Here is a 55963-nt window from a genome sequence, read left to right as displayed (position 1 = left end):
TGGACTGATACACCACCGTTCTCTAATATAGATCTTTCTACCTCCATTATCTTTTCCGTTGTCAAACAGACTGTGGTTCAATGTAACCGAACAGTTTGAAATTGGATTTATATTTAATTGCTCATTGCACTATTTGCAGAATGATGCCCATATCAATTCTCTGATTTGGTTACCTCTTCTCAGGAGGGGTGTTTCGTGAATAATATATAACTTATTCGTCTTATGCAAGTCAACATTCAAACCAGTTTCTTCACCGAGTTCGTTCGTCAGTTTTGTATTGACTGTTGTATATTTCGTTTAGAACATATTTTGAAGTAGCTAATATCACGTTTGGAGAGTTCCAGATTTTTTCTCAAACACTTCTAATACTGACTGTGCCAATTACACGTAATCTTTTAATACTCTTTCGTACAGTACCTACTGAAAAATGAAGTCTATATTTCTACGCGTTCTTCCTGCACATTTTAGTATTGGAAGCAATGATTGCATCAATACAACTACTACTGGGCATAGTACGATTCCGTATTTTAATAGGCTTTATATTGCTAGGATGCTTGCTGATTAGTTAAGTGACAATTAATTAGAGTGTAAACTATCAATACATGACTTTACTATGGCATAGTTCGTTTTCACGTGACAAAAAACGGTGACCTTCCCGTCAGTGATAGTTAATCGCACTATTCATTGGTAAAGAGCAGATCAAAAGTTAACGGATAGATGTTATTGACTAACAGCCTTTCCTCTAGACTGGCCTGGCATGACCAGGTGGGTTAAGGCGTTCGACTCGTAATCCGAGGGTCGCGGGTTCGAATTCCGGTCGCACCACACATGCTCGCTTTTTCAGCTATGGAGGTCGTTATAATGTGACGGTCGTTGGTAAAAGAGTAGCCCAAGAGTTGGCGGTAGGTGGTGATGACTAGCTGCCTTCCCTCCAATCTTACACTGCAAAAGTAGTACAGATAGCCATCGTGTAGCTTTGCGCGAAATTTAAAAACAAACAAACAAATCCTCTTGGACATCACTTCAAAATTAGGGACGACTAGCACAGGCATCCCTCAAGTTGTTTAGTGTGAAACTTATCACACAAACAAACACTCACCCTATAAGCACACAAGTCGAACTCGCAGATATTGATATTTGTATGTTAAATTACACAGTCTTACTAATATACCTACCAGAAGTAACTCTAGAAACAAGTTTTTCTACAAGAAGCAAAGCAAACTCTCCAGTGAAATATTAATAAAACGCACATATGAATGTTCAAACAAGTTGTTACAATGTTTACTATTCTTGGCTTATTAGATACATTAGAATTTTATCACCGTTACAATATTTTGTTGATAGAGCTGCTAAAAACATTCACATTTTTCATACTTCAGGTTTCTCGTTGCAAAAACTAAACGCAAAACATCATTTTTATGAACATTTCAACAATATTCTTGCTAAACATTATGGGTTTACAAGCTCTTTAAAAGTTTCACATTTACACTTTGGTTCTTTGGGATTTTGTTTGGATTTTAGTGCTCTAATCACCAATGGTTTTACGAATGGTTAGTTTTGGTCGTTATTATTTGACATTACACCATTAGTTTGGTCAGACTGGTTTTTGTATTGACATTGGTAAAGCAGATGTTAAAGAGACAGAGAGAGACAGAGACTCATTAACTACTATGAGTCAGGGCAAGAACCAGTGTTTGTAGGTTCCCTGAAAGGTAGATATCCTGTTCTGTTTATTTATAATTGCTTTAATAAATAATACTGGTTATCTTAGGTAATGTATCAAATGTAATTACTTTTTATTTTCCTTTGCTGTTTATCATTGTACTTTTATTATGAAGATTGCTTTGCATTACTAGCTTAGGATTTAAATTTAGGGTTAATGAAAATCTCCTAAACAGGCTGAACCTCGTGAGATATTATTGTATTTACGGCCAAAAAACATCGTTAAGCGCGAAGGTAACAACATGATAAACGATGCATTTTAATATTTATTAGTACAAACGTAATAAGAATATATTTAATTACCTATACTGATTCTTTTTTCCCTCTATATTTTTTTGTTTAGAACAAAGACACACAACAAGTTATCTGTGCTTTGCCAAACACGGGAATCGACGTCCGAATTCCATGAAAGTGTAGGTTACAATGTAATAGATTGTGTTATTTTCGGAACACTTAAAACTATTACAACAACGATTAAGAGTAATAATCTATTCATATATCGCAATCAAAGTTAAACCTCGTATTTTAAGTCAAAAATTGATCAGATATTTATAATGTACTACAGCACGAAGGTACACTGTACAACAAATGTATTGACTCACAAAATAAAATAACAGTAACAGCTATGAACAGAAATACATTTATTTTTCCACAATTTTCTATTTTCTATACAAAACATTCTAATAATGGATGATACTCGTTTTCCTATGTACTAGAGACTTCGCAGTGGAAGTTGTTCGTCATTTCACGATCTTCCAGTGAATACCTGCAACAAATTTAAATAATAAGAATAGACGTTATTTTTTAATTAGGTGCTTTCTATAAATTTACATAAGATCAAATATCGGACATATAAATTAGACATTAACCTGAAGAGTTTGTTTGATTGTTTTGAATTTTATGCAAAGCTACAAGAGGGCTATCTGCGCTTGCCGTCCCTAATTTAGCAGTGTAAGACTAGAGGGAAGGCAGCTAGTCATCGCAACCCACCGCCAACTCTTGGGCTGCTCTTTTGCCAACGGATAGTGGGATTGACCGTCACATTAAAATGCCCCCACGGCTAAAACGGAGAGCATGTTTGGTGTGACGGAGATTCGATTTCGCAACCCTCGGATTATGAGTCGAGTGGACCCGAAGAGAAAAAGTAAAGTAGATTTTTTTAAAACACGCATACGCTATAACTGTTTAGTTATTTTGCTTCATCGCATTATTTCAATGTATTGAAAGAGAATATTGTTTGAGAATAAGTATTTTTAATATTACCTTAAGCACATCAGATGCTGTAGCTGACATAATTCTACCAATAGCCGCCATAGCCATAGCTAGGATAGCCATATCCGTATCCATAGCTTGGGTAACCATAGCCATAGCCGCCGTAACCTCCATAAAGACCCCGACCGTAGCCTAAGCCATAGCCTCCGTATCCATGGCCGTAGCCGCCATAGAGACCATGTCCATAGCCACCATAGAGTCCTAAACCATGTCCTCCGTATCCAAGACCGTAGCCGCCGTAGAGACCCCGTCCATAACCTCCATATCCACTGCCATAGCCATATCTAGGGTAACCATAACTGTACCCTAGATAACCGCCCATCACGGCAGCCACAGACAGGAGCAGAACAATAGCGGCAAACTAAAATAAAAAATAAATTAATACATAATATAAATAAGTGTGATACTTGTAACATTATCAAATTTCTAAGAAGTGAAACACTGACAAAGTTTTCAATAATTAAAAATGTTGTATTAAAAATAATACAAAATTGACTCAGTTAAATGTTTAGGCTGCTAGTTTCACTCCATACACTTAACTCAAACTAACTAGTTTTGAGCGCTTTTTGACGAAGTGGATATTTCTAAGTTCGTTTGATTTGTTTTTGGGTATTTGCACAAAGTTACTCAACGGATAGTTGCTCTGACGGCACCTAATTTTGAACTGATAGACTAGAGTGAAGTCAATCAACACAATCCATTATTGACATTATTTGCGACTCTTAACTAAATAGTGGGATTTTACCATCACTATTATCGAATACCCACTTCTCCAAAGCGCGGAGTGCGTTTTGCAGACAGACGAATAGATAAAAGACTCACTGTCTTCATGATGTATAGAATTCGAAGTAAAAACGTTTCAAGACACACAACGTAGTAGAACCTCGCCTGAAAAGCTGAGTCTGACGGAACAGTTTTTCGGGTTCCTTTTATATCAAATCTTAGGCTAATTAGAAACCCAAAATAAAGGTCTTTAACCCAATCTTTGTGTGGTACGACAAAACAGGTTGTCTGGATCGGTATCTATATGTTGTACTTGGGAGTAATTATGTGTGTCACATTTATATGCCATACACCGGAAGCCAAGTAACAAAGTACATAACTCAGCACCGCAACTGTTCAGCTTTCCACTTCGAATTAGGCGATAACTTGGGAGAGGTGGTTTCTGGGAGCGACCTGATTTCTTTCTCTCTCTCTGCAGCTAGCTTCTAGTCTTTCTATTGTTTCCGTATTAAAATGATAAATAAACAATAACGGTTACAATGTCATGATCGATTGTGAGAAAAGAGTTAGTTTTGGTTTTCACGCGAACCGTCCACTCATTCATCCAGCTACATGTTTATTTATATATTTGTCTAAGTGTTCAAAATCGACTTTTTTATACAAAAGTAAAAATCGAAAATATATAACCTACACGAGATAGATAGTATTTGCGTGTTTTTATATGCTACAATTTCTTACATAGTTCTATAAAAATTAGGGTTAGCGACGGCAGAACGTATATTAAATTTCATTTAAATGTGTTGTTAATGTAAAATCCATATGTTCTGAAGTCTGAGTTGTAACTATGGCGTAGTATTGACGATTACAACTACTTCCAAGGAAAAAATGGCACCTGCCCCCAATTAAGTGGCTGATTCTAACCGAATAATGAAATTGACTGTCACAGCTCTTATGCCTTTGGAGATGAAATGGTGGAGGGTCGGCGACAAATCGAAAATATGAGATACATGAGATCTGCAGTCCACTACACTCACATTGACCTTTATGTAATTATCAGACAATCTTGGAAGGCACACTCACATTAGCCTTTATGTAATTATCAGACAATCTTGGAAGGTACACTCACATTGGCCTTTATGTAATTATCAGACAATCTTGGAAGGTACACTCACATTGGCCTTTATGTAATTATCAGACAATCTTGGAAGGTACACTCACCTTGACCTTTATGTAATTATCAGACAATCTTGGAAGGTACACTCACCTTGACCTTTTTGTAATTATCAAACAACTTTGGAAGGTACACAACCGTCTATTTTTTGTAGTCCTAAATATTAAGTTATTTAAGTAAACTGAAATATTTTTTCTTTTAAATAAAAAAATGGAGGAGAAGTATAGTAATAGTAAAATCTTAAGTTACGTCCAACGTCACAAGAGGGATATATACATATCTCAAAAACATGAAATTTCCGTACTTGGTATATACTATCGTTATATGACTGTATCCATAGTTAAGAAGTAGGAAATACAGTGGCTTCTGGCGGTACTACACTGATTCTTTATAAGACACATTGTGCTTGAAATATTAAGTGTAACAATTACAAAGAAACGTCGTTTTATTACTTTTACTATTAATACCACCACAATATCATACAGACATCTAAGTAGCAAGTGCTATTTTGACCTGTAGTAAGTACTTGAACAATACCATTTACACATCTATGGTATGTCGCAACATAAATAAAACAAGAAATATTTTAAAACGAACTCTTGAAAATATTTAGTTTGTATCTATTTGTTTTAGTACATCACTTCACGGAAAACCGACCTCTCCAGGCGCCACGCCAAATTTTGAAATATTATTTTCCAAAATGTGCTGATTGGTTGAAATAAACTACGTGACTATTATTTATAATCTTTTTTTTTCAGATTTGAAATACATGAAGTATTATGAAAAATACAGCTGTATATAACAGTAATAGTTTTAGAGACTTCAGCGATTCCATATTCTCCAGAATCAATATCAAACACCTTGCTTTCTTTTAGCTTAATTCCATTTGACCTTTATCCTTTTCATTATTCTTCTTTCTCTATATAAATATCATTTATTCGCTTCCAATTAATGTTTGTTTTTGATTTTCGCGCAAAGCTACATGAGAGTTATTTGTGCTAGCCGTCCGTAATTTAGCAGTGTAGAGCTACAAGGAAGGTAGCTAGTCATCACCACCCACCGCCAACTCTTGAGCTACTCTTTTACCAAAGAATAGTGGTATTGACCGTCTCATTATGACGCCCCCACGGCTGAAAGGGCGAGCATATTCAGTGAATACATTCAAATCTGCAATCAGTAAATTGCGAGTCGAGTGTCCTAACCACCGAGCTATGCCAGGCTTTCCTTACAGTATGTGTACGGTGTATTATCAACATTACAGGAAAGGCAGACAGTACCAGCGGTCAACTCTTGTCCGACATAATAATGGGATTTGACTGTCACCCGCAGACCCAAAGCGAAGATCGCGTTATTGCATCACGAGGTTGCGAACCTTAGATTCTTGCACTGACAACGCTAATTACTGAGCCACGTCCGGCCCAGTATTACGATTCAACAGAACTTCTGTGGATAGGAAGGATGAATTAAAGAGCGTGCTTCTTTTTAAAGCCGTATGAAAATAACTGAAACCTCTGACAGTTTCAACTACCAGGAATCTTTGGTTTGTTTGTTTGTTTTTTAATTTCGTGCAAAGCTACACGATGGCAATCTGCGCTAGTCGTCCCTAATTTAGTAGTGTAAGACTGGAGGGAAGGCAGCTAGTCATTACTACCCACCGCCAACTCTTGGGCTACTCTTTTACCAACGAATAGTGGGATTGACCGTCATAACGCCACCACGGCGGAAAGAGCGAGCATATTTGGTGCGACATGGATTCGAACCTGCGACCCTCAGATTATGAGTCAAACGCCTTAACCCACCTGGCCATGCCTGGCCACCAAACAAGTTCTTACAATGTTTACTATTCTCGGCTTATTAGATACATTAGAATTTTATCACCGTTACAATATTTTTTGGATAGAGCTGCTAAACCCATTCACATTTTTCATACTTTGCGCGAAATTTAAAAACAAACAAACAAATCCTCTTGGACATCACTTCAAAATTAGGGACGACTAGCACAGGCATCCCTCAAGTTGTTTAGTGTGAAACTTATCACACAAACAAACACTCACCCTATAAGCACACAAGTCGAACTCGCAGATATTGATATTTGTATGTTAAATTACACAGTCTTACTAATATACCTACCAGAAGTAACTCTAGAAACAAGTTTTTCTACAAGAAGCAAAGCAAACTCTCCAGTGAAATATTAATAAAACGCACATATGAATGTTCAAACAAGTTGTTACAATGTTTACTATTCTTGGCTTATTAGATACATTAGAATTTTATCACCGTTACAATATTTTGGATAGAGCTGCTAAACCCATTCACATTTTTCATACTTCAGGTTTCTCGTTGCAAAAACTAAACGCAAAACATCATTTTTATGAACATTTCAACAATATTCTTGCTAAACATTATGGGTTAACAAGCTCTTTAAAAGTTTCACATTTACACTTTGGTTCTTTGTTTGGATTTTAGTGCTCTAATCACCAATGGTTCTACGAATGGTTAGTTTTGGTCGTTATTATTTGACATTACACCATTAGTTTGGTCAGACTGGTTCTTGTATTGACATTGGTAAAGCAGATGTTAAAGAGACAGAGAGAGAAAAATTCCAAACAAATATACGTTAACAACTATGAGTCAAGGCAAGAACCAGTGTTTGTAGGTTCCCTGAAAGGTAGATATCCTGTTCTGTTTATTTATAATTGCTTTAATAAATAATACTGGTTATCTTAGGTAATGTATCAAATGTAATTACTTTTTATTTTCCTTTGCTGTTTATTATTATACTTTTATTATGAAGATTGCTTTGCATTATTAGTTTAGGATTTGAATTTAGGGTTAATGAAAATCTTCTAAACAGGCTGAACCTCGTGAGATATTATTGTATTTACGGCCAAAAAACATCGTTAAGAGCAAAGGTACCCACATGACAATTTGCATTTTTGTTTTGGAATTTCGCACAAAGCTACTCGAGGGCTATCTGTGCTAGCCGTCCCTAATTTAGAAGTGTAAGACTAGAGGGAAAGCAGCTAGTCATCACCACCCACCGCCAACTCTTGGGCTACTCTTTTACCAACGAATAGTGGGATTGACCGTCACATTATAACGCCTCCACGGCTGGGAGGGCGAGCATGTTTGGCGCGACTCGGGCGCGAACCCGCGACCCTCAAATTACGAAACGCACGCCTTAACGCGCTAGACCATGCCAGGCCTTCCACATGACAAACGATACATTTTAATCTTTATTAGTACAATATTTAATTACCTATAGTGATTCTTTTTTTCCCTCTATATTTTTTTGTTTAGAACAAAGACACACAACAAGTTATCTGTGCTTTGCCGACACGGGAATCGACGTCCGAATTCCATGAAAGTGTAGGTTACAGTGTAATAAAATGTGTTATTTTCGGAACATTTAAAACTATTACAACAACGATTAAGAGTAATATTCTATTCATATATCGCAATCAAAATTAAACCTCGTATTTTAAGTCAAAAAATTGATCAGATATTTATAATGTACCACAGCACGAAGGTGCACTGTACAACAAATGTATTGACTCACAAAATAAAATAACAGTAACAGCTATGAACAGAAATACATTTATTTTTCCACAATTTCTAGTTTCTATACAAAACGTTCTAATAATGGATGATACTCGTTTTCCTTTGTACTAGTGACTTCGCAGGGGAAGTTGTTCGTCATTTCACGATCTTCTAGTGAATACCTGCAACAAATTTAAATGATTAGAATAGACGTTATTTTTTAATTAGGTGCTTTCTATAAATTTACATAAGATCAAATATCGGACATATAAATTAGACATTAACCTGAAAAGTTTGATTGTTTGTTTTGAATTTCGCGCAAAGCTACAAGAGGGCTATCTGCGCTTGCCGTCCCTAATTTAGCAGTGTAAGACTAGAGGGAAGGCAGCTAGTCATCGCAACTCACCGCCAACTCTTGGGCTGCTCTTTTTCCAACGAATAGTGGGATTGACCGTCACATTAAAATGCCCCCACGGCTGAAAGGTAGAGCATGTTTGGTGTGACGGAGATTCGATTTCGCTATAACGCTATATTACGCAATATTTACGCTATAACTGTTTAGTTATTTTGCTTCATCGCATTATTTCAATGTATTGAAAGAGAATATTGTTTGAGAATAAGTATTTTTAATATTACCTTAAGCACAACAGATGCTGTAGCTGACATAATTCTACTAATAACCGCCATAGCCATAGCTTGGGTAACCATAGCCATTGCCGCCGTAACCTCCATAAAGACCCCGACCGTAGCCTAAACGGTAGCCTCCGTATCCATGTCCATAGCCACCATAGAGTCCTAAACCATGTCCTCCGTATCCACGACCGTAGCCGCCGTAGAGACCCCGTCTATAACCTCCATATCTAATGCCATAGCCAAATCTAGGGGAACCATAATCGTAACCCAGAAAACCACCCATCACAGACAGGAGCAGAACAATAGCGGCAAACTAAAATAAAAAAATAAATTAATACATAATATAAATAAGTGTGATACTTGTAACATTATCAAATTTCTAAGAAGTGAAACACTGACAAAGTTTTCAATAATTAAAAATAATTATTAATTTGTATTAAAAATAATACAAACTTGACTCAGTTAAATGTTTAGGCCGCTAGTTTCACTCCATACACTTAATTCAAACTAACTAGTTTTGAGCGCTTTTTGACGAAGTGGATATTTCTAAGTTCGTTTGATTTGTTTTTGGGTATTTGCACAAAGTTACTCAACGGATATTTGCTCTGACGGTACCTAATTTTGAACTGATAGACTAGAGTGAAGTTAATCAACACAATCCGTTATTGACATTATTTGCGACTCTTAACTAAATAGTGGGATTTTACCATCACTATTATCGAATACCCACTTCTCCAAAGCGCGGAGTGCGTTTTGCAGACAGACGAATAGATAAAAGACTTACTGTCTTCATGATCAATAGAATTCGAAGTAAAAACGTTTCAAGACACACGACGAAGTAGAACCTCGCCTGAAAAGCTGAGTCTGACGGAACAGTTTTTCGGGTTCCTTTTATATCAAATCTTAGGCTAATTAGAAATCCCAAAATAAAGGTCTTTAACCCAATCTTTGTGTGTTACGACAAAACAGGTTGTCTGGATCGGTATCTATATGTTGTACTTGGGAGTAATTATGTGTGTCACATTTATATGTCATACACCGGAAGCCAAGTAACAAAGTACATAACTCAGCACCGCAACTGTTCAGCTTTCCACTTCGAAATATGCGATAACTTTTTAAACTTAATTCAATTTGATCTATCAGGACATTTATCCTTTTCATTATTCTTCTTTCTCTATACCAACATCATTTATTCGCTTCTAATTAATATGTTTGTTTGTTTGTTTTTTATTTTCGCGCAAAACTACACGAGGGCTATCTGCGCTATCCGTCCCTAATTCAGTATTGTAAGACTAGAGGAATGGGAGCTAGTCATCACCACCTATCACGAACTCTTGGGCTACTCTTTTATTAACGAATAGTGAGATTGATCGTACTATTATAACGCCCCCACGGCTGAAAAGGCAATCATATTTGTTGTGACGGGGATTCGAAACCGCGACCCTCGGATTAGGAGTCAAGTGCCTAACTACCTGGCCATGCTGGGGCCTGTAATTTATATGATTTGCTTTACTTGAGCATGAATCTAAAGAGAAGCAGCATCTACAAATACCATAGGCAAAGCAGTCTTCTTTCTTTCTGTGTTTATGTTCCTGGCAGGAGATTTAACACTGTTCAATTATGGATATATTTTTTAAGTCAGAAGAAGAATATTTTATAATGTATTATTGGATTACCGTTACGGGCCCGGCATGGCCAGATGGGTTAAGGTGTTCGACTCGTAATACGAGGGTTGCGGGTTCGAATCCCGGTCGCACTAAACATGCTCGCCCTTTCAACCGTGGGGGCGTTATTATGTTTCAATCAATCCCACTATTTGTTGGTAAAAGAGTATCCCAATAGTTGGCGGTGGGTGGTGATGGCTAGCTGCCTTCTCTCTAGTCTTACCCTGCTAAGTTAGGGATGGCTAGCGCAGATAGCCCTCGAGTAGCTTTGCGTGAAATTCAAAAACAAACAAACAATTTGGAAACGTTGCCCTAAATCATGATGAATATTCCTGAGTTGCTAAACTTTTCTAACGAAAAAGGAAATAAATTGTCATTGGCTACCTTTAGCAATAACTACACGTAAAATGTTTGAGTGATATCACCAACTAATCATAAACGCGACTATCTTTTACGCGGATGTATATCGTTGTAAATACCTTATAGATACGTGCGCCACCTTGCATCTCGTAGCTCAAGGTTATTTACGGTAATATAAATTATCACAAATGTTAAGCCTAAAAAACTACACTGTTAAAAAAACCTGTTAACACTAAATACTACGTACTGTATTAAACATCAAGCATCGCCAACATACCGCTTTTCATTAACATTCATTCTAACAGAGATATTGCCGAAATAGGAAAGAAAACAGGAAGTATTCGGGAGAATAATCAACCTTTCGGGTGTTACGGACAAACTGGAGTTCAAGCAGCTAGGTCCCAGTGATCTAGTTTTCGTTCAGCACGTACACTTGACGTTGTTAAAAGGGAAGTGAACGCTAGTGTGAGGAAGAAAAGGCGAGATTTTTTCCCCTTAAAATATTCAAAATAAGATTCTACGTGCCCTTTCTGACACCATACTTAGGTGTCCATGACATTTAGTATGACCTACATTTTTAATCTTATAACTTAAAAATCCGACAGAGAAAATTGCTTCGATATTTTAAGACGTCGGGATAATTAAGAAAAGGATTGTTCATACGGAATTCATTATATTGGGGTGAAGCTAATTGTTCCGATGCGCGTTAAATGTTGGAGAATGGGGGTAAGACATTGCAAAAGTTTCATTCATTCATTCACTTGAATAGGCTATATCCGTACGTGTAATGTTTCTTCCATTAAATTTTTACATTCTATTAATTGTTTAACTTTATTAAAAGCTCCATACGAAACTAGAGAACTTAGTTGCATGAACTGTAGAGAGCGCAACAGCCTGTAGCAGAATACGTTAGAGTAGAAAGTTCTCAGGCCGTTAGGTACAGGAACTGGTACTGCTCTATAATGACAAGTGAATTTTCTTGTCATTATTTATCAATGCCTTGATAATGATTGGCTTAGTTTTGTTTAACGAATTGCCTCATTGGGAGGGCCCGGCATGGCCAAGCGCGTTAAGGCGTGCGACTCGTAATCTGAGGGTCGCGGGTTCGCATCCCCGTCGCGCCAAACATGCTCGCCCTTTTAGCCGTGGGGGCGTTATAATGTTACGGCCAATCCCATTATTCGTTGGTAAAAGAGTAGCCCAAGAGTTGGTGGTGGATGGTGATGACTAATTGCCTTCCCTCTAGTCTTACACTGCTAAATTAGGGACGGCTAGCACAGATAGACCTCGAGTAGCTTTGTGCGAAATTAAAAAAAAACTCATTGGAAGAAATATGTAACACATCCGAAATAGCCAGCCAATGGATCAATACTTTGTTTGTTAGTCGTTCAGCTACATAAAGGCAATTTGTGCAGTTAAAAGCCTGCAGACTTACTACTGAGCCACCTGGAGGCTAGATCAACGGTTGACAACCAATTGTTTACATTGAAGTCTCTCGCTTGTTACATTGTCGCATCATAAACCTCGAAAAGGCTTGAAAAGATGAGAGAAATAACAGTAAAGAGGTACGTTTAACAAGAAAGCTACGTCATTTACAATAATACGTTACAACAATGCAAATAATGTACATACAGATGAATAAATAAGAAACTTTCTATTGTATAATGTATCCCAACGAGGAATGATGCATTGTCGCTTTTATCATTATACTTTATGTAATTAGTTTGCCAGATATATTTATGATGCCAGTTCTAAAGTTTCTTACACCCACGAACGGTTTAAAAATTAGCAGAACGCACTTTTGGGCCTTAACTTTAGAACTAATAATAGCTTTTTATTACTGTTGTTTTTGTATTTGGGTTAAATCGGGTGTGGGCTAGTGTGCTGAATATAAATTCGTTTATCTAGAAAATGCACTCCGCAATTTGTAATCACGTGCGCGCTATAAGAGTGACAGTCAAGTACAATTATCCGGTCAGGTAATTGGTTTAGTTTGTTTTGAATTTCGCGCAAAGCTACACGCTAGCCGTACCTAATTTGGCAGTGTAAGACTAGTCACCACCATCAACCACCAACTCTTGGGCAACTCTTTTACTAATGAATAGTGGGGCTGACCGTGACACTATAATGCCCCTACGGCTGAAAGGGCGAGCATGTTTGGTGTGACGGGGATTCGAACCCGCGACCCTCGGATTACAAGTAGAATGCCTTAACTACCTGGCCATGCTGAGCGGGTCAAATAATAACAGCCCAAGAGTTAGCGTTGATACTGTTGACAACCACCTACTTCCTTCCAGTTCGTCATTTCAAAATTAGAGATCGACCTTCTGTGCAGGAATATTCTAAAACAGACAAATAAGTTCTGTGGAATTCTGCGTCACATGCAAGTTGGGTGAATCTATAAATTTCATTAAATGATGAAGTAACTATTGCAGTTGTTATCGTTTCAGTCCAACCAACATCGATCTGTTTAGTTTGCGGCAAGTAAATTTGTTTTTGAATTTCGCGCAAAGCTACTCGAGGGCTATCTACGCTAGCCGTCCCTAATTTAGCAGTGTAAGACTAGAGGGAAGGTAGCTAGTCATCACCACCCACCGCTAACTCTTGGGCTACTCTTTTACCAACGAATAGTAGGATTGACCGTCACATTATAACGCCCCCACGGCTGAAAGGGCGAGCATGTTTCGCCCGACCGGGATTCGTACCCGCGACCCTCGGATTACGAGTCGAACGCCTTAACACGCTTGGCCATGCCGGGCCCTACTGCAAGTGAAAACTTTTGTACTTTATTTTCTATCAAATTTTATATAACACTGCTTGTGATATTTTAGACTTGCATACATCTTTACATAAAAAATATATATACATAGAACAGTGGATCAACGCTTGAGGTATAAATCTTAGCCTGAAGAACAACTCTATTTAAAGCTATATGAGGACAAATCATTCAATGCATTGCCGAGGTTTTCCGATTTAAATCACCCCAGTTTTACAATTAATCTCATTTTGTTTTATATATGTATTTATTGATTTCTGTGATTAATTTACTTTTTATAGCACAACCAATAAACGTCATATTCGTATCAGGTTAAAACCGGATATGTATAGGTGGTAGCCTCATTGCATATGTTGACTTTTCACACTCACCTTCCTAAACCGTAGGTGCTATTGAAAGAGGTGCTATTGCTATATATAGAGAGTTATTTTCCCTTCAGTATATCAGCTCGAGATGGCTAAACACAGGTGGTCCTTACACACCTTTACACAAAAATTCGCAAAACGAACAAACGGTCCCTCCTACCACGGTAATATGTGTAGGAACGCTATAATAAGAGAAACTCATTTCATAAATACCTTACTATGGCAATTTCAGTTGAAATCAAAACACTACAGATCTTATTATATTATTAAAAAACAAGTTTACACGTATGATAATAATACAGATATATGTATTTACTCTTAGCAAACTTTGAGTTCTTATTTAAATATTAAATATCTTTATTTTATAAAATTAACACTTTGACCTGAGACTGTGTGTGTTTTTCTTATAGCAAAGCCACTTCAGGCTATCTGCTCAGCCCACCGAGGGGAATCGAACCCCCTGATTTTAGCGTTGTAAATCCGGAGACTGTACTAGCGGGGGGCGACCTGAGACTTAAACCAAGATATTTAGCAGGTTAAATATAACCCCAAAATTGCTCTAATTATTTCAAAATCCTGAATTGATTGTATTATACAAATACTACCACATATGATAATTTAATAAACTAAAATAAAATGCACTTTAATACCAACGCAATGTGACAAAATCACGTCCTTTATGTCGCATCATTAAACGTCTCTTAGTTACTCACTTATTCGATCTTTATTATGTACTAGTTAGATTAAATTAAAGGGAATTGTTTTTAACGTACTTTGTACACAACATTTTAACATGTACTTTTTGTCATGTTTATTTTACGTTTCATTTGTTTTATTCTTGCCACGTATTCACTAACACGAGATTGTCTGTTTGTTTTCAAGCATAAAGCTATACAACGGGCTCTCTGTGCTATGTACACAATGAGTATCGAAACCCGGTTTTTAACGCTGTGAGCCTTCAGACTTAACTGCTGAACTACTGAGAGTGGGGACACCAACAATACTCACGTAAAGTATTCATTCATCATTTATCATAAAGCGATCATATTTAATATACATATAACGACTTAGCGCCTAACTACAACGCAAATAACGTTGAAAAAGTAAATTTTACAAGAAAATAATGCATTTAAAACAAATATTACATATACCAATTGCGTATCTGGTTTATATATATATAATAGTATTATTAATAACGTTTGAAATCCTTTCTCTTTTTTTAAACCTAAAATCGGACATTACTTAAGGGATGACCTGATAGTTCATTTATTATTTATAATTCTACTTTTATAATAAAGGTAAACTTAGCCTTATCAAGAGTTATATTAAATCACTATCAGTTAGGCACAACTTTAACCTGTCATGAAACAAATGAGTAGTTTCTTCTAATAAATTTAAATTATTATCAACCATGTTTACTTGTGTCGTCAAGAAATGGAATCTGATTTATATGCGGTATTTCCATAGTAGGTTTGTGTATTCTATATGTGTGTGCGTGTGACCACTTGGTGACCTGTGTAATTCTGTATCTAGATCGTATTCATGTGAAATAGAGTTAAACGGTATTAAGGTTTAACACTTCTGATCAGATGATTTTTCCAAATTTCTACATTTCTTATTCAAGACTGTTAGTGCCTTTCAATACCTCAGACTTAGTAGACTGTATTGTTGGTGACGTCAGAAACTCCAGGGTGCTACAGAAGAAAGATGTACACTTGATCACGTGCTGTCACAACTAACTCTTAATATGTGTAATCTAGTTTGATATGTGATACGGTTCATTTTTTTTACGTACATACTTATAATAGAAACATGAATAAATTCGTATGTGTTTCGTAACAGAAAGTTGTGGTATTATAAATATTAGAAATTAATAAGCCGTTCGTTTGTTATATTTAGCCGTTGGGTGATTATTGGTTATGTAAGATTTGTAAAACATTAAAAGTTTGTTTGTTTGGAATTTCGCGCAAAACTACTTGAGGGCTATGTGCACTAGCCATCCCTAATTTAGGAGTGTAAGACTAGAAGGAAGGCAGTTAGTCATAATCACCCACCGCCAGCTCTTGGACTACTCTTTTACCAGCGAATAGTGGGATTGACCGTCACATTATAACGCCACAACGGCTGAAAGGGCGAGCACGTTTGGTGGACAGGGATTCGAACCTGTGATCTTAAGATTACGAGTCGAGTGACTTAATCGCATCTCCGTCGCACCAAATATACTCGCCCTTTCAGCCGTGGGGGCGTTATAAAGTTACGGTCAATCCCACTATTCGTTGGTAAAAGAGTAGCCCAAGAGTTGGCTGTGGGTCGCGATGACTAGCTGACTTCCCTCTAATCTTAAAGTGCAAAATTAGGGACAGCTAACGCAAAAAGCTCTTGTGTAGCTTTGCGCGAAATTAAAAAAAACAACTTAAAAGAGTCATCGGGTTTTCCCTAGCTTATTCCCAGATTCCTGTGTTTGTACAAACTTTATTTATCCTGTGGAGATAGCCAATAACGACATCTATTTTTACAGCAGGGGGTTGATGAGAGTGGAAATGCAAACAAAGGATTTTAGTAGCTGTTTGGTATTATTTCAATGCAATATGAACTTTCTAAAAAACGTGTAATCAATGTTTGATTTACGAATGATTGTTCCAATTTAGGTTTAACTGGATAAATGAATAAGTGAGATAGCAATAACTCAGTGGCGTAGCTAGGGTTTTCAGCGCCCGGGGACAAAGTCAGTTTTCGCGCCCCCTCGTGACAAAATGTAAGCTATAATTCCTAATTATGTAACATCAATTTGGCGCCCCCCCGATGCTGCGCTCGAGGACAGATGTACCCCCTTGCCCCACCCCCCCTAGCTACGCCACTGCAATGACTCCTAACGAAGCTTTAATAGTGAAATATTGATATAATAAAATTACATTCTGGTGACACACAGGGATGGACAAAAAGGAGTGTCTCCCCTTGAATATGTTAATTTGTTATATATTTTTTTATTAGATAACATAAAATCGTCTTAAATAATATGTTTTTAGAAAGTAGTCGACGAGATATGTTCAAATATGATTTAAAATCTTAATTTTAATACTGGCTTTCATAAAAACCTAAATTTTTCGTGAATTTGACTACAGATTTTCATTGAAAGTGTTGTGTACGTGTTGTAATTTCTTATATCTTCTTACTTCATTTAGCTTCAAAATAATCAAACAAGTTTTTCTGCAACTGTGGACTTGTTAAAAGATATCTTAGAAATAAGATAATTGATATTATGGAATGACCAGGTCAATCATCTGATATAAATCTGACTGGAAAATTTAATGGCTGAGTTAAACCGATTAAGGAAAGACTGCCAGCCAAACACAGAATATGAACTTTTTGAAGTAATCAAAGAAGGATGACAGTGAATCACTGAGAAAGATCTGCACAAACTCATTGAAACCATGTCACGTTGATGTGAAGCAGTACTAAAACCCAAGGGAATACTAAGTATGAAGTCGTGGAACTGGTTTGTGTTATTTTGACTTTCATTTTTACGTTCGGTTACTTCAGAGAAACTTGTTTGATCATTTAGTGGGCTGAATTTACTGGAGTCAAAAGATCTAAGTAACTACAGCACGTGCACAACACTTTTATGAGAAAATGTAACTAAAATCATGAAAAGTTCAGATATTTATTGAAAGCTAGTGTTAAAATTAAGATTTGAGAATATAGTTAAACATATCTCATTGTGTGCCTTCTAAAAGCATATAGTTTTACATATCTTTCTGTTTTCCAAAACATATTAACAAATTAAGAATATTGTCAAGTGGGTCACTTTTTTGTCCACCTCTGTAGGTCGAGATTTTATTTACGTTTAACAAAACAAACTTATATGCATTATAGACTCAGTATTATCACAGAAAAGTTCGATTAAATAATTAATATTAAAAATTACGTTCATGTGATTTATTACTGTCTTATCAGATAGCTTACGATGTGTTATACACTTATTTATTGATGTTCATATTAATGTAAATAAAATAACGACATATATATATATATTTATTGTCTCAATATTTAGGTACTAAAACTTCGTCATCAGCTATCCATAACCAGAAAGTTTACTAATCCAACTGACTGTCGATTACTTCAGTTTGGTTTAGTTTGTTTGTAATTTCTCTCAAAGCTACTCAAGGGCTATCTGCGCTAGCCGCCCCTAATTTAGCAGTTAAAGACTATAGGGAAAGGAACTAGTCATCACTGCCCACTGCTATCTCTTAGGTTACTCTTCTTACCAAAGAACAGTAAGACTGAACGTCACGTTACAACGCTGAAAAGGTGAACCCGTGGCCCTCAGAATGTCGATTGCTTCAGACGAAGTTTCAACAGGAAACTATTGGGTCAATAAAGGTATATATTGTATATATAGGTTTTTATTTTATTGAATTAATAGAAACGCATCGTAATAAACACTAGTTTACATAAAACAAAGTTTAAAATAATTATTATACATATATAATTTTCAGAGCTTGGGAGGTTCGAAAACATCGAGGTCATATATTGTTTTAATAGTTTCTTCTTTACTTTTTGAATTGATGTATTTTTAAAAATTCGATTGCTGTTGGAAACTGTCTAGAGTTATGGCTCTTCATTTACAATGTATTATACTTTGTATTTAAGCTGGACACTAAATGGATGATAGGGTTTCCAATCGCACTTACTGTTCTGAAAGATTGAACTTTGGTTTCTTCCTTTCGTTTCAAATGTTTATCTCTGGCAAGCTTGGATTTCTATTGTATTTCTACCACACTACGACCACTTTAAAAGTTATGAGCTTTGAATGCATTCACGTAACATAACTACATTTGCATAAAATGTCCTCTATTTTATTTTGTTTTATTAAAAAATTACTTTCTTAACAAGCATTGTGACACTACGGCCCTACTTTTTGTAATGCTTTCAGTGGCTCAGCAGCATGTATGCGGACTTAAAACGCTTTAAACCTAGTTTCGATACTGTTGATGAGCAGAACACAGATAACCAATTGTCTAGGTGTGTGGTTGACTATAAACAAACCTTTTTTATTACGACAGAGTACTGGGGTTTAGCTTACTTTTCGTAAGTTCAAGTGAGACCAATATCACTTTCTGTTAAAATAGGAAAGTGCCAATAGATAGCAGTATGTATCTCAGAACGGCTGGAATATGTGATAATTGAAATCTATTAATGGGTAAATATATTTTATTTTCAGTAAACACGAGCGTCGCGGGACGATAAAATCAATTAAGAACATTTTGCTTGAATTATTTTTGTTAATTTCTGACACTTTCAAGGTTTACTATGCTGCCATCTCTTGATGACGAGAAACCCAACTTGAAATAAAAATGTATCTCAGAACGACTGGTGAGGGTATTAACACTTTTATTGATAAGGATAGAAAAACGTTTCGATCTTCCTAGTCATCTTTTGGTTGAGAAAGAGAGTTTGCAAGTGACCGTTGCCGGACGCATATCTTTGGGACGAGAGTATAAACGGGTACGGGATTGTAGGGGGTGTTGCAGTTGGATGTTAGATTATTAATTAGTACCTATCTAACTGCAACGCTCCCTACAATCCCATAGCCGTTTCTACTCTCGTCACTTGCAAAATCTCTCTTTCTCAACCTATAGATGACTAGGAAGGTCGAAACGTTGTTCTTTCTTTACCAATAAAAGTGTTAATACCCTCACCAGTCGTTCTGAGATACATTTTTATTTCAAGTTGGGTTTCTCGTCATCAAGAGATGACAGCATAGTAAAACTTGAAAGTGTCAGAAATTAACAAAAATAATTCAAGCAAAATGTTCTTAATTGATTTTATCGTCCCGCGACGCTCGTGTTTACTGGAAATAAAATATATTTACCCATTAATAGATTTCAATTATCACATATTTTTCCGTATTTTAAAGAAAAGTCGTTAATTTCTTTAAAACATTATTCAGAATAGCATGAAAACAATCGTCAATTAGAATTATTTATTCAGATATGTTTTCAGAAACTTAACGGGTTATTCCTTGAATAAAACCTTATGGCCTGCAGTTACTTCATTCAGCTTCTTGAACTTCTCTACCTCCGCCCTTGGTGGCATAAGGATATCTCTCATGATATATAAGGTTAAATTCTGGTTTCGATATATACCAGTGGTTCTCAACCTTTTCTGACTTGCGGCACACTCCGACAATCTGAAAATTTTCGCGGCACATTTGGAAAGCCTTAACGAGTTTTTCAGGTACATGTTATTCGGCAAGCGTTAAAAGCCTTAGAACGAAAATCACGGCCAAAGCAAGCGATAATAATGTAATTGTGCATCACGTTTAGATACACGACACAGAAGAGTTAACTTAAAAAGTCTTAGAACGAAAATCATGGTCAAAGCAAGCGATATTAATGTCATCTGCAGAGTGATAATACTATCGTTTGCTTTGGCCGTGAGTGTCGTTCTAAGGCTTTTTAATGATTTTCTGGTATAGCAGATGAATCAATTTTTTTATTTTTACATATGTTTTCAAAGTGACGCTTATGCCTGCTTCCGAGAGCAAATCAAATTGAAGCGAGGCTCTAACGTAGACAAACAAGCTCGCATTTCATCATCGACTGTAAGAAGCCTCTCTCTCTTTCTGGCTTCAGTTTCAGTCAATGCTGAAAATCCAATTTCGCAAAACCACGAAGATACAAATGAAAGCAAAACTTCAACTGCTTTTGAACTGATTGCAGGATATGAATTTTAAATGGATATCCAAAACTCATCCAAGCTCTTTTCGGGAAACAATTACTGATAGAATTTGTCGTTTCGTAAATCAATGAGCTGTTCTTCCTCCTCAGTTGTAAGATTTGTTGTCTCGTTGATTCCGAATGGATATGTCACCCAGTTATATTCGTTGACAGCAAGTGACGGGAATTAATGTTTTAGTGCGGACCGTAGATCGCTTAATGTGTACAAAATTTGAGGGACAATTTTTTTCTTTGACGGACATTCGTTAACAGAAGGAAAACAATCAAGGACTCCTTTCGAGATCTTATTCTTTCACAGCGTCAGCCTTTCATCGAAGGCCTTCAGTTTAGACGTTACAGTAATGTTTTCAGATGGCCCTTGGAGACTTAAGTTCAGAGAATTTAATTTGTCAAACAAGTTGGAGAGAAATTGAACCTTTAGCCACCAGATCTCATCATGAAAAGAAAATTCAAAACCTGCTTCCTCAACCTCCAAGAAAGAAATTACGTCAGGTTTTAGTTGGACAAGACGCTTTAACACATTTACTTTTGAAAGCCATCGAACTTCAGTGTGACACAGTAGGTTTTTGTCATCTGTCTGAATCCATCGCCTCACAGAGAAGAGAGAAAAGTCGAGATTGAAGTGGCCGAGACTTGATGAAATTCACCACTTGAATAACTTGATTCACAACATACTGCAAATCTTTCGGCAAAGATTTGGAGGCAAGCGCCTCTCTGTGAATCATGCAGTGAACAATCCTAATGTTTGGATATTGTTGGCGCTCTAGAGTGACGAATCTCTTCTTTTTTCCTTGCATTGAAGAACAACCATCAATGCAAACGCTGACACAGTTATTCCAATGTAATTTGAAGAGCAAAATGTTTTCATTCACCAAGTCGAAAATGTCTTGGCCTTTCACTGTACTTTTTAAATCTTTGCAAAATAAGTATTTTTTTTACGATTTTCCCATCTTTTATGAATCGAACAAAAGCCAGAACTTGAGCTTTACCACTAACGTCAGTAGATTCGTCAACTTGAAGAGACCACAACAGAGACAGTTCATCTTCAGGCGCTTCGAAGTGTTCGCAAACTTGATCCTTCATATCCTACCACAAGTCTACAATTCTGCGCGAAATTGTCATTGGACAGTGGAACTTGCTTAACCTTTTTGGCGGCATCCGTACCAAGCATAGTTTCAATGATGATTGCTAACGCTGGCGCAATGACTGCTTTCTTGCGTTTCGCCAACAATTCAGGAACCTTGTAACTTGCAATCAATCCTTTTCCGGTCAGCTTCATGTAGTTCACAAGCTTCCTTGATTGTTCATATTGTTGAGCTGCGAGATTCTCGAAGTATTCTTTTGGTTTATCCTTTACAGCTGAATGTTTTGTTTTCAAGTGTCTCTTCAGTTTGCTAGGAACAAGCGCCTCGTTCGATAAAGCTGCATTGCAGAGTAGGCAGAATGGTAATTGAGAATGTTCCGATTCCAAAGCGATAAAACCGTATTCGATGTATTCGTTTTTGTACTTTCGTTTGATTCCTTGCTTTTGATTCAACACATTCTCCTTTGCAGCACCAGACTTACTTAAATATTTTTCCATGGATAAATGATAAAGCTAATTCATACACGATAAGCACAAAGTTCTTCAGTTGATATAAAACTCCTACCTACAGCGTAGTAGCTGTAGCTTACCACACAATGAGAACGTGTTCCGGAAAGCAGTTTGATTGTTTGATGTATCATTTATGACGTACAAAGCGCTTGTTGCGCCACAATTAAACTAACAGTCGAACCGTTGCAGTCGAGAATGAAATTTAAGTATGAACTTCTCAGTGTTCGGGTTCAATGAAAACCATCGAATGTTTTGGGAGGTTTCAGAGTGTTTCTATAGTAGCTTTTATTAACTGACGTGTTAGATTTGCTTGTAAAATCCCAAAGAAGTTGAATGTGTTTCAAAAACACCGCGACACACTTGCCAATCTCTCGCGACACAATCACTGATATATACAGTGAACAGAGCACCAATAGTCCATTGTATAGTTTTTTGGTTAATAACAAATAACTCGATACTTAAGGAAAATGCATTCCAAATTAAGTGTGGTTGGTTTTAAAACATTATTATCGTAACCGATTTTACCTGAAAAATGTGAACCTGCTTAACCCTGTTGTTTTTAAACAGTGTTAGAAGTATACTTGTTGACGTTCAAAGCTACTGGATGAAACATGTACATGAACATCATGACGTACGCAGTTATTTCGCACCATAAGTGTATTTCTATTCAGGTTAGAACATGACATGGACAAATTACTCTGTCGTTGGGATGACTCATGGGTTATTCATATCCATGTAGTGTTTATTTTCATTTCTAGATAAAAATAAGTTAAAGAAAGGAGAGAATTATCGTCCCAATTTTAAGATAATTAGTTTTCACTGACAGACCTTCAAACACAGATTTAAGTGTCTGTTGTGGATTAATACGGCCGAGTGTTTGACAGTGATACAGAGTGTCCAAATTTAAAGGCAAATACTTTAACAGTTTACTGGTAGTAAGTAGCACAGCTAAATTTTTATTGACATGTTTATCCAAGAAAGAAGATTATGTGTGTTTGTTCTTCTGTTTCACTCAGGTATGTTGCTAACATTAAGTTTCACTTTTATTGTAAAAACTTGAGATAAACTGGGATTTTCATAAGACATATCACGAGACACAAAATGGTTCGTGATTATGCATCTATTGAGAAGGTAAAATCCACTTGGAAACTTTATAAACAACACATTTGTAAAGTACACTTGGATGATCTATGGAAATATATACTTTCGTCATAAGTTTCTCATAAAAACAAACCTGACCAAGAACAGAAAGGGCAAGAAGTTACATGAGGTTGGTAAAGATAAGTAGTTACAGAAAATATAAAAAATTAAATGACTTGAGAAAGGAGTTAATATATTTACACGTTTACTACAGAATATACAAAATATATTATATAAACAGCATACCATAATAATGTTGACATAACTTGCGATTAATAAACGGTTTTAATTAGTGCATCAAGGATATTTTTTAAAATAATAAAAACATAATTTCAAGGAGCTGTAGAGATTTTTATTTGTAGAAACATTTTTTTTATTTTGTGCAAAAGAATCGTTAAATTTGAGTTTAACTTGAATACTCTTATAAAATTTTCCTACCAAATTTCTTGGACGTCTTGCATGAAGTGGTTGCTTTGAACTGAAGACAACTGTTTGCTTGTTTTCGAATTTTGCGTAAAGCTACTTGGGTGCTATCTTCGATAACCGTCCCGAATTTTGAAGTGAGAGACTAAAGAGAAGGCAGCCAGTCAAGACAACTCACCGCCAACTCTTAGGTTGCTCTTCTACGAAAGAAAAGTTGGATTAAACGTCACATTATAACGCCTCGAAGACTGAAAGGGCGAGTTTGTTCGGTGGCAAAATTGGAACGTGCGGTCCGCAGATCGCAAGTCGAGCGTCCTAACTACAAGGTCGTGCTAGGTCCAGTTGAAGGCAAATATACATTACAGTTATGTAAAGGGCAAAGGTATGCTTCTTTATTTAAACCTATTGACCGAGTACTTAGTATATCTTTAACTTCGAGATTTGTTTTACTTACATCAAGTTAAATTTCAATCAGATTTGGTAACCTCAGGTTATTTTCTTTCATGAATGTTTACAAGATCGTCCTAACCTTGCAATAGCATTTTTCTTGCTTCGGATCATCTGTAAGCAGTGTCTGCATTTCTTCTTCAATATCCTTTCTTTTCTTCGTCAAGTGGATGGAATTCTATAAGATAACTACAACGGCCACCAGTGTAAGAATTCCTGGTAAACTGCTAAATTAAACAATTTCCTCTTAGCTTTTGTATGAAGCAGGAAAGTCATCCAGTGTTCATTCAAGAATAACCATTTATATTAATCCACATTTCTCTTCTATAATTCCATTACTTCGGGCCACGCATGATCGAGATGCCTAGGGCGCTAGATTCGTAATCTAATGGTCGGGAGTTCGAATCCTTGTCCCACCAAAAATGCTCGTCCTTTCAGCCGTAGGGGCGTTATAATGTGATGATCAATCTCACTATTCGTTGGTAAAAGAGTAGCTTAAGAGTTTGTGGTGGGTAGTGATGTCTAACTGCCTTTCCTCTAGTCTTACGCTGCTAAATTAGGGACGGCTAGCGCAGATTGCCCTCTTATAGCTTTGCGCAAAATTTAAAACAAACCAAACCACTCTCCCTTTTATGTCCTTTTTGGTACACCTGTTATTTATTTACCGTGGAAAGTATTGCGGACTAGCTTCTGTCGTTACAACTTAATTAACCGTCTGTTTAGTATGATCTAAAGGATTTTTTCCTTAGGTAACTTCCGAGGTAGAAATAATTAAAACTTTTTATTTGTCCTATTTGCTACACAGCTCATAACAATGACCATATGTTATACATTAATTAAAAGTTAAATAAATATTTCTATATTATCCTTTTTTGATAAACGTATATTGTAAAATTAACGAAATCAGTAAGTTTGTATATATCAAAATTACATTAATTACGGTATTATGTACAATACCTAAAGCTTTTGAAACTTTGAAATTGTTAGATTACAACGAATTTAAATTAAAAATTAAACACATATTAGAAGATGGAGTATTAGATTTGAAAGTAATCATATGGTATCATGGAATGCATGTGTACTCTTCGACTATTTTTTATCATCACGTAAATGTAAAGTTGAAAAAATCTCCACAGATAAATATGTCATTTCACAAGTTAGTTACTAGTCTCCTCTATCCACAGATAAATATGTCATTTCACAAGTTAGTTACTAGTCTCCTCTAATGTCTCATTTCTGATATAGTCGTTACAGTTGTTGCTCAACAAACTCCAGCAATTTCCTACATTACTGAAGAGAGAGTGGTAAATATTGGGGATAATGTTGACCTGCAGTGTTCAGTAGAGTATGCTTCAAATTATCCTGTACGTACATCACATTATTTATGAGAATAATATGGAATTTCTTGTCTAAACTTAGAATTACCGATTGTAATTGGCTTTCTAAACATCTTGTTCTAAACAATATATGCACTATATCGCTTGTAGATCTGTAACTTCGTTTGTTATAAGGTTCATAATAGTATATAAGTCACAAAAATGCCATCAACAGGCAACAAATTATTTGTTTGATCAACTTCAAATTGTTATAATTTTCAAGTCGAGTATTGTATTCTATCTGACTTGAACACGGCCTCAATTTGAAGCTGAATAGACTGACTAATAATTTTTCTGTCAACTTTGATCCTGGTAACAAGATTTGATTGTTACCATCAATAGCACATGAAGTCCCTAGAGAGCGTTTTTTATATTGAGTGTTATATATATATAAAATGTAAAATTGTTCAGTATGAGATAATTCATGATGTTAGGAAAACAAGTAGGATAAAAACATTAATTTAACACAAAATTACAAAACCTTATAATCTGAGTGATATCCGAGAGATATTTATTAACTAGTGTTTGAACTTTACAGCCGTAAAGTTTAATTTACAGTAGTTTTCTATGAAAAGACAAGCATAATAATTTCAGTTTCATATCTTATTAATTTAAACGAAAAAATGAATTTAATTTTGTGCTTTAACAGGTATTATGGACAAAAATTAATCGTGAAAATCCGTCAGACGATCTGTTTATATCAAAAGACAGTTCGTTGATCGTTCCAGATCCTAGATATTCTATTCGGCACGACAAAGGTAGCAGAACTTATACATTACAGGTACGATGAATTAGTAATATAGATAATTTGTGTATTTTAGTATACGTTTTACAGTTTACTTGCAAACTTTGTAAATTTAATTGTTTATATGAACATGGCCAAGCGCGTAAGGCGTGCGACTCGTAATCCGAGGGTCGCGGGTTCGCGCCCGCGTCGCGCTAAACATGCTCGCCCTCCCAGCCGTGGGGGTGTACAATGTGACGGTCAATCCCACTATTCGTTGGTAAAAGAGTAGCCCAAGAGTTGGCGGTGGGTGGTGATGACTAGCTGCCTTCCCTCTAGTCTTACACTGCTAAATTAGGGACGGCCAGCACAGATAGCCCTCGAGTAGCTTTATGCGAAATTCCAAAAAACAAAACGTTTATATGAATAAAAACCGATTTCTTTGTGTTCGAAGTAAGGCATAGGTCAGTTATTATTTGCCTAAAGTGAGGTAGTTGGTTATTATTTGGTAATTTAAAGCCAAAATGGTTGATTATTCTCAAAAAGTAATGCTTAGTTGGATCATTATTAATTCCAAATTTGGTTTATTTTGAATATCTCGCAAAGCTACTAGAGAGCTGTCTGCGCTAGCCGTCCCAAATTTAGCAGTGTAAGACTAGAGGGAAGGCAGACAGTCATCACCACCCACCGCCAACTCTTGGGGCTACTCTAATTTGGGTTATTATTCCACAAAAGGAATGTTTAATCTTCAAGGATTAAAACATTAACGAAGTAGAGTCATATAAAAAAAACAGCAATTCATTTACTCTATATATAACAAAGAATTCTATAGGATTTCTATAAGCTTTACGTTTCACAAAATAATTACAGTAAAATCAACAACTGGTGAATTGCTTTCGATGTGAATTTTGTTTTCCACAGTCATAGCTTACAAAAACTATAGTGCATTATAATTACTTATATTTTTATACTTTTTTTTTTTACTTAGATTTCAAAAATTCAAGAAATCGATGCAGGTCCGTACCAGTGTCAGGTGATTATTGGAGCAACCAGTAAAATTACTGCTGATGTACTTATGTCTGTGAAAAGTATGTGATTTCGTATAATTTCAAACACCTGAGAAAAAATATATATATTTAGGGTAGGTTAATTCAGTAACTTAATAATATATAATGTTAGAATAAATAAATCATTACTTTAATTCTGAAGTGTTCCGATATAAATGAAGCTGATGAAAAATTACGCATCAACAATTTAATCCAGTTCACATGACAGTTGCTGTCAAGCGATTGGTTAAATAAATGGTGCCTGAACCACGCCTTTGTTTATCGCATTCTTGTCGGTCCGAAGAATTATGATATGTTACAAAATGCCTATTTGACACTATATGTAGTAGGCACAGTCTGATTAACGTATTAGACACTTTCTAACTTTCACTCAGAATTCCTTACTAATACAAATTTGTACTTAGAAAATCACGACGTATGACTACATTAAACGTGCAGTGCAAGTCAAATAAAAGTTAAGAAAATATAAGTATTGATCATATTTAATGCGAATGGAAGGTGACTGTACTGATGTGCAATTATTATTATATCTGTCAATTTATTTTTAATTTACATTTAATATCACGTACGTTTTTCATATACACTTAGATAAAAGAAAATATTCTAACGTTCACACTTAATGTTGGTTTGTTTTTGAATTTCGCGCAAAGCTACACGAGGGCTATCTGCGATAGCCGTTCCTAATTTAGCAGTGTAAGACTAGAGGGAAGGCAGCTAGTCATCATCACCCACCGCCAACTCTTGGGATACTCTTTTACCACGAATAGTGGAATTGACCGTCACTATGTAACGCCCTCACGGCTGAAAGGGCGAGCATGTTTGGTGCGAACGGGATTCGAAACCGCAACCCTCAGATTACGAGTCGAGTGCCTTAACCCACTTGGCCCACAGTTAATGTTCATTATACTAAGTATAAAATACAAGTAATTTTAAACGATCGTATTAATTTATGTTATAAATGTTCCGACACATTTGTATTAATTTTTTCTCTGTGAAATTGAGTATATGGTTAAATTTTTCAGTGTTGTTTTACAAACAGATATACTGAACATTAAATTATTTCGAAAATAAAAATGTACTAAAAGTAACCGGTTCCTAGATTAAGTTTAAAATAACAAAACTAAGGAAAAGTTACTAATTAATCACAACTGAACTTTGCATAAAACATGTACGCTTAGATTAGCTAACTGGTAATCTTTTCTTGACTATGTTAACTATAAACTTCACATGCGAAATAAAAACTTCAAGGAAAACGACAAAGAACTTCACATAATTATTCTATCTGGCGTTTCAGTGTGTGCTTTTTTTAAAGGGTCTTTGGTAAGAAAGAAAAACAACATTTATATGAAGCTATTTGTCATCTTCCTTGAAAATGGTTTCCATCCTGCAGTCAGCGCTGAAAACTTTTGACAAAACTTAATGTTTAGACATCAGACACAAACAATTTATTTTACCAAAAAAAAAATCTCTTATTCTGTGATTACAAGATGTGTAGTATATTCTTATTGTCCACTTTTCTGCCTCTGCTACTTGTATGCATCATTGACTGTATTGGTAGAGAACATTCGCAGGATTGAGTTAGTTTAGGAATGATATATTATTTATTATTTTGCAGAATTCATATTGCTGGAACAGGTTAATAAACTAAAGCTATGAATGCAAACTATTTGAAACTTAGTGAATTGCATAATACGATTAATGTGTGTTTGTGTGTTTTCGTATAGCAAAGCCACAAAAGGCTATCTGCTTAGCCCACCGAAGGGAATCGAACCCCTGATTTTAGCGTTGTAAATCCGGAGACATACCGCTGTACTAGCAGGGGCAATACAATTAATAAAAATAGAAAAATAACATGGCATAGGATAGTTGTTTTTTGATATTTTCCAGGAGGGCTGTGAAAAAATTCTGCATAGGAATTTTTTTAATTCTCTATAAAGGTAAATAAATTTATTTATAAGTTTTTATTACATTAATTTTGTGTCTTAGTTCCTCCAGTAATATTAGACAACAGCACTCGTTCCATCATTACAAGCAGTGGAGCCACCGTTTCTTTGAACTGTTATGCCTCAGGACTCCCCCCTCCTCGTATCTCTTGGAGAGAGAGAACAATGATCTGTTACCAACAGGTGGTGCTGTATATAGGGGTAATGTTCTAACTATTCATGACATCACTAGAGATGATCGTGGCACGTATTACTGCATTGCCAACAACAAAGTGGGAAGAGGCGCACGAAGAAATGTAGGCGTGGAAGTAGAATGTAAGTAGTTGATTGTATTTTTTCAAAATGTAAATTCTACACCCTTCAACTACATCACAAATATTGGATGAGTATTATACAACCTACAGCTGTGCATTTACAAGTAATAAAAGTAGCTTACTGTTTCCAGACTCTCAGATAATTTGATATAAAAATGTTTTCTTCTAAATTTTGTTTACACACAAAACAACATGGTTATCGACAGGCTCCTATAAATGGCAGATATTCTCAGTGGTAGATTTAAGGTTTGTGTGGGCCCAGAGGCTAATAATTTTGTGGTGCCTATATCCCATGCAATTTTACGTAAAATTGTCAATGGGCCCCCATTAAGATCATGGCCCTGGGACTGAGCCCCTACCTTTGTAATCAGTAAGTCTTATCTTCGCATAATCTCGGTAAAATCCATTCAATCTGTGAATACAAAGTGATTATTAGAAAAGTGAAGGAAGCTTCTACTTTTGCACGAGTGTTTTGTAACAATGCCCAAGTATTGAACTCATAAAGTGGTCTCATGTTTCCAGCAGGCTGTCATTAATATCTAAGTTTAGAATTTTATTGGAATTGAAGGTTTTTGAAATGGTTACTTCTTATGTGTATGAGGATAAGGGTGTAGATTTGGTGTATCTGGATTTTCAGAAAGCATCTGACAGAGTGCCACATAATAGGTTCGTGAAACATTCTCTCTACAGGGCTGAAGTCCGACGCAGATGTGATACTGCATTGGGACTGGGCGAGGCTAGCCTTCAAAAAGTCCGGCTTGCTCGACTGAACCCCGGACGTTCGGACGTGAGTGCCCAGTAGGCCATTTTTTATAAGCAGAACTGGCGCTGTGGGATGAACCAAAAGCCGGGTTAAGGCGCCCAATGCAAGATGGCAATGCGGTTAAAAAGCTCGTAGTTGGATCTCAGTAGTTACTTCCTGGCCTAAACATCATGCCGGTATTCCCTCGGTGCCCTTGATGGAGTGTCTTGGGTAGCCGGCAAGTTTACTTTGAAAAAATTAGAGTAACGACTCGGCGGACAGCTTCCTGGAAACCAAAGTGTTTGGGTTCCGGGGGAAATATGATTGCAAAGCGAAAGCTTAAAGGAATCGACGGAAGGGCACTACCAGGAATGGAGCCTGCGGCTTAATTTGACACTGGAAGGATTGACAGATGAAGAGCTCTTTCTTGATTCAGTGAGTGGTGGTGCATGGTTGGTGAAGCGATTTGTCTGGTTAATTCCGTTAACGAACGAGACTCTAGCCTATTAAATAGACGGCTGATAACATGTGTCAGTCAATCTTAGAGGGACAAGCGACGTTTAGCCGCACCAGACAGAGCAATAACAAGTCTGTGATGCCATTAGATGTCCAGGGCCGCACGCGCGCTACACTGAAGGAATCGGCGTGTGATTGCCCCCGTCTGGTAGGACTGGATAACCCGTTGAACCTCCTTCGTGGTAGGAATAGGGGCTTGTAATTATTCCTCTTGAACGAGGGCTTCCCAGTTATCACGAGTCATCAGCTCGTGTTGATTACGTCCCTGCCCTTTGTACGCACCGTCCGTCGCTACTACCGATTGGATGATTTACTGAGGTCATGGGACTGGCTGCTGGAGAGGCTTTTGGGTCGCGCCTGTGTGCCGGAAAGATGATCAAACTTGATCATTTAGAGGAATTAAAAGTCGTAACAAGGTTTCCGTAGGTGAACCTGCGGAAGGATCATTATCGTGGATGTAGAGATTCCTCATTCCAAACAAAGACTCTCATAAGAATACCCGGGAGACCGCCGGAACGTCCAAGTGTTTCGCACAGCATAGGGAAATCCATGTTTGGTCTTGCCACGGTAGCTCTCCCGCATCCAGTGGTGTAAATCTAGAATGGAAGTGTCATATGTCGTAAGTGACAATCCACTCTCGGCGGGCATCGATGAGTGGTTTGGAAATAAAGGAGGGTAAAGTGCCTGCACGGGAACCTCCTGGGAGGCAGTCCGCCTCTCGATTTATTTTTTCCGCCGGAATTACCCGCCATTTTCATTCTGCCCCACCTTACTCATCACCTTAAAACAAGTCAAATTAAAATACAGGAAAACTTCCACTTAAAGGTAAACAATCTTCCATGAGCAGGGTTGAAGAGGAACTACAACGTTCCTGAACACCCCTGTTGGGGAGAGAATTCATTAGACTTCTCTCTCTCTAAACTGAACCCCTGCTAAGGTTTCGTTTCTCTACAGCTGTGGAGGATGAGTTAGTTATTTGATAAAAGAGTAGCTGGATGAAAGAAAGCAGGTTGTTATAAATGGAGTTCAGTCAAACTGGATTAATGTCTCAAGTAAGGTACCTCAGGGCTCAGTGTTAGGGCCTTTGCTCTATTTGATTTACATTAATGACATAGATGGATGAATAGTGAGCAAATCACTTAAATTTGCTGGTAAGATTAAGGTCTTGGCAATTTATTGCTGTGAAAAGTATGCTATCATTTTACAAAAGATATAGATCATTTAGTGAGTTCGGTAATGGGATTTTAATTATAATAAATAGTTGTAAGTTATCATAATTTGAATAATATAATTTGCATGGAATTAACTTTAAAATGCCATGAAAGAGAGAAATCTTGATTGATCAGTCTCTAAAGCCATTGAAGTGGTGTGCTGTTAATAGTGGTAGGGCAAATAGGATATTCAGTTATATCTACATAAGTATTGAATACAGTTCTGAAAAGGTTATAATCTAATTGTATAGGTTATTGATTAGGTCACATTTGGAGAACTGTGCTCAGTTTTGGGTTCCTTACCTTAGAAAGGACATTGAATGTTTGGAAAGGGTTCAGAGGAGGATTACGAGAATGGTGCCTGAGATGGAGGGTTTATCATATGAGGAGAGTTCAAGATCTTTGAAATTGTTTTCTATTGAGAAAAGAAGAGTTAGAAGTAATCTGACTGAGGTGTTTAAGATTGTAAAGAGGATTTAGTGTTGATGCATCATATTTTTTCATATTTAATGGTAAGAATAATAGGACTAGGAGACACAAGTATAAATTTTGGCACGGTAGGAGTCATTATTAGTTGAGACAGTTTTATTTCTTTTCTAAGAGGGAATGTGTTGCTTTAGGACATTGTGAAGCCAGTAAATTTAAGAGAAAGCTTGATAAAAAAAATGAATAAGGGCTGGCTTTAAGATTTTTTAAAAAATGTGTAGCATTTTTAGTTTAGTTTACAGGATAGCACAGCCAATATGGACCAATAGGTCCTTTTAACATTATGTTTTCAATAAGTTGTTCTCATGTTTTTGTTCAGTAAGAATGTGTCAGTTATTTCCCAACTAAAGTCAATTTATTTTTACTTTTCATGGCTCAATGTTAAGTATGAGGGTATATATTGCTAAACTTTAAGTTTTTGGTATGTGTGGTAGAGTCAGCTCAAACAACCTTTCATGTAATTTTGAGTTTAACAACAAATAATTTATTCACACCTTTCTCAAACTTGCAAAAGTACTTTAAAATCTTTTAAACAAATGTAGACTAGTACTATGTAACAGCAGGAATACTTAATAAGAGCTTGTAATGGGACTCATGATGAGAAACAAATAGGTTTCATAAAGAGTTACAGACATGCATGGAAAGTAGGGCACAGTTTATTTAGTGTACTGTGGCAAGCCTTTAATACCCTATAAATCACTGGATCAGGATCATTCACATCACTGTACTGTAGATAAAGAAAGATAAAGATGTAATTTGGGTAAGACTGAAATGCAAGCTAAAATATACACAGCATATAGTTCAAAGGCGATGGAAAAAGGAAAATCACTGTTTTATCAAATCCATATAATTCTAATTTACACACTTCATATAATTTAGGTGCTTATTCTATTACACTGAAATTAGAACTACAAAGAATAAAATGGCAGTTTCTGATTAAATAAAATTAATAAATTCTTGTATATCAGGAAACTTACTTTACTATATTATATACAGTAGTTAAAATATATACATTGTTATTGTCAGACTAAGAATTCTTCTACAGTAGGTGCCTGAACTTGTTGGCAGTAAATTTGAAAAAAAAGTAAACAAATAACACTCCATTTGTTTTCAAAATGATATGTATTCAAAACTAGTTAAATGTACATATGACAAATGCTTTACACTATAGATGATCATAAATAGGCTTATCATAAACACTATTTAGTTCTCTTTTTCTTCTTGTCAAATGTTCACTTAAATTTATTCAGTTACTTTGAATTTCTGTTGATAAGCTGAACTATTTTTCTCTGTTACTATCTGAGCATAGTTTGCTTATGTTTCATAAAGTTATCATATTTGTCTCCTGTACTTCAAAATCATGTGCTTCTTTTTTGTATTTAGGCCTACTTCCAGTAAACTTCTATTTTTTGTCAAAGTACACACAGGCAGGTTCAACTACTTTAAAACTTTCTTTGATGAAATAAATGATTCTTATCTCTCTCTCAACACTGTTAGCCTTACCCTAATATATATCAGCTGTGGGCCTATACTAATCATAAAGGCTTTCCTTCTCTGTCAGAATGTCTTTATGCAATTTTACTTTGTTTCTCATCTGCTCTGTCTTTGTTTGTCTGCTTTTCCCACTCATCACACTCAATTTATTGTTACTTAATTGTCTGCTTGTTGTACCCTCAACATCAATTAGTTACAAACACAACATACGACTCTTACTGAGTTAGATAATTAAATTTGTCATAATGTATTTTAAAATAATTGTTTCTAACTCTTGGATTATGAATGAAACTAAGCATTCACGAAATAATTAAATAATAATATCTACACTAAACAGTGTTTTATATCAGGACATTAGGTTGTGGTTATGTGAACTTATCTTGATAGAAATTCTAAAACCATTTTAAATTTGTTAAGATCATTTTTATTTTAGTGTCCAACAAAATATAGCATTTACAACACAAGGTTCATACCTAATTAGATCTAATCAATATTTAACTAGTTTTCCAGTAATTTTTGATGATTTTTTCACTTAGAGTTTGCCAACTTTATGCACCAAACATTCCTTATGAAATAGATTGTTATAAGAAATGATCCAAATTCTGCAAAAGGCTAATGTTGATTGATAACTGTTGAGATAATGCTGGCTTTATGTTGGTTTTGCTGGTCTTGACTTTTGCAAAGAGTGTGCAAGCTATTAGACACCAATAAAACTAAAAATGAAGTTTGCAAAACTGTTGATATGAAACTGTCATATACATCAAAAATAGACAGTAGTACAGACACTAGGCTGCAGAAGAATACATTGGGGTACAAGGTCATGTTTGCAGAAGGGCAAAAGGTGCAGTAGATCAGTAATATCTACAGAAGTTTGTCTCAGTAACTTCACCAGTAGAGCTAAGGGCCTCAGGAATGAGTTTCAACAAGCCACTGGAGTGTGTTTATTGTATAGGAGGTTGGGTTCAGGTTCAGAATACATTCAGCAATGAATTCTGGTAATGTTCACAGAAGATAGCAGGTTTTGTGTACCTATAAGTGATTAATGCGTGAGGGCATGGAGATATGAAGGAGAATGAGATTTAGCTTATAACATTGTTTCCCATGATGCCTATGGGGAGAAGAGTTCAGTAGCATCTGCATCCTGCATGAAGTGGATGGAGGATCTCTGACAGCACAACATTACATGGATGAAAGATCCTGCTTCCCATTGTTAGCCCCTTTTGCTGATGCTGTTGGAGATAAATTCATGTATCAGTAGGATAATGCCTGTCCTCATATTGCCAGGAATGAGTAGTAATGATTTAGGAAGAAGGAATAGGTAATGAACTGGACTGTTAAGTCACTAAACCTAAATTCAGTTGAACATGTGTGAGACGTGTTAGGGAGAGCAGTTAGAGATATACATCCTGCACCTATGACAATTCAGGAGCTCAGAACTGCCCTCATTCAGGTGTATACTGTGTTGCCCTAGAAAGTCATCATCAGCAGTATGGGGAAACAGGTGCAGATAAACCATAAGGAACAGAGGAGGACTTACCAGCTACTGAAAGACGTGTTTTATTATGTTTGTTCAGCTTAAGTTATTTTTGTTCAACAAAGTATTAGAATTTTTTGTTCATTTTGCCTTTTTGTTAGTTGTAAATAATGTTTTTTGCCTTGCTTGGTATTATTTACCTGTGGTGTGTGTGTGTCTATATATATAATAAACAAGGTTTATCAGTATTAAATGCTTTCTGGTTTCCTTTTCTTCAATTAAAGAAAAAAATTGAAACTTTATTATTCTTTAAATTTTACGAGTAATGTATGTACAATTAGATGAAATATTAGCTATGTTCAAGATATGTAAGGACACTGTATTAAACAAAACCAAACCACACTGTTAATTTATTATATTTCAGCTTCTTAGACTGTGTGCTGGTACTACAACTGTTTTAAAGCTACTTTGTATAAAAACAAACAAAACCGTTGACAAGGAAGTTGTCTCTGTTACAATTTTTCCCTTTAGAAAAATATGAAATATTTCATGAATGGCATTAATAGGTAAGAATCATTCTAATAAATTTAATTACCTAATCCTTATTGGGTGTCACTATTATAGATACATTAGTAATTAAAATTTGTAAAACAAAACAAAAATATATATAATAATTATTTTGGCTTTTACACAACAACTAATGAGGGAGCCAACACAGAAAAGACATCAAGGCTTTGTCTTCTTTCTTTTCCTGTATCATATTCCTATGTAGAGAAGCAAAAGTCACTTTAAAGTAAAAAATATTAACATAATTATTATGTTCTTTCCTTTCTGAAAATATTCTTATTTTTGAAGACATAATAAAGATTTTTTTTCTCCAGTTGCACCAGTGGTAATGACAGACAGGCCACGTTATGGGCAGGCCTTAGGATATGACATGGATTTTCAGTGTCACATAGAAGCTTTTCCTTCACCTTCTATCATCTGGATAAAAGATGGTTATCAGCTGAACGACAATCAATATTATCGTATTTCAATTTTTGCAACAGCAGATGAATTTACTGATTCTATACTGAGAGTGAAAAGTATCCAGAAGAACCAATATGGAAACTATACTTGTAAAGCAGTCAATAAGTTAGGGTCAGATCAGAAAGACATTCAACTTGTAGGTGGGTCTCACATAGTATAAGGTTTAATTCTTACTCTTATAAACAAGTTTTATTCTTATTTGTGAAACATTTTAAACTCTGATGGATTTGTACAAAATCATGGTATTATAAATATTGTGCTGTCAAAACGTTTGTGTATCATGAAAAAATTTGTAATAACTTGTTGCTTTCAGTACATATACTAACAGTTAATGTGTTATCTAAGGATACAAAGAACTGATTTTTAATTTTACTCAGAGTAGATAACTTGTTCTGATCAGAAGTTAATATTAATTACATATTCTACAGAATGAAACTTTAGTAAGCTAAATTAGTACATGATTACTGGAAAATACTGTCTTGTATTGGTGATTTGTATAGAACCTATAAACCAGCTATAAGGATTAATATAAAAATATTTTGATGAGAAACTTCATTTGTATTTTTAAAGCTTTGTAATATAATGATTAGGTTTATTCACAAATGTAGCTACTTGTTGCAGAATTTGGGTCAGTATCCATATAGTTATTAGCTAACAAATTGAGTACATGAAAAAAGGTTATGAAAGTCATTTAATGAAAGCAGAGTCACATTACTGTCTTTTTCTTTTTTCAGAAACTACAAATATAATTTGTCCTCCAGCTTGTGGTATAGGACTAATCTCAGGTGCTATGAACAAGAAAAGTGCTTTTCTTCTTACCATTATTATGGCAATCTTGGATTTACTTTCTGCCAAATAAAGTTGTCATGTTCTTTGATTTTAGCAGAGCTCTATTAAAATTAATTCTGTTTTTATATGGTATGTGTTGTAAATACCAAGTGGAATTTCAAAATTTAGAGCCTTATATTTTAAATAAAGCATCAATGAAACTGAAAGCTTTTGATTTGATAGCAAATATTATTGTATTTATTGTCTAACACGTCTTTCTTATTGCTTGCTTGTTTTATTGCATAACATTGAGATCATTTCTATGAATCAAATACCAATGTATTATAATATTTACCTTTATGTATTTATTGTTAATTAGCCATTATGGAGCATAAACATACTGTTTTTATTTCCCCTCATTTGAAAGTTATACAATACTGAGTTATCTGTGTTGTTTCAACTGCAGAAGCCAATTTTTTGCATTATAAGCCCTCAAGGTTATTGGTGTTCTACTAACAGATGTATCCATATCAAACTGTGTGTGCATGTTTGATTTTAACGTTTTGTATTTTATGAAGTATGTCTGACTTTAGATCATTTATAATGGTGGTGAGTCAGTACTTAACTGATGAGGCCCATAATCACCTATTAAAGATAATTGCATGCTACTATAAATAACCAACATCACAAAATACCACTGTAAGTGTAAGCCTAATCAGCTTAATACTGGCCTACTATCATTAGTTTGATTCTCTGTGGGGTTATTTCATAAAATCAAAAATTAAAAAAAATATTAAAGTCAAAATAACAAGTCATCTTTAGAAATAACATAATTCTTGCTTGTTTTGTATTGAGTGGTTACTTTTTTATTTAAAGTTGCTTTTGTATTTGCTCATCATATTTATATGTTTTATTTCTAAATATTCATCAACATGCTTTTGATGCAGATAAAGATATGGGTGTGTGAATATAAACACACAACAAAGTGGATTGTAGCAAAACACCAAATAAAAATATTAATCATGTTGTATTTCATGTAGCATTTTTCTCTATAATACTATTTACATAGTGAAGTTAACCACTTGAACAACAATGAAAACCTGACTTTATTATGAAGAAAGGTTTGTTGTGTTACTTGCAGTTTCATGTTCTATTTTTAGGGAGAGAGGAACTATGCATGTTATTTTTATTAGAAAAACATCATTTAAAAATATGTCAAAAATTAAAATAGCCAACCTTTTGTTTTAAGGGAAGTGTAATAGTAATTATATAAATGCAGCTATGTTTTCTCAATGGGATGCAAAACTTTCTAACTATTTTTTGTTCTTTAGCTAATACATAAGTAAACGTTTTAATGAAACACTACTTGTGTCTTTCACTTGAGCAGGTATCATAACACACACAAATACATATATAATTAATATAAAATTTTGTTACTTCTATAATGTGTTTTGGACTTGTACAATCACTTTATAGACATTCAGAAAATATAATATTATTCCAGTTTGTGAAAGATGAGGCAAATTTTTTTGTTTAGCCACAATTCTGAGAGTCTAACCTTGCCTTGAGCTTGAGAAGCTGCTGACTCAGATGTGCATAATCAGTAGTTAGTAAGCACTGCTTTTTTATGTACTGTAGTCAAGATTTTCACTTGTTTGTACCATTAATTTATTTTTATGGTAACAGTGGAATCAATATTGCATGTTTGTATGTATAATTATTAAGATATAAAATTTAGTATTTTTTACATGAAAAAAATTACTCTGAAATGCAGAACAAGATTTTCGAACCAGCACTGCTCATATTTTCTTGTGTATGATTTGCCTGTAACCAGTAAAATATCTTATAATAAGGTAGAAGTGATATGCATGATGTGGTTTCGTTTGTTTTGAATCTTGCACAAAGCTACAGGAGAGCTGTCTGCACTAGCTATCCTTAATTTAGCAGCGTAAGACTAGAAAGAAGGCAGCTAGTCATCACTACACACCGCCAACTCTTGAAATACTCTTTTACCAATGAATAGTGGGTTTGACTGTCATATTTTAATGCTCCCACAGCTGAAAGGGTGAGCATGTTCAGTGGGATGGGGATTCGAACCTGTGACCCTCAGATTACAAGTTGAGTGTCTTAACTGCCAGGCTGTGATGTGGTTTCATATGTCCAAGAAAATTTTTAAAATCTAAATACATCTTGGTTAGGAAGCTTAATAAATGATAATGGAATTCTGCAGTATCAGTATAGTTACTATTTTTTAGAATTTTATGCATATAATTGAATAACCAAAAAAATAACTGTGCAAAATTTTAGAAGGCTTAGTGTCCTATGTCCAGCAGCAACTTAGTTCATAGTTCATAACAAGGAGATAATTGTTTGCTTTAGGTCTAGATTTATTGTTCTATATTTAGAAAAAAAAAGTTTAACAATTTATTTTTGAATAGTAATAATCTGTATAGATGTATAATGCATAATAATTGAAATGTGACTGTATACTAAATGTGACTCAAAATATTAGTCCACCAAAACACAGCTAAGACAGGGAAAACTAAAGGTCAGTTTTATATTATTGGATATGTAAAATGGGTGCACATGTGCCACATTAATTCAAGTTATGTAATATTAGCTAAACATAATTGGAAGGTCAATATAATAAAAAATAAGTATATATAAACATAGTGTTATGACACTTAAGCTACTTAGATTAAACATATGTATTTTCATGTTATAATAAACAGTTATTCTAACACAAAAAAACTAAATATTTATATTTATTTCCTCATTTTTTTATGGTTATGAGGTTGGTTAAGTGACAGACCCCACATAGACAGAGTATTGAAAAATAACAAAATGTAAAGTCTCACTCAAAATAAATGTTTGAAATGTATTTAGGATGTTTTAGAGATTATGTAAATAATATTTGAGATTTTTAGAATGAAGAATAATACGAAATCACTGCACACATACTAGTAAAGAAACTGATTAAATACACCTTTAGTAAAAATAGTTCATTAAAAAGATCTGATTTTTTGTGTAGTAAATACTTGTAACCTTTACTAAAAATATACCAAATTTTGTGAAGATACATATGCTGTATCAAAAGTTATAGTACAAATATGTAACATGTGCAAGTGTGTAGACGAACTTGTGTATGCTATACCGAACCTGTAGCAAAAGGGTTAAGCTAGTTCACTGATCATTTTTGGATGTAGAAGTTAAAACAAGTTAGTATTATGATTATTTTGGTACAATAAAAATCATAAACAATACAAATAAATAAGCCAGTTTTTACTACTTGGAATTAAAGTCAATTTTCTTTAGAAACTTCAAGGAGTACATATCACACATCTTTGTATTACAATGATAACACGTTATCACAAGAGAAATTGTAAATTCGACATTATCACATATATTGATAACATACCACCTATTTAAAGACTTGTGCTTTTCATAAGAGTAGTTTCAACAGACTTTGGAACTAAAAAACTAGAAATACTAATCATTTGCTATACTTTTGAAAAGTGTAAATCTTACAAAGAAAAGTTTATTTAAATATATATATATATATATATCCTCACTGGTGATACACTTTAATAATCTCAAACACCATTTTATCATGATGACAAGTTTATTTTCTTTAATACTTATATGCAGTTTTCGGTTTGAAAAGTTTACTACTTTAATAAAAATTATTTAGAAAATGAGCAAGAAAAATTGGCCATAAAGTAGTGAAACAATAAATTTATATAGAAGGTATAATACATAAAGAATACAGTAACATTGAGATAAATCTGATTTTCAATATTCCATTTAAATTAATTTAGCTGCAGTGAAAATGTTCTTTCACAACTTTCATTAAAATTTTATTCTTTTACATCTGTAAATACAGAGTTAAATTAGAATTTCTATTTGATTCAAAGTTGAAAGCTCTAAATTTAGCTTACACAACCTATACATTATACCTCTTTTATTTTGGCTTAATAAATTGAAATATTTGTTCATAGATTCAAAATTATGCAATTGAAGATAAAAAACATCATTTAACAATGTACTCTTTTTATTTTTTGAAGCCAGTTTTCCCTTAATGGTTGGTAATTAATTTCCTTTGTGCCAAATACAGACTTGGAAAGGCATGTACAAGTTCATCTTTAAACATATTAGGCTTCACTATGCTACTTTTGTCATCAAGAACTTGTCTATGCAAATTTTGTTGTTTAGCCACAATTCTGAGAGTCTAACCTTGCCTTGAGCTTGAGAAGCTGCTGACTCAGGTGTGCATTGTATTGCTGAAGATAGGATATCAGATCAGCCTGCTTTTCTAGAAGTTCAGCTATAGAATCTTGATCCCTAGAATAGACAGATGCTGTACTACACACATATTCACTGAGATAAATATTTTATTCTAAAACATAATCTGGTCATATTTTCATGTAGATATAACTTTCAAGTAGACATTAATTAGCTTTAGTGCAAGGGTCATGGAAAATATGAATTTTTATTATGGGAATCTATACAGCAGTATGTATACATATAATTTTCATTCTTATCTACATAGGTAGCTTACTTTTGTCAGAAGTTACTGGTAGTTATGAGAACCTCAAATTTAAAAGGACCTTACAGAAGATGGACTGCTACTTGCTGAATTATTCCCAATAAACTATGGGCAATGACTGTCACAGAAAAACAAAACACAAAATGAGCTGATTCGATGTTAGAAGAATAATTTAGGTGAAAGTAGAAACTTTAATATGCATGTAATTTTAAATTCTACATTTTGAATTTTGTAGATACAACCAACAGTTTTTCTTACAAGTATCCCACTTCTGAAATTCCTTGAAACTGCATATAGCTGATGAGATTATCTTCTTGGTGAACATCAGGATGTTTGAAATTCCTTTGAAATCTTATGGTAATAACTGCAGTTAAAATAAAAGACACCATGGTACACCAAATATCAAAGCTTGCAACTTTTTTGAGGTTAATCTAATAAAATTCTAGTCATATCTCAATGTATGTTTCAAATAGCTAGATGTTTTAAATTATCTTTTGGAAAAAATATTTTTCCAACATGATTTTGGAATCCATAAATGTTTACAAATTAAAATATTTTATATGACATACATACAAACTTAAAACTTAGATCTTCAATAATCAGTTGATCATCATTAATTATTATCCATAGAAATACTTACTGTACAGGTTGCCAAAAAAATCTACTACACAATCAGCTTAAAACATCATTACAAATAATTTTACTACTTGTCATAAACATTCAAGAATTGAAAGCTCATATACTTTTACATTATTTTTTTGATTAACTTACTAGATCAAACAACCTAATTCAATAAAAATGAACAGAAAATAACTTACACAACTAAAAGTTCATAATACATTATTGTTTAAGTGGATAAATTCTGAATAAAATGTACATGCATAAATTAAAAAAGATTACAAGGTTTAAATTGTTTTTAATCAATGAAGTTTCTTTACCTAGATATTGCACCAGAAAGAAAACTGCTGCCAAGCCTTCAATGCATACCAGAATCCAAATGTATTGCACAGGTTTGAGGGAAAGTAACTTTGTGCAATCTAATCTATTAAAACATATCTCCTGAACAACTGTCACAATTACCAAAAGAACAACGTTTCCTAATAAAGAAACAAATAAAAATATAAAACAAAACTTTCAATAGCATTAGTGAATACTATAAATATATACTAAACTAACAAGCCTAAGGAATGTGTAAATTACATATATAATTCCATCTAAGTTAAAAAAACTTAAATTTCATTTTTATCCTGACAAAAATACAATTTTTTAAAACAGTTGCTAACTTCTCAATTTTTATTGATTTGTACAGTTTTAATGTTTATAACTAAAAGTTCTAGTGTTTGTTGCTGACAGTCTTGGAATTTTTCATTAAAAGTTTTAAGTCTAATTTGTCTTCTAATATGTATTGCCATGTGGTAGCATATCCATCTATAGTAATGACAAATAATTAAACTATATCTCAGTTCACATATTCACTTTTTGAAGTTTCAAAGACATGTAACCAAATGATTTTATGGCAAGAGAAAATACTTATACCATTTAATGTGACACATGGCAAAGACAGAATTATAATAGAATAAACAAATAAAACATATAGGTACAGGTAATTATGATAAATTCATATTGTTATTATTAGATACTACTACATACATGAAAAAATTAATTAAGGAAAATTTACATTAAATATGGTTCTAACATAATTTGTGTTTCACCTCAACTATACAATGGCTTTAAGTGGTTTTGACTATATCTCCCCCCCAACAAAACAACAAACAATCAAACAAACTAGTTATGCTATTATAAAAGTAAAAATAAAATACGAGATATGATATCAGGCATTTGGTTTTTGAAACACTTCATGACTTCAGGATTACTTTCTCCAAAAGCAACTTATTGTTTTGTCCTAATATTCCAAAAATCAAAGACATACTTTTATTTTGGTCAATGAACTTTCTACAGTGAAATAATATTTTGCAATTACTTTGAAAGAACATACTTTATCATAATAATTTCTGATAAAGATTTATGGATCAGTAATCTTGATGAACAAACATTTCTGATGATGCAGCCAATCCGTATTATTTTAATATTAATGAAAGATCCCGGAATTTGTCTGACAGGCAAAAGGTACATTATCCATTCACACAATCATATCAAGTTCTGGGTTATACAAGTTATAACTTGGCAAATACATTAAGCAAAGAAAACTTAATAAAACTGTTTTACTATTCCTACTTGTGGTAGCTAATAAATCATTTACAAAAAAAAAACAGATATTAGTTTAGGCTTAGGAGTAATTTAAACTTTGCACCATCCAGTTAGGTAACATTTTTTTTTATTTTACTGATATTTTAGTAACTCTTCAGTTCACCAACATCAAAACTAATAAACTGAGTAGGTTATTATGTAAAAAGGAATATAATGAAATGATGACTCTGCCATTATATAATCCATACATTTGTCAACTGATTTTATATTATCCATGGATGAAAGCAGAAAACTAAGAAAGTTAATGCCTCAGAGAATTTGATATAAGATTGCCTAGAAGTTTATCAAACTAAGTGCTTCAGAAGTTCACATTACCTAATAAGGCTAAAAGTTAAAAAATTACCTTTTAAAAATCAATCAAAGGTAAGAATGTCCCCCTAATCACTTTCACAATAATTTCAAAGGAAACCACCTTGTTCTTGCAAACCAAGTTTTCAAATAGATAAGTTGTGTCTTTAGTCTGCTCAAAATTACATTTTTTTTAGATAAAAGAAAGCTTAGTTACTTAGCTTCATAAATAACAGTAGATTCTATGGTACTTAGTAACTTCAAATGTATGTACATATATATAAAACCTAAAAAAAAGTTTTTTCATGTTATATCTGTGCAAAATTTTAAAGGGCTTAACAACTTGTATCAAAAAATACACTTACCTCCTGAAATTATGTAAAACACCATTCTTCTCAAGAACTTTGTGGTTTGATAGAACTTAATGCAGCCATAACAATAGAGCATATGGTGATAGTATCGCAAGTATAGGTCTCCCAAAAACAAGAAGACCCAAAGTACCACATGGCAATAAACTAATAAGAAGTAAGGCTTGATTTTCCACACCTCTTCAGATGGATACAGATATGGTAGAATAAACGATACAGCAACCATTCCGATCTGAAAAAAGCAGTAATAATTCTCCACAAATACTTATAATCTCATATTCAAAGCTTTTCCAGGTAAAAAAAATCAAAACAACAACAACAAAGAAATAAATATGTTCAAATACCAACATAATTTTATAGAAATAAAATATCCATAAATACAAGAAATGTAAACTTTCTCTTTTTTTGAAAATTATTCTCACATTCTGATATATAAATAATAAGTTTATTTAATAAACTTTAATGTTTAATAAGTCAAAGGTATGGCTTAAGTAACTTATTAGACTTAAAACAGGTTATCTAATCTTAAAAAGTATTAAACAAAGACAATACCACATGCCTTGGGTATCATACATATTGTTGAAGTCACTTTCTTGCTATGGGTAAAGCAGTAGCTGTAAAATAACCATTTTGATGTATATCAATTTTCTTCAAATACCTAATCATCCATTTATCTAGCTATACATAAATCTATATTAAAAATGTGGGTTATTTTTGACTGTTCTATTTTTCTCTTGTGATTACAAATTAGAATTTCCTCAGGAATTGTACATAAGAATAACACACTTACTACACTTAAGAGTTGTCCACTAATAACAAGCAATGCAAAGACTTGATTTGGAATCTGTTCAAGTGTTTCATGAGATGTAGAAAGGATGGAAATTTCATCATTGTCAAGTACTGGTGCTGACTAAAGCAGAAATACAGTTAGTAATTAAAACATTAATACTGGTACTTGAATAATTTGATGCAAAAATATGCTACAGAAGTGAACTAACAATTTCAAAACAACTACTAGTTTATCTGATTTAAAATGGAACAGTAAAAGACCCACATCATCCTTTGATAACCACTTAGACGTGATGACACAATATGATTAACATAATCTAATCTATGAACAACAATGGACCATTTGGTCTTTCAAGTTTGTTCTTACACATTCACTCTTGAGACAAGCAATAACTTAAAACCATCCTTCTAATTATCCTCTTTAAACTTATGTAACGTGCTGGTCTTCACTGCTAATAACAGCAACTAATTTTACAAGTCAATCACCTTTTCAGAAAAAGAACCATCTTAATTGGACCCTACCATGTTTTTTTTTTCTTTCCAATTTTAAATTTTGGTTCTCTTGTGCTATTACTTTCAGAATATAGCACAAAGAAAACAGAATTTTGTCCTACAAATTTCCCATATAATATTATAAACTTCAGTAACAGTTTTGTTTTTTAAATAAAATATTTTAAAAAGTCCTTAGCCCAGCCATCTATAATAACCTTTCCATCTCTAGAATCACCTTAATAACTATCCTATGATTACTTTCCAGTCAGTCAATGTCATTTTAAATATAAGACCAAAACTGTAAACAGTATTCCAAGACAAGTATTACACGTAATTTATATTGAGATAACTTCAGATTTATATCATTATGTATATTAATACATATTAAAATTATGCTGGCTTTACTACTAGCAACAGAGCCCTGCTTTTAAAGTTTCAGAAGCTTATTCAATACTGTGACAGAATCCCTTTCTTCAGTCACATTATCTATGATAATCCTGTAATCCAAAGTATAACCCAAATGCATTACTTTGAACTTATTTCCATTAAAGGTTATTCTACAAATATTTGTTTAACTTATCAATTGATTCAGTAAAACTTACCATTCTCAACACAACTGAAAATACTTGTGTTTAATATCATCAGAAAACTTTCATAAATGATAATGTTCCTATTAATGTCATTAATGTAAATATAAAAAGTAACTGCCACAAGTAAAAAAGGGTTCAGTTTGAGTGGACCCAATTAATAACCTCCTGATTTTTTTTTCTACTTTAACCCCTCTACAGTCTAATTAACCAGCCTTTCCCCCACTTTCTTCTAATATTATTCTCATGTCTAATCTTCTGTCTGACACTTCATCAGAAGTTATTTAAAAATCTAAGGACACCAAGTGTTAACCTTTTCTTGACGTAGATAACAAGTAAAATTATCAAAAACAAATAAGCTAGAAAAATTATTTTCCTCTCGTAAATCTATTCACTTAATAGTTTTCTGCATGGTTTGTTTAAAGCTTCTTGCATCAGACTTTCTAGAAATTTCCAGACAATTCTTATCACTCTTTAAAAATACTAGTAACATTAACAACATTCTAATCCTCAAGCACTTGCCCATTTTCTGTTGACCTATTAAAAGTAGAGAGACTTGCGTATCTTTGATCTCCTTTAAAATCATAGGGAAAAATGTTGTCTGGTTTTGGAGCTTTATTTTTTCTATTTTTAATCTCTCAGTATTCCTATTTAATGTCAAAGGAGTAACATCTACATGGGCACATCAGTTTCAACATTTCTTATTGAATGTTCTGGATCAAGAATATTCATAATATCTTCTCTTTTAAAAACAGAAGGGGATATTTAAAAAGTTCAATCATTTCATAGTCTTCAACAACTACCTTGTCATTGGTATCCTTTAAGGGCTTAATCCACATTCTAATGCCTTGTTTAACTTCAACATAGTTCAAAAAATCAAATCCTTGGTTAGTAGTTTTAACATTAACAGACAACCGTTTCTCATAAGACCTTTCAGATTTTCAAAATTCTACTTTAGCAAATCCCTCAGCCTTCTTTTACTTCTCTCATCTTCCAATTTATATGTCAATTTTAAATTCTTAACCTTAAGTATACATAACTGATTTTCTCTTTTATGATGTTATTTGTAATTAATGCACTGGTGTTATCAAATCAATACATAACAGGCTATCATATGTTATGAGTACCAAACAATGATACTGAAAGATATATAGTTATACTTGTATCAACATTAAGATAGCTGTGGAGTTAGAAAATTTAATATAACTTTATCTACATACATATACAAAGCACTCTAAGAAAATGTTCACTTTTTTGAAAAGAAAATAATTGTTGGGTTATATAAGAGCAAGAATAAGCTTTTTGAATTATTAAGGTTTATTAAGGGAGATATGATTGATATATTTTATTCTTGTCAAATTATATGAGCAAAAGTCAATAAGCTTAAGATCTGGAAAGGTTAGAATTGTCTCCAATTGATGCAGTTTTATTTATTGAATAAAGTGCTAGATATATGGAACAAGCTGCCATCTAGAATGATAAAGGCTACAATTTTATAAGAGGTTAAGAAATGAAAAACATGAGTTGGTCAACAGCTGGGTAATCTTGAATAGATTTATTGACTAGATTTCTGTTTGAAATTTGGAGTAAGGACATCCTTTAATGGTCAAATAGATCATCACCAGATTAGAGTTTGAGGCACCTTTGCATTATGGAAAATTTTTTCATCCATTCTCTACATCAGGTACAGCACGTGACATACAGCTGTAAGTATTACAACAATGCTTTATCTTACTATTCTCAATAGAAGAGACAAATTTTTATCAGTTGAATAGATGCATACATTAATGACTGTGTCAAAATTATGTTCTTACTTTGATAATCTATAATAAACATAGTAAAAAATATCTCTGTATCCTGCCCCACTGAAGTAATACATATGTTTATAAGTACTGCATTTATTGCAAAATATTAGAGTGAATGATTCATATGTATTCTTAACTTGGGATGGTTCTACCTGTAACATACACTTACTTTTGGAACATTGTTCAGGTTTTCTTTGATTTGTTTTTATGTTGGTCAGGGTTTCTCTATGCTAGAGGTCTTGTGTAAATGGTTCAAGTGCATGCCCTATAGTTTATATATTCATGGAAGATATGTATAACCCTAGTTTTATAACTCAGAACATTAGATATTTTCCAGTTGTTTTTCACTGAACCAGTTCTAACTGCCTTCCCAAATAGTAGAAATATATCAAACATGACTGGTTATCAAATGTGTATGCAGTTACGTGATTCCTTGATAAGTTACTCTCACCTCAATTTCAGCTGACAGACGATCAGCTAGGCTCACCATGTCTGAGTATCTTGTTTTTGTGCTCAGTCCAAAGTTAACTGAAATTATTACCAAAGCCAGTCAGAAAAATAAACCACACGTATGGAGTAAATGCTAAAGATGTTTTTCATAGTAAAAATAATGTATATATACATATCTACATACAAATAAAAACAGTTCTCTACAAGGATACTTTTGTTCCAAAAGTTCATATAATGAATATTTTAATAACTACAGCCTTAAATCAAGGCATTTTCACCATTCCGTACTATACTAAAAAATAACATCAAATGGTAAATCACTTATCTTGCTGTAGTTCTCTCATATTTCAGCTGCATTACACTGAAACATTTCAAGTGTAACAAGTTTCATACTATTCTATATATATATACATGGAAAAAGCTGTTACTGCCTGTGAGAAAGTAAACCATGTGAAATTGTGAAATAAAAAATGTACAACAGTTCATAACATGAAAGGAAGACACAAGGTTAAATTTTGGTGACTGTAATGGAGAAATACAGGGTGACCTGTAAGCCCCTACCCATCCATATGTTATTATATTCAATTACGCATGTATTATAAAGTTGTTTCTTTTTTTTTAAAAGAAATATGGCTGATGTAAGCCCATTTACATGTGAAGAACATATTGTGGCAATATCATGCAGCAAGAATGAGGGACAGCACACAGATACACTGGATACATAAGATATATGGATGGGTAGGGACTTACGGGCCACCCTGTATAAAGTACTTTGACAACAAGTGAATTAGTTTTAGTACTGATTTTAAAAAAATATTTTAGACATAAATTAAGAATTATTTCTCCACTACTGCTGATGACAACTCATTCCATAAATAAACCACTCTGTTGTAAAAATAACAATATTTTAAACTAAAAGCCACCTTGACTTTTCTAAATCTTACCACTGTGTTCTCACATCGTATATGCTTCAAAGAATAGCACAAAGAAAAAAACTGTACACAGTGTTTTAAGTCAGACCTAATTAGCAACCTGTACAGGGAAATAATAGGCACTTTTTACTTGTATTGATATGCACACAAATGCATCCTAAAAATTCATTGTCTTTGCTACTATCAATAGAATGCTGTCTTGAGGGGTGGATAACTTATTCACTATGTTATGATCCTTTTCTTCAGTCAAACCACAGAACTGGTTCCAACTTACAATAAATGTGTTAACCACACTATAACACAAAAGAATTATCTTGCACTTACTACAGTTAATGGTCATGTGCCAAATATCTGTTCAACTTGTCAATTGATCCAATGTCATTCTGTGATACTGGAAATGTTTTAATACAGGTAGAAATAAATATCCATGAGTTTAATGCCATCAGGAAAATTTACTAAATTACTAATTACACTCCTATCAATATTATTAATGTAACTAGCTTTAAAAAGCAAAGACCCACTGAGCACTGACCCATGAGGGACTTCAATAATATTAACTCTAAAAGTCCAATTTGATTAGACAGCATTAAAAACATTTTGCTTTTTCTCATTTAATAATTCCACAGTTCAATTTATAAAGATTTCTTCAATCCCCACCATTGTGATTTTCTTAACTAATCTTTTGCTTAATACATTATCAAAAATATTTAAAAAATTCAAGTACACAAACCACTCCCTTTCTATCATTCAAGGAGTAAGTAAAGCTCAACTAATCTATTTGACAAATGAAATGCAACAACATGAACTACTTTTGTTTGTTTTAGCTATAAAAAATCATAAGGTTATTAGCAGCTATTCATAAACATAGTGTTATCGAACTGATGTATTATTATTTTTAGTTCTCTTAATTACTTTAAAAATGGTAAAACTTTAAAATGGTTAAAGAAATAGTACACTATTAATAACTTGTAAAGTTACAACTTGATAAATTCAATTGGCTTGATAACTTTTTAAGTTTTGTTAATTCAAAAACCAGAATCAGAAACAGTGCAAAAGGCAAATATTGAGTTGCATGCTACTCATAATTGCTGATTATATATATCACCGTAAATTGCATTCTGTTTTTTAAGTTGTGTTTATGTTTTTAAATATATAATTAGAAACTTTTACTAGCTTAGCTGTATTTACTGTGACTCTCAATCACTGTGTAGTACCATTAATACTAGCATTAACTGTGTAGCAATGCAACTGTATTATTAACACTACTCTTGCTATAGCCTTTCATACAAATTACAGAAATCACGATACCGCGAAAGTACACATTTATTTCCTTTTCGTTATAACCCACCTTCAATTTAACGTATAACATATACGTACTACGTTAATTAATACCAGATAAACATCGCGAAATTAATATTACACTAAACTACATATGATCACAATTCTTGTTAGCCACCTGGTAGGTCCGAAGAAAATTTTATTTTAAACTTGAAGCAAAATATATTTTCTATTAATCTATTTTAGTTAAACTGTAGGATAAACATTTATTTAAATATTATTCTTCACACTATATATTGAGTGTTTTGACAAACCTTACGGTAAATTTTATTTTCATTATTTAAAAATTTATAGCATAACAACAAAGTGTTACATAATTACACTTGTCATATGACATTATTTTAGGCGTATTTTATTTTTAACACTACTTAAGTTCTGAAATTGTAAACGAAAATCTGGGAAATCTGAAAAATGACAAGTCCCCTGGACCAGACTAATTTTATCCTAAAGTTTTAAAGGAGTTTAAAGACTTCTTTATGAACCGATAACTAATATTTTTATATGTCATTGAGTAGTGGAGAAGTATGAGAAGATTGAAGTTGAATAATGTCAGTCCAATATTTAAAGGAGGTTGATAAACATTATCAGGCAATTATTGGATAATTAGTTTTACATCAGTAGTTGGAAATGTTTTTGATAGTGTGATTAAATATGTATTGTGGAATCACTTAAAACAGTGTGACATAATGTCAAAGAGCCGACATTTGGTTTCACTAAACAAAAATAAAAAAAGCAACAACAACAAACGCGCAAATAGCCTAGTTGCTTTGCGCCATAAAACACATTTTAAACACATTTTTCTGACATTCTTTGTGTATGTTACTGCAAGAGTTGATGAAGAAAAACTGTGGATTTGGTTTATCTTGATTTTTTCAAAGTGTTTGATAAGGTGCCTCACAAACAATTTGTTACAAGAATTAAAGCTGTGGCGGTGGGGAAAATCTTATTAACTTGGTTAAAAAAATTAGCTGAAGAGTAAAAACAGAGAGTAGTAATAAATAGAGTTAGATCTGAGAAGATCACAGTTACAAGTGTGTGCTTCAGGGCTCTGTGCTTGGTTCTCTGCTGTTTGTGATTTATATTAATGATATTGATTCTGGAATGACTAACAAACTTTCGAAGTTTGCAGATGACATTAAGATTTTTGAAGTGGTTAATTGTATCAAAGATTCTGCAGACTTACAGAGAGTTTGAGATCGTTTGATACTTTGGACCAATACGTGGCAGATGATGTTTAACTACCCAAAATGTAAGGTGATGCATGTAGGTTTTCACAATTCAAATTACTGTTGCAGTTGAAATGGAAGTACATTAAATACTATGGTTGGAAAAAAATATATTGATTTTGCGATTGAAAAATTACTTAAGTCATCTAAACAGTGTATTATATCTAGTAATAAGGATAATAGGATTTTGGATTGCATCTATAAAAGTTTTGAATACAAGACAATAGATATTATTGTTTCATTGTATACATCACTTGTACGGCCGCATTTAATGTACTTTGTACAGTTTTGGACTCTCTTCCTCAAGAAGAACATTGAATTGCTGGAGAAGGTTCACAGAAGAGCCACTAGGATGATATCTGGGAAGGAGGGATTTTCCTATGAGGAGAGATTAAAATCTCTAAAATTTGTTTTCTCTGGAGAGGAGAAGGGTGGGGAAACTGATTAAGGTGGTTAATATTATTAAAAGTGTCGATAATATAGATCTATCAAGCATTTTGTGTTTTTTTCTAGCAGTTAAAATAATAGGACAAGAGGTTATAAATTCAAATTTTGGAAGCGTAGCGATCGTCTTAGATTATACAGTATTACTTTTCAAACAGAGTGGTTAGCTCTTGGAATGAGCAGTCTTTGAGTGTGGTTGAGAAGGAAAATTTAACTGCATTCAACAAAAATGTGAATGAATACATGAGTACTAAGGAATGGTTATAACTGAGAGCTGAAGGAGACATTCTTGATGGGCTAATAAGCTCTCTTTTGTCCATTTATTCTTCTTTGAATTATAATACTGAGCAAAAGTATTAGGATAAAGTTAAAAGTAAGTTTTCATGCTACTCTCCAAGACCAATGGAAGGTAAATTAAAGGTAAAACATCAAGTTTTTATTAATCTTCATATTTAGTAAAAGAGAAACTCAGTGGATGTGCTTGAATTAAGCAAACACTCAATATTTTCTGTGAGTGTGTCCCTTTTGCTTTAATAACTGCAGGCAGTCTTTTAGGCATTGTTGCAACATATTTAATCAAAGTATCCTTTGGCATTTTACTCCAAATGTCTTTAATACATTCTAATAAAGTTTCTGTAGAAGTAATGTTTGATTTGTCAAGTTTTTTGGATATATCAATCACCAGATCTGCTAAATTATATTGAGAATGGGGCTCTGTGGAGATCATTGCATCATTTGAATGACTCCAGCAGCTTCTTTCTAGGCTACGCAATTTCTGCATAGTTTGAATGAATGTTTGGAATCATTACGTTCTCGGTAGCAGAATTCTTTACCAATAAATGCAGACCACTGGGTATACCATGTGGGTCACTGTATGATAACATTTACGCTGTCCATTATTCCATCTATTTAGCAAATATATCCTGTCATACTAGCAGGAAAATATTTCAAGCCATTCCACTGCCTCCATCATGCTTTAGTAGATGCTGTCTCTTCCACCAGATGTTCAACCTATGCTTTGAACCAAATATATCAAACTTGGACTCATCCATCCATAACAGTTTTATCCAATAATCATTCTCCAGTTTTTTATACGTTTTAGCAAATTTCAGTTTCTCGGAAATATTTAAAGATCGAATTAAAAGTTTTTAACTGCTACGCAACCAAATACTCCATTCTCGTTTAGTCTTCTTGGCACTGTCGATCTGGACATTTTTCTGTCATTTAGTACAAAATCGTTTATATCATGCTTGATATTAGTGGCAGTCTTCCTTTTGTTCCGAAGGCTGCATAAACGAAGAAACTTAACATCTGTATCATTGAATTCAGGTGTTTTGTCTTTTTCTTTCATATTTTCAAATTTAGTTATCTCTGTCTCAAGACCTAGGGTGTACTTAACAGTTTTTGCAGAGAATTTCAAGACTGCAGCAATTTGTTGAAGACTCTAACCAGCTCTTACGCGAATTATCTGCTTTACTGAAAATTGTCTATGCTTTTTTTTTTGGTCCTGGCGTAACAACAAAACGTAATATATTGTGGTAAGCAATGGTTCATTTGTGGAGTGTTAATAAATTGATTTTCTCCAGCATATACCGGTACCATATGCCAGCTTTTTGCTATCTTCTTTCTATATAGTTAAGACATTGCATGAAGTACCATGACAGTTATATCAGACCTTAAATATAATTAGTGTGTTCATTCAGGCAGAACCCTTATGCCATGCCCTTGGTACAAGTGCATAGATATTCTAAAGAATGATAAATATTCTCACTCTGACTCATTCAATTTTCAACAGAAATCAGTTAAACATAACCATAGTGTTAAAATTTATATTCTCTAATGACACAGAAGAAGTAATCTCATAAAATAGAAAGAATGACCAAATATTTTCTTATCCTAACACTTCTGCACAGTACTGTAGTTCATTAAGGTTTTTCCACGATTAGAAGAGTGTATAATAATAGTATTTATATCACACTTCATTTATTAGAAAGGTTTATTTTTAATTTTTTAACGTCTGTTATATACAACAAAATAGTTTATTCACAAATGATTTAGATTTAGAATTGGCATTTCTTCTTTCATGAGAGGTTTTATGCACTTGGCACGTATTTGCACAGTACTGCTTTACTTTTGGCTTAATTACAAAACTGATAGTTCTATAGTATTCTTTTATCGCACCATAATAAGGTAACTGATATTTTATTTACATTTTATAAGTTGTTTAATGAACGCCTTTGCTAATGACGTTGAATTATATACAAAAGGAAAAATACATTTTCCAAGGATTGCAATGAAGTAGTGTTGCAGCTAACGTCACATCTGTATATTAGATCTAATGCATAAGTTAGATTACAAATAGACCTACTATCACTAATGCTACAGAGTCAGGTAATACATAGTGATATGTATATAAGTGTGGTTTGTTTTGATTTTCGCACGAAGCTATACGAGGACTATAAGCGCTAGCCGTTCCTAATTTGGGAGTGAAAGACTAGAGAGTCGGAAATCAGTATCCACTGCCCACTCTAGATCTACTTTTGTTTAAATCAATAAATAGTGGGAGTTACTGTTAAATTATAACGCTCCCACGGCTGAAACGGCAAGCATGGTTGGTGTCACGGGGATTCGAACCCACGACCCTCATATTTTGAGTCGAATGCCATAATATTTATACACTTTATTATAACATCTGAACAGTTAGAAGAATAAAAGA

The 55963-nt window shown here is 33.9% G+C and overlaps 2 protein-coding genes, 1 long non-coding RNA gene and 1 pseudogene across 9 annotated transcripts; 1 reads left to right on the top strand and 3 right to left on the bottom strand.

The window, feature by feature from the left end:
- Positions 1-2348: 2348 nt before the first annotated feature.
- On the bottom strand, positions 2349-4052 carry LOC143234962 (uncharacterized). Its single transcript, XM_076472656.1, has 3 exons — positions 3817-4052; positions 2986-3355; positions 2349-2488 (listed from the first exon to the last, which is right to left on the bottom strand). Exons 1-2 carry the CDS (start codon positions 3823-3825, stop codon positions 3020-3022), a joined length of 345 nt encoding a protein of 114 aa, XP_076328771.1. The 5' UTR covers positions 3826-4052; the 3' UTR covers positions 2349-2488; positions 2986-3019.
- A 4417-nt stretch (positions 4053-8469) lies between these two features.
- Positions 8470-11549, bottom strand: LOC143233089 (uncharacterized). Of its 4 annotated transcripts, none has more exons than XR_013017958.1 (3): positions 11400-11549; positions 9065-9374; positions 8470-8610 (listed from the first exon to the last, which is right to left on the bottom strand). It is a non-coding gene; the product is annotated as an uncharacterized LOC143233089 (long non-coding RNA). The 4 variants fall into 4 exon arrangements; XR_013017960.1 differs by having other exon boundaries at positions 11444-11538; XR_013017957.1 differs by having other exon boundaries at positions 11333-11527.
- Positions 11550-23141: 11592 nt separating this feature from the next.
- Positions 23142-40892, top strand: LOC143233087 (lachesin-like; annotated as a pseudogene). The gene is made up of 7 exons (XR_013017956.1): positions 23142-23576; positions 25816-25934; positions 26596-26727; positions 27659-27758; positions 29724-29995; positions 36799-37086; positions 37681-40892. The product of XR_013017956.1 is annotated as a lachesin-like (transcript).
- Positions 40893-41317: 425 nt separating this feature from the next.
- On the bottom strand, positions 41318-51739 carry LOC143233088 (transmembrane protein 192-like). Of its 3 annotated transcripts, XM_076468980.1 has the most exons (8): positions 51588-51725; positions 50564-50630; positions 49309-49385; positions 45975-46094; positions 45182-45416; positions 43199-43357; positions 42519-42624; positions 41318-42055 (listed from the first exon to the last, which is right to left on the bottom strand). In XM_076468980.1, the coding sequence occupies exons 2-8, from the start codon at positions 50577-50579 to the stop codon at positions 41923-41925; spliced, it is 846 nt and encodes a 281-aa protein (XP_076325095.1). In that variant the 5' UTR covers positions 50580-50630; positions 51588-51725; the 3' UTR covers positions 41318-41922. The 3 variants fall into 3 exon arrangements, with proteins under 3 accessions (XP_076325095.1, XP_076325097.1, XP_076325098.1); XM_076468982.1 differs by lacking the exon at positions 50564-50630 and having other exon boundaries at positions 51588-51739; XM_076468983.1 differs by lacking the exon at positions 45975-46094 and having other exon boundaries at positions 51588-51726.
- Between the last annotated feature and the right edge of the window lie 4224 nt (positions 51740-55963).

Source organism: Tachypleus tridentatus, chromosome 12 (assembly GCF_004210375.1).
Source record: "Tachypleus tridentatus isolate NWPU-2018 chromosome 12, ASM421037v1, whole genome shotgun sequence".
In the NCBI taxonomy this organism is placed as follows: domain Eukaryota; kingdom Metazoa; phylum Arthropoda; class Merostomata; order Xiphosura; family Limulidae; genus Tachypleus; species Tachypleus tridentatus.
Note: the sequence above shows the minus strand (reverse complement) of the source record. Positions and strands in the feature narration are given on the sequence as shown.

Coding starts and splice junctions, on each gene's coding strand:
- LOC143233088 (XM_076468980.1), bottom strand. Junction 43,358..45,181: donor GTTTTACATAATTTCAGGAG/GTAAGTGTATTT, acceptor TTTCTTTATTAG/GAAACGTTGTTCTTTTGGTA. Junction 42,056..42,518: donor ATTTCAGAAGTGGGATACTT/GTAAGAAAAACT, acceptor TGTCTATTCTAG/GGATCAAGATTCTATAGCTG.